This window comes from Hoplias malabaricus, chromosome 8 (assembly GCF_029633855.1).
Source record: "Hoplias malabaricus isolate fHopMal1 chromosome 8, fHopMal1.hap1, whole genome shotgun sequence".
Lineage (NCBI taxonomy): Eukaryota > Metazoa > Chordata > Actinopteri > Characiformes > Erythrinidae > Hoplias > Hoplias malabaricus.
Window position 1 is genome coordinate 44,198,637 of NC_089807.1, and position 72,089 is coordinate 44,270,725.

Below are 72,089 nucleotides of genomic sequence, written 5' to 3' on the forward strand. Positions count from 1 at the left end.
AATGTTCAATCATGAAAAAGAAAACACTGCAGCACCAATAAGGTAAAGATCAAAACGAAAGCCAGAAAAACACCACAATCAAACACAACAACTACAAACACACGACGGGACGAAGAGTTGGAAAATCTGAGAAAAATGCTGACACCCGCTTCCGCAGCACACACTTCAAAATAACAGTCCTGCCAAGGCTAAGTCTTATTCTGTGGCATGAAAACAATCATTCAGGGAGCCGGCAGAGGGCGCCATATGCCACGTTTATACAAGAGTTAGGGGTATATTATTAATGTAAAAATGCCTTTAAATTATATGTTGTCCTAAATATTACTAATAATTTTTCTACTACCACTACTGTTGCTACAACTACAACTACTCTTACTTCTACCACTACTACTATTACTGCTAATATAACTCTACACTGATAATCCTACGTCTACCACTATGACTACTGCTACTGCAACTCTGACTATAACTAGTACTACTGCAACTACAACTACTCTTACTTCTACTACTACTACTACTACTACTTCTACTGCTGTCAATACAACTACAACAACTTCTACTTCTACCACTACTACTGCTTCTAGTACTAGGATGGCTACAGCTAATATTACTGTCCCTACCACTACTGCTATATATTGCTCTATTTCTACCGCCACTACTTCTGCCAATACTAATGCTGTCAGTACAATTACAACTACTTCTACTTCTGTCAATACTTTAGCTAAAACTACAGCTACTAATATCAGTAATAATACTACAATTGCTACTAATACTAAAATTAATATAGTAGTACACTATTGGTATGATTACTATTACCACTGCCAATCCTGCTATGATAGCTAGCAGATGATGTATCTAACAATACGGGACACTTGTTCCTTTGTGAATACTACTAATAAAATACAAATACTACAAATATTATTACTATTTTCACCACTCCAACTACCCCTGCTAATTCTGCATCCAGCCATATAAAGGATGCCTCTAAAAATACAAATACATACAAATATTACATATACTACTACTACATTCACAACTAACCCTAACCCTACCACTACTATTATTATTACGACTGCCACTGCTACTACCAACACCATCTACAAATACTACAAATATTATTAAAATTATCACAAGCTCAACCACCACCACCACTATTACTGCTGTTACCACCACTAATTCTGCTGACAGAAAACAGATGATGCAGCCAACAGTAAATTACATTACAAATACTACTACTACTTTCACCACTCCAACTTTCGCTGCTAATTCTGCATCCAACCAGAAAGGACACCTTATGCATCTACAAATAGAACATTTTCACATACATACATATATAAAAATATTAACATATCCTGCTACTACATTCACCACCACCACTACTACTACTTTTACCACTGCTAATTGGCAGCTAACAGATGGCGTTTCTATCAATAAATGGCACCTTGTGCAACTATAAATACTACAATTACAAATACTGTGCAAACACTACTACTTTTACCACTCCAACTACCACTGCTAATTCTGCATCCAACTGTAAAGGATGCCTAGTGTAATTATAAACACGTACAAATATTACATCACCATCATCAATATTCACCACCATCAAATTTTAATGCTACTGCTAATGCTAATCCTGCTGTTACAATAGATGATGCGGCCAACAATAAAATATGATTTGGGCACCTTTTACATAGTGATAGGAAATATTTAAAAACAACAGATTTATTAAATAAATAAATATTTTAATGACAGAAATATACAGTAATTAAAGAGTAACATATCAGTATTTTTGCATATAAGGTACACATATGAATCTATTACATATGGCATTTGCCTACATTTGGAATGAATATTAGTAGAAAAAGGGTCGCAGTCACACAGCTCCAGGGGCCTGGAGGTTGTAGGTTGTGGGTTCGATTTCCGCTCCGGGTGACTGTCTGTGAAGAGTTGGTGTGTCCTCCCCGTGTCTGCTTGGGGTTCCTCCAGGTGCTCCGGTTTCCTCCCACAGCCCAAAAACACACGTTGGTTATTGCTTTTCTTTGTTGTGTGTGGAGTTTATTCTTGGAAATAACACTTTAAGGAACATTTAAATGTGCGCTTAAGTGTGCTTCTGTTATAGTGGTTGGAGATTCCAGATTCAGAGGAATTTTGCAAGGTGCATTTTTAAGTAAGGTCATATTAGTTAAAATAGAAGGAGATAACTTACACTTGGAAGTAGTTTTCAGGACAATATGGCTATGTATTTGCAGTTAAAGGTGCTTTAGTTGTTGTGTTTGGAGGTACTTTAATCTCAGAAATTGTTCTCTTAGGATTTTTGGAGGTGCACTTCTATTTTGAGTTGCTGTAGTTGTAGCTGTTGAAGATATTCTGCATTTGGAAGTAGTCCTCTCCTGAATTTATAGAGCACGCTTTAGTCATGATCATGGTCATAATCATAATCCTCTTCATCTTTGAAGTGGTGGTTATGAATTTTTGGATGTATATGTTTAATTTGGATTGTTTTAGTTTTAATAGTTGGCCATACTTTTTTTCTTGGGCCATACCTTTGGCCAAAACTTTTCCTTGGAAATAGTTTTCTTAAGATTTTTTTTTTATTTTCACTTGAATTTGGGTTTGCTCTCTTAGTAGTTCTCTTGTTAGTTTTGTATGTTTTCATTAAGTGGTTGGTTTTCTTGTGGTGTGTGTGTGTGTAATTGAGTGTGTGTGATTATGTGTGTGAGTGAATGAGTTTCTCTAGTCTCTTGGTGTTGTGGCTTTTTATGTAAATGTGTTTAGAGTGGTTCTATTTTACTTGTTTTATTTATTTAGAGATTTTCCACATTGTTATATTCCAAATTCAGGGTCTAAATATTCTAAGGAACTATGGTTTTGTTAGTGGCATAAAGTGGTCTAAAATGGCACGGTGGAGCAGCAGGTAGTGTCTCCGTCACAGCTCCAGAGTCCTGGAGGTTGTGGGTTCGAGTCCCACTCGAATGTGAATGTGATCTAAATTAATAAAGTGGTGTAAAAATTAAAATACACAAGTTTATCGTTCTCAATCACATTAGGAGGAGGAGGAGGAGGCAGGGCAAGAAGAAGAAGAAGAAGAAGAAGGAGGAGGCCAGGGCAAGAAGAAGAAGAAGGAGGAGGCCAGGGCCAGAAGAAGAAGAAGGAGGAGGAGGAGGCAGGGCAAGAAGAAGAAGAAGAAGAAGAAGAAGAAGGAGGAGGCCAGGGCAAGAAGAAGAAGAAGGAGGAGGAGGAGGCCAGGGCAAGAAGAAGAAGAAGGAGGAGGAGGAGGCCAGGGCAAGAAGAAGGAGGAGGAGGAGGAGGAGGCCAGGGCAAGAAGAAGGAGGAGGAGGAGACCAGGGCAAGAAGAAGGAGGAGGAGGAGGCCAGGGCAAGAAGAAGAAGAAGGAGGAGGAGGAGGCAGGGCAAGAAGAAGAAGAAGAAGGAGGAGGAGGCCAGGGCAAGAAGAAGAAGAAGAAGAAGGAGGAGGCCAGGGCAAGAAGAAGGAGGAGGAGGAGGAGGAGGAGGCCAGGGCAAGAAGAAGGAGGAGGAGGAGGCCAGGGCAAGAAGAAGAAGAAGGAGGAGGCCAGGGCAAGAAGAAGAAGAAGGAGGAGGCCAGGGCAAGAAGAAGAAGAAGGAGGAGGCCAGGGCAAGAAGAAGAAGAAGGAGGAGGCCAGGGCAAGAAGAAGAAGAAGGAGGAGGCCAGGGCAAGAAGAAGGAGGAGGAGGCCAGGGCAAGAAGAAGGAGGAGGAGGAGGAGGCCAGGGCAAGAAAAAGGAGGAGGAGGCCAGGGCAAGAAGAAGGAGGAGGAGGAGGAGGCCAGGGCAAGCAGCAGATTGACAGGTCTGTTAAGTATTCTCTCAGTCTCTAGACAAATTATTTTATATTAAGTGTATTTAAAAATTGAAATACACCACACTAATAACAGTATAACCATACTGCAATACAAGTTTAAATTTCATGAAGCATTTAACTGTTTGTTACTCAAACAAAATATTTAAGTTCTTAACCCCAAATACTCCCAACATTCAGAAATGCTCAAATATTACAACACAGAAATACTCAAAAACTCATGTAAGGAAACTCAAAAATACAAATGAAAACACAATACTCAAACACAAACAATCAGATAAACCCCAACACATGTATCTACTCAAACACAAACCATCAAAAATAGTCAAACCCCAGAAACCCACAGATTAAGAATTACAAAACCAAACACATATACGTCAAAAACAAAATATACCCACAAAACTCAAACAAAACAACACTCAAACAACTAAAAGAAAGCAAATACTGAAACACAAATAAAATAAAAACAAACAACACCCTACTCAAAACACAAACAATAAAACAAACATAAATACAATCAAATCAACACAAAAGCATAAACCAATATTCGAAACACTCTGAAAAAAAAACACCAACACAAACAAACCAATGTTCAATCATGAAAAAGAAAACACTGCAGCACCAATAAGGTAAAGATCAAAACGAAAGCCAGAAAAACTCCACAATCAAACACAACAACTACAAACACACGAAGGGACGAAGAGTTGGAAAATCTGAGAAAAATGCTGACACCCGCTTCCGCAGCACACACTTCAAAATAACAGTCCTGCCAAGGCTAAGTCTTATTCTGTGGCATGAAAACAATCATTCAGGGAGCCGGCAGAGGGCGCCATATGCCACGTTTATACAAGAGTTAGGGGTATATTATTAATGTAAAAATGCCTTTAAATTATATGTTGTCCTAAATATTACTAATAATTTTTCTACTACCACTACTGTTGCTACAACTACAACTACTCTTACTTCTACCACTACTACTATTACTGCTAATATAACTCTACACTGATAATCCTACGTCTACCACTATGACTACTGCTACTGCAGCTCTGACTATAACTAGTACTACTGCAACTACAACTACTCTTACTTCTACTACTACATTTGGAATGAATATTAGTAGAAAAAGGGTCGCAGTCACACAGCTCCAGGGGCCTGGAGGTTGTAGGTTGTGGGTTCGATTTCCGCTCCGGGTGACTGTCTGTGAAGAGTTGGTGTGTCCTCCCCGTGTCTGCTTGGGGTTCCTCCAGGTGCTCCGGTTTCCTCCCACAGCCCAAAAACACACGTTGGTTATTGCTTTTCTTTGTTGTGTGTGGAGTTTATTCTTGGAAATAACACTTTAAGGAACATTTAAATGTGCGCTTAAGTGTGCTTCTGTTATAGTGGTTGGAGATTCCAGATTCAGAGGAATTTTGCAAGGTGCATTTTTAAGTAAGGTCATATTAGTTAAAATAGAAGGAGATAACTTACACTTGGAAGTAGTTTTCAGGACAATATGGCTATGTATTTGCAGTTAAAGGTGCTTTAGTTGTTGTGTTTGGAGGTACTTTAAACTCAGAAATTGTTCTCTTAGGATTTTTGGAGGTGCACTTCTATTTTGAGTTGCTGTAGTTGTAGCTGTTGAAGATATTCTGCATTTGGAAGTAGTCCTCTCCTGAATTTATAGAGCACGCTTTAGTCATGATCATGGTCATAATCATAATCCTCTTCATCTTTGAAGTGGTGGTTATGAATTTTTGGATGTATATGTTTAATTTGGATTGTTTTAGTTTTAATAGTTGGCCATACTTTTTTTCTTGGGCCATACCTTTGGCCAAAACTTTTCCTTGGAAATAGTTTTCTTAAGATTTTTTTTTTATTTTCACTTGAATTTGGGTTTGCTCTCTTAGTAGTTCTCTTGTTAGTTTTGTATGTTTTCATTAAGTGGTTGGTTTTCTTGTGGTGTGTGTGTGTGTAATTGAGTGTGTGTGATTATGTGTGTGAGTGAATGAGTTTCTCTAGTCTCTTGGTGTTGTGGCTTTTTATGTAAATGTGTTTAGAGTGGTTCTATTTTACTTGTTTTATTTATTTAGAGATTTTCCACATTGTTATATTCCAAATTCAGGGTCTAAATATTCTAAGGAACTATGGTTTTGTTAGTGGCATAAAGTGGTCTAAAATGGCACGGTGGAGCAGCAGGTAGTGTCTCCGTCACAGCTCCAGAGTCCTGGAGGTTGTGGGTTCGAGTCCCACTCGAATGTGAATGTGATCTAAATTAATAAAGTGGTGTAAAAATTAAAATACACAAGTTTATCGTTCTCAATCACATTAAATGGCTGTAGTGACAGGCCTAAATCTTACAGCTCCATCCAATAACAAATAAATAACACCAATACCATCCAAAACCAGCACCTGTCCTCGCACACGTTTATGTCTGGATGCTATCAAATCCAGCGAGCAGTGTTTAATATGAGGTTTACTGAAAGTACGAGTCACTGGGCTATTTTCCATTATGTGTTCTGAATATTGTATGTATTTAATACTTTAGATGAATCAGAACAAGTTTAATCAGTTTCCCAGCAACACAAGAATATATTTAAAAAAATAAAGAAAGGATTCCTGCATTGTTCTGAAGGAGGTCCATTATCACCATCAGATTCCTTTTAACAGAATTCTCTGAATTTTCAGAATTCTTTTAACATAAACAACAAGCTCTTACTGGTGTACTTACTGTATTTAATTTGTAAATGTGACAGTAAGTGGCTGTGTGAAACTGTCCACAGGTGTGTGTGAGTGACTGGGTGAGTGTGTAATATTTTTCATATGTGCGAATGACTGGGTGAGTGTGTGAAGCTGTCCACAGGTGAGTGTGTGTGGGATTAGGGGCATTAGGTGAGTGTGTGAAACTGTCCACGTGTGTGTGTGTGTGTGTGTGAAAAAGTCCAGTGTTTCTGTGCAGCGCTGTCATCTCCTCTGGTGTGTTGAGAGTGTACTGGTAAAGACTGGTTGTGTCACATTATCCAGGTGGAGGATGAACAAGTAGGTGCTCGTTAAGACGACTCCTTAATGGACACACTATGGACTCTCTGAAACACACTGTAGAATAGCAAAGGTAAATAAAAAATAAATAAATATTAACACCAGCTGCGTAACACTGTAAAAATTTCAAGAGGAATGGGCCAACAGACATGCTCCAGAATTACGGAGATTAAACTGACAGATATTCACAAAATAAACATTTAGGTAAATAACTAAATAGGTCCAATCCAAGTGGGATTTTTAGTAGAAACCTGTTCATTCTCTGAGAAATCAATCTTAAGTCTGGGTCTGAAACATCACAAAGTAACATCATGCTCATTTTAATGTAAAAACGTTAAACTTGAAAAATGTTTGAATGTTGCTATGTACTGGGAACTATTAAAGATAATCCAACAACAAAATACAAAGAGTTGATGACACGAACTCCTTTTGAAAAGGCAGGAACACACTATGTACAGAATGCCCATCTATCACATGACATTACACACTCACCCAGTCACTCATTCATCCAGTAACTCACACATCTGTTAGTCTACGTACTTACATGAATGTTTAGACAATGGGAGGAAACCAGTGTAGCACTGAAAAAATATCACTTTCAATAAAATGTAATGTTATTTATTGCTGCCCACCAATCAATGTGTGTGTGTGTGCATGCATACACATATTTGTGAGTGTACTGTAGCCTAATGCTCTGAGTGTGTTATTAAAATACAAGGAGAGGCAGACAAACAATAAGCAGTTCCAATTAAAGCCCAGATTCTTCAGTCGTTGGGTGTGAAGGTGATAAAGTCTGAGATACGTAGATGAGGTGAGCAGGAATGCCCAGTGCTTGAGGCTTGTTCTAGCGGTGGGTGTGGTGTGTTGGCACTGTCTTGTGGTCAAATGTGGTCAATTCTTCTCCAGCTTCAGCTCAGACAGGATTGGCTGCTTCTCCACTCCAGAGTTCTGATATTTTATTTCTGAGCACAGTAGGAAGTAGGTGTTAGAGAGGGGGCTATAGCTCTAGCAGAGCTAATTGGAACAGTGTCACTAAAAAGAGAGAAGTAGAAAAGACATTAGATTAGATTAGATTCAATTTATTGTCACATACAAAGTTATACAAGTACAACATTGCAGCGAAAAGATTGTTTCATCTGTCCACTCGCACAACAGGGGTTAGGTCTGCGCAACAGACGCGACGGCAGCAGATGCACCGCGCCATCTAACATGACATGAGAGCTGCCAGAGATATCATTGCACCTCTGGCCCACAAGTAACAAACCTGACCAACATCTCATTACCACAATTTGCTATGTTCGTGAACCTAAATCTGCCTCATTTATCTAATGGGGAATCTAATCAACTGAGACTATGTCAAAATCTCAAACATGGACCAGATGATTATTCCAAATCACAAACTCACAAACAGGCAGCCATCTCCTTGTGATCTATACACTGTAGGCCCAGTGCTTCATAATAAAAAATAAGTTGAGTCAGGGACTGAGGGGTGAGGATATTTATCGATTTATATGTCAACATCTATTCTAGATTTGCCTGGCAGCCAGTGTAGTGTCTAATATGATCAGACATCCAAGTTCATGTGAGAAATCTCTCTGAGGTGTTTTGGACTGACTGAAGATTATTCAGACTTTTACTGGAACGTCCAAAAAGCAGGGCCTTGCAGTCGTCCTAGAAGTGATAAAGGCTTGAACTAGTGTCGCAGTCACACAGCTCCATGGTCCTGGAGGTTGTGGGTTCGATTCCCGCTCTGAGTGACTGTCTGTGAAGAGTGTGGTGTGTTCTCTATGTGTCTGCGTGGGTTTCCTCCGGGTGACTGTCTATTAGGAGTGTGGTGTGTTCTCTCTGTGTCTGTGTGGGTTTCCTCCAGGTGACTGTCTGTGAGGAGTTGATGTGTTCTCTCTGTGTCTGCATGGGTGTCTTCTGGGTGACTGTCTGTGAGGAGTGTGGTGTGTTCTCCCTGTGTCTGCGTGGGTTTCTTCTGGGTGACTGTCTTTGAGGAGTGTGGTGTGTTCTCCCTGTGTCTGCATGGGTTTCCTCCGGGTGACTGTCTGTGAGGAGTGTGGTGTGTTCTCCCTGTGTCTGCGTGGGTTTCCTCCGGGTTGTCCGGTTTCCTCCCACAGTCCAAAAACACACGTTGGTAGATGGATTGGCGACTCAAAAATGTCCATAGGTGTGAATGAATGTGTGTGTCTGTGTTGCCCTGTGAAGGACTGGCGCCCCCTCCAGGGTGTATTACCGCCTTACGCCCAATGATTCCAGGTAGGCTCTGGACCCACCGCGACCCTGAACTGGATAAGGGTTACAGATAATGAATGAATGAATAAAATAACTAGAATATTTATCAAAAAAAAAAAACAAAAAAAAAAAACCAGAATCAATTGTGAAGCCAAGGTTTTTTCCAAAAGTGCCAATGACACTGAGTAATTATTTATATTTACATCACATTATTTACATTCCATTATTTACATCAGATCAGTTTACTTCTAGCTCTTGGACTAAGAAGAAGAAGCAGAGAAAGTTATTTGATGTCCAGTTTGTTGTTGGCCTAGGTGTGAAAATGAATGCCACTTTTTTACAGTAGATATTTTGAACCAGAATATTGTGGTACCCCATATCCTACTTTAATAAGTACTGATGATCCTCTGTGTAAGTTTACAAACTGATAATGACTTTATCAGGTAGGATTTAAATCAGGTTATTGCTACTCATGTGACCCCAATACATTTTTCTATGCTGTCTAATAAAATGGTGTTATCTATGATATCAAATGCTGCGCTCATTTTAAATAAAAACATTTGAGATACATAGAATTTTTCAAAGAGTTCATTTTTGGTTTTTGGTTTTTGATTTCTTGGTCCACCCAAGAAATGAACAACACTGTGAATAAAAATGAGGAAGGAGCAGCAGAGGTGTTTTTTCAGTGAAGCAGCTCACTGAGCTCAGTGAGAACTGGGGCATGATTCAACAAGGAAAAGATTCATTCATTCATTCAGGGTCGTGGTGTGTTCACAGCTCACGTGCAATCACAGGTTGAAAAGAATGAATACAACCCTGTGGGAATGTCAGTCCTCTTTATTTCCACATGCCTCTAGCAACTCCTAGATGTAGGTCAAACATGCTGCCACTTTTAGCTCATAAAACAAGACCTTAATTAAAAGAAGATTTTAATTAAACCATCAGTAAGAGCTTTCCAAGAATTTACAGAATGTGGTTTTATTTGAGATCAGATCTAAAAAAAATCACGTGTACTCACGTGTAATACCATACACGTGAGACTTGGCTGATCTCAAAAATTGTCCCCATCAGATAAACATCTTTCCTTTCTAAGAAAGAAAATAAAATCCTATTTTTCTATCCTATTTCCTTAATCAGACATTAGACAAATCCACGACACTTAGTTTCATTTGTTTTCAACAATCTTGCTCCATTTGTGTCCTTTCCAATTTTATAATGTAGGTTTTGTGGTGAAAGTTTTGACTTTTTGAACATATTTAAACATATGGACATTTACTTGAGCTTCATTTGAACAGTATCAAGAGATGGAGCCCATATAAATAAAATTAAACTTAAGAAATATAAATAATTATATAATTTATTAAATAAATATTTGAGTGTCTGAGATAATCTGAAGGCCAGAGTTCCCCTGTGTCCCCTTTTCCTCGGTATACTGATTTTTCAATTTCCAATAAATTCTATAAAATAATTTGTCTCCTCAGTATGAACACATTAACATAGTTCTGTAATGCTTAGGCATGTTTAAACGGTTCTGTGTTGTTCATGAGTGGATTTCTCCCTCAGCTCCCATTTCCCGTGCCAGCAACCATTCATCCTTCGCTCTGTACCTGCACGTGTGAATGTGACTGCCACACATTTCTAAAAGGAGTGCATTAGAAGGGCAGCGAACTGACTTGCAGTGGTAAACTTGGTTCTGCATTACAGTCTACACACCAAAAGTGCAGTGTAATGTGTATTCTCCATGGAAATGTGTACACCGAACCTTGACCCAGTACAGTGACAGTTAGTACGAATGCATGTACCATTATACTAATCAAGGTAAAGGACTAAAAAAATACAAAACAGTAAAACACTCAACCTGCTACGGTCATACAGAATTTCCTTTATACACATTTAATCAAATCAGTAGGTTTGGTATGTAATTGTATGGGAATGTTCTTAACTAGTATTATATTAATTAACTGTAGTAATACAGAAAAATGTAACATTAGTTAATGTTATGATTATAGTAATTAATGTTGACTGTTGAAATTCATTCATTCATTATCTGTAAGCCTTATCCAGTTGAGGGTGGAGGTGGCTTCAGAGTCTACCCGGAATCATTGGGCACAAGGCAGGGACTCACCCTGGAGGGGGCGCCAGTCCTTCACAGGGCGACACACACACCCACACCAATGGACACTTCTGAGTCACTTATCCACCTACCAACATGTGTTTGTGAATGATGGGAGGAAAAAGGCGCTACTGTTGACATTTCATATATTAATAAACTACTTATATTTACCTTAGTTAACATTCCTGTTGTAATGTGAGAAACCCTCTGATGGAACCAGGAGAGTGCTTTCAGAGGGACACAGATGCAGATGGGGGAGACGGGGAAGGATTAGAAACAAATAATGTTAAAAATGCTGGCTGACTGCAGCAGGATGTAAACTGGGACAGGGGCTGTGAGAATGTAGCACACTGAACTACATCACAGAGGCTGAGGCGTGTGCTTCGACTTAAAACCTAAAAGGCACGGTCCATGCGTTATTACACACAGTTTGAGTTCACCTTAAAGCTATGCCATGAAATCAGTGTTACATTTATACAGTAAACTAGTTTATTAGAGTTTACTTCCAAACATCTGTCTGCTGCTGTTCTTAGCTGTGAAGTCATGTCAAATCACAGAGTGATTGACAGTGGAGTCTCCATGGCAATGTAGACAACACAAAATTAATTGCAGAGCACTAGCACTAATAAGAACTTTGGTGGAGATTCCTGAGCCTAGCTCAGTTAACCTACATTTGGGCACTCATTTACATTGACATTTAGGGCATTTAGTAGACACTCTCATCCAGTGCAACACACATATGCTTGGCCTTTTAAACAGGAAGTATCCTTAGCTAGGTTGTGTTGGCTAGAATCCAAAAGACACCTCAAGCTTAGATGCTGCTAAATTCAAAAGTCACTGTGGAGACTTAGATACACTACTTCAGTGGCTCAGAGCTGAGAGGCCAGAGTCCAAAATGACTGTACAGAAGACCCCTTAGCTGCCCCAGTGCCTCAGTTATTGGGCTGAAAAAAAACAGTCATTAGCAAGCTGCAGGAGACAAAGTTTGGCTAGAGGCGAGTGTGATAGTGAAGCACTACCGGTAATTTTGGGAGAGAGGGGCTACTTTTGATACAGTGATGCATCTGGACACATGGTCTTTATCGAGGAGAGGGATGTAAACATATTGCTAATTCTGACATCTGGCAGCTCTGACATCACCCTCACCGAAATTACCTACACTCAAAACTCTAAACAAAGAAAATTGTCAGGAAAGTGTTTTTTTTTTTAACCCTTATGAACCCTATATATATAGCTATTTTGCTATTCCGTTTTTTTCAGTGCCTCTTTCAGTTGCATTTAAACAGTAATTATGTGACATAGCCATATTCAATATGTTGTATTTTCTAAAGACCCTTGGCTACTCAAATATGTAATCACTTGAGGTTTTCATGCTGACCGATAAATCAATTTTTCTATAAATTTGTCATGTTTTGACCAAAATTTTACCTAGCGCCTGCTTTTTTCATATTTCTCAATGTACAGCCTTGAAATCATACTCCCACATCGGATATCTTCACACAGATTGTTAGTGTGAGGTGTCTGTTAGTTGAAAACATAAGCATTTTTTATGCTAATTTATTACGTCATATTATTGTGACAACATAAATTTGTAGCATCAGACGGACATATTTTTCTTGATATTCTAAGCTCTGGGATGTATGACTGATAAAGCTCTGACAGTCACAGCAGGACTTTCAGGAATTTAGTTCAGGGCAAATATGGACAGTATCTCAACAAATAAAAAACATTTTGGTACTTTGGCAGTTTTCTCAGCTGCTGATAATAATTACAATTATTATTATTATTATTATTATAATCTCTTAAAAATATGATGAAATAAAACTTGTTTATTTAGAATACACACAATAAATAATTATTTAAGCTTTTTAGTTTATATTTGTTGATCTAATGCAGTGTTATTTGATGTGAAACCTACAAAAACCTTGAAAAACTATAAATCAATAATAGGAATATGTTTTTGCTGATGACTCATATTTTTCTGTCCGGAGACAGCGTGGGTTGACTTCATGTGAATCAAAACTAAACTGAAAGTAAATGCCATCTGTCTTGTCCCTTTGCAGAGTCCTTATTTATTATTATAGTGAATATGATTAGAATCTTTCATGACAAGAACATAACACACAGATTTTGAAGTAGCGCCGATTTCTAGGTGATATTTCACACTGGATTACTCTCAGAGGCTTCACAGTACTGCGATGAGAATGCTATTTTAGAAATGGTAGGATCTGTGCTTTCTAACGGTATATGTAGCTCACAGATGCATTCAGACATTCAAGACTTACAAATCTGATTATTTAAGTTGTGATTTTTACCCCGCAGAATGCGGAGTTCAGGTTCAAAGAATACCAGTGCCTGTATCATTTTTCCTGTGCAGCTTCCGAGTTAATTTATCATAAACCACACAGACAGTTCTAAAGAATGTAAATGAGTGTACAGTAGCATTTGGAATGGGAAGGAACAAGAGATTTAAACCCAACTGGACAGAACCTTATACTGGTGTGAATATCTCAGGAAAGGAAAAGCAGACTGGACTCCCTGGCCCCATTCACACTTGGCATTAATATGGGTCTCTTGTGATCCAACCATAAATGACTGCATTTAAGTGTATCTCCTGTGTCCAATTGTGATCTGTTTTCTCACATTATTTCTACTGCAGGTATTTTAATATACACACTATGTATGGCTTGAAATTTCATCATTTATTTGGATTGGAAAGAACTGGCTGAGGTTGTGGTGCGGTTGACATGGGTAGTGCTTATTGTTGTCTTTGGCCTTTGCACTACAGGGCAATTTTTTTTTGTCTGAGTGGCTGCACATTGCACAGTTCATGAAAGTATCGTCCGTGCCTTGAGTGCCTCATGCTCCCTTCGTATACAGAAGATCCATGGAACAGGCAGGAAGAAATCTATGGCTATGATCTGGATGGTGTGTTGTCTAGTTGTGAAAAAAGGAGACAGAAATACATGTCTTTTGTCTTTAAACTTTTTTTTCTGTGTTTAATCAAGTTTAAGGAAGAAATATTCTCACAGCAAAAGTACAGAGAAGAAGATACGGAGTTACAGCCCTCTACTACAGCCCTGTAGTAATTTTGTTTTTGCGACGCAACCCAGCCGGGCTCAGCCCAAAAAGGCAGCATGGCAGGATCATGTGGGCTCACCACCCACAAAATCCAGAGTAGGGGTGTGGTGCAGTGCCATTTCAATGCTCACTTTGGCAATGACTGGGAAACTTGGAGGAGTGATTGTGAGGAATGTCCTGCCCGATCTGTATCCAAGTGCTGTGATGTTATTGGACTTCTGTGCTAGTCATGGTTTGTCCATGTTTGAACACCATGTTCAAACACCAAGCGGTTCACTTGGTACCAGAACACCCTGGGCCAAGGGTCAGTGATCGACTTTGTGGTCGTGTCTTCTGACCTGAGGCCGCGTGTTTTGGACACTCGGTTAAAGAGAGGGGCTGAGCTGTCAACCGATCATCATCTGGTGGTGAGTTGGATATGATGGCTGCGAAAGCTACCGGACAGACCTGGTAAACCCAAACGTATAGTGAGGGTGTGCTAGGAAAATCTGGCAGAGGACTCCAGATGTCCAGATGGATTTCACCTTTCACATGTTCCAGAGGATGTAGGGAATCCATTGTTAGTGGATCACTTCCATCATGGAAGCGGCTGCATATAGCTGTGGTCAAAAGCTTGTCTGGGCCTGTTATGATGGCAACCCAAGAACCCGTTAGTGGACACTGCGGGTGAGGGAAGCTGTAAAGCAGAAAAAGAAGGCTATTCGGGATTGGATAGCTGGGGGACTTCCGATTCTGCAGATGGGTACTGGCAGGCAAAAAAGGCTGCAGCTGTGGCAGTTGCTGAAGCAAAATCCAGAGCATGGGAGGAGTTTGGAGAGGCCATGGAGAATGACTTCCAGGTGGCCTCAGAGAGGTTCTGGAAAACACTCCGACAGCTCAGGAGGGGGAGGGAGGACACTGTCCAAGCTTTACTCAGTAAGGATGGTGAAATTCTGAACTTGACTGAACTTATTATTGGGCATTGGAAGGAGCACTTTGAGGAACTCCTAAACTCCCCTGGGAACTCCCCTGTGCAGGAGTGGTGTCAGACTCCATACCTTTGGCTGAAGTCAATGAGGTGGTGAAAAAGCTTTGCAGTGGCAAAACCCCAGGAATGGATGAGATTCACCCAGAGTTACTGAAGGCACTCGATACTGTGGGGCTTTCTTGGATGACATGCCTCTACAATATTGCATGGACCTTGGGAACGGTGCACTTGGATTCACAAACAGGGGTGGTGGTTCATATTTTTTAAAAACGGGGACTGGAGAAAGTGAGTAACCTGTGATGTGTGTGTAATAGTATGTGTCTCAGCAAAATCCATCATATCCTCAGAATCTGTAAACCTTCTTAATATTAATGCCATTGTTAGAATGTGTTTGTCTGATTTGAATCAAAATTATTAAAATTCTTTTCATATGACATACTCACTCCAGCTCTAATGTCCTGAAGTTCACTCATTCTCATCTGGTTGCCAACAACAGCTAAATATTCAGTGAGAAAAATGTTATAAATTGATATGGATCTATCCATTTTTCTCTTATAAGATTAAAACATTTATTTTTTAAATGTACAGTTAAAACATAAATGGTGCTGGGCTTGGCTCATTGGGATTGGTCTCCAGCCACATAGAGGAGAACTTTAATATATAATTTCATGATTCTCCTTTTGTAACATACTAACATGTAACATGTAACATGGCTACAGTCCATAACAGTACAGCACACACTCATCCAGTCACTCAAACACTCACACCTGTGGACAGTTTCACACACACAGACCTGTAAACAATATTTTACACAAACACACACCCACCTGTGGACTATTTTATAATTCTTTTATAACAATTAACAGTTAGCCTTGTGCATGATGTTTACAGTCATAGCAAACACATCAGATGATAAAACAGATAAATAATTAAAATAAAATTACAGAAAAATGTGTGATAATTGCTTTAATTACATATAGATAACAGATGTTAGTCACTGAGTACTGCAGCTAAAGTGCACAAACGTTTAAGTAAAACATAACCTTTTCTTTAATGTGGAATGAAATGTGACTGAAAAAAATTATTTGATTGATAAATTTACATGAAATTGCAGCTGGTAAAATGCAAATGCTGAAAATGAGAATAAATTAATTTAATAAATAAGAAATTATTTAAGTTAAATATTTTTACTATGCTCTTTAGAAAAGGTCCTGTATTAATTCATCAAACAAGCACAACATGAAGTGCAGAATAATTAAAACAAAATAAACAACATCTATTTTTCTTTTTACAAATAAACACACTCTGCATAATATTGACATTAAAATAAATTATCAGATAATTTCAGATCAGAGGCAATAATAAATATAAACTTCATCATTGGATTAATATTCAATAATAAAAATATAAATATAAAAATTTAAAAGTAGATAAGTGATTCATAGATGTTCTATTATAAGAGGCTGTTGTGAATGCGATACTCCACGTTGTAAGATCGCCGACGACGATAACGGCGCCTGACAGCTCCACAGCAACCGGTCAAACAAACCTGTAAAAAAATAAATAAATAAAAATTACTATAAATTATAGTTTGAATTCAGTTCTGAATTTTAAAACTGAAAACGTTTGTATGGAAATCATCTTAAATCTAGTGGCTTGTTCTAATGGTCTTCATTGTGTGGTTGTTATAAGAATGTCAAGATCATTTTCATGTCGTATAAAACTTGTTTTAGTTTATTTGTTTACGTTAATGTCAGTTGTAATAATATCTTTCTATACAGATCATTGTACATTATACATTTATAAAACATGTAAGCACACATAACAAATTCTACAAAATATAAATACGCACTAAACTAAGTTTTCCAGCAGATATAAGTGTGGTGTATTGTAAAAAATGAATGAATTAGCATTAATTTATTTTGAAATCAATCACTTACGCAGAGTAAGATCCAGAAGGGAACGAGGATTATGACAATTCCACAGGGAATAATTATGGCTAGAGCCCAACCCGGAAAGCCTCCAGTACTGGATAATTCACTACTGGATAATTCACTACTGGATGATTCACTACTGGATAATCCACTGCTGGCCAAGATCGCCTGCAGGAACGCACTCGGAGATTTGATCTGCCCCGCATCGTAAACGTATTCTTGTGTGGCAACAATCACTGTGTCGTTACCTCTGAACAGAAACAACCACACTCAAATTAGCCTCTTCTCATGGAATACACACCACTCCAAAATATAACATGTGACAATTGTATTAGATTTAATAAATCTTACGTGAAGTTTGCATCTTTGATGTTCGAAAGCGTAACATTTGGATTCGCATTCAGCATTGTGTTCAACTGAAAATATTAATTAAGATTCATCTTGAGTTCAGGTTTGAGTTGAAGGATGAAATTGTTGTAGATTTCTGCGATTAATGAAGACTCACCAGGCTGTTGATCTTATCCTGCACAGCTCTTTGTGTGTTGTTCATCAGCTGACTGTTCTTAGATATTATCACATCGTCAATTTTGAATCCAAATTCGAGAGTGAAGGAGGTGCTGCTGTTTACTGAAAGGGAAATAAACAGACAGATTTTAATAAATGGACTGATTATTTAAACACATAATAAAAAATAAACACATGTTGGGTAATAACTCAATAGCAAGTTATTACATTAGCCACAAGCTAGCATGGTAGTCACAGTACACTGACACAATGTGGTGTTACAGCTCATTAAAGGAATTACAAGTGCATTTCATGTATTGTATATTTAGCTTGTAGCAAAGTATGGATTTTCTCTCCTTATACAACTGGTAATTTAGAGGACTGTTACCATTTTATGCCACTGATAAGAAGATAATATAATAGCATAATTATTCAATTTAATAGTACCGGTATTTTAAGAATGACTGGTTTTAAATAAGGGCAGTATTTCAAGCAGTTGTTTTGATGTGCCTCAGCACTGTGTATGCTGAGCTGTGCTGCCTCTCCCTCCAGGCATAGTCATGCCAGCACTTTTGCCAACTATCCACGGCTTGTTAAAGAACTATATGCAAGAAGATAAATATGGAATTATATTGTGTATATTGCTGACAGTCAGACAACCACACAACAAAATAAGTCTGCAAAAGATGTTTTAAATTACATGTTAAAGTACATGTTTTCAATACAAGTTCAGATCATCTGTGTAACCTCTCCCAATCCAGGACTTAGCTGAAACAGCATCTCTCTGCAGTTCTGAAGAGAACACTACATATATTAATTTTAACTGTCTACAGGCCTTCGAAGTACAATGCTGATTTAATTTCTTAATTGGCAGAGTTGTTGTTTTTTATTTTTACTGATTTTGACCATTTAGTAGTTGCTGGTAATTTTAACATAGTGACAGTCCCAAGTGCATGTAACTACATGCCATATTGGACTCTTTTGGTCTTTTGACAACGTTACAGGGAGTAAACACTTCTCTTGGTCACAGTCTGGATTTCTTTATCTCCAAGGGTCTCAATATATAAGCTTTTGTGAAAGATGTGGCTTTCTCAGATCATGTGGGCTTCACCAGATAGATCATTTTTTAAGAGAAGAATTATAAAAGACTTTTCATGACAAAAATGTGATTTCCATCATGCAAACAGTCTGACGTTGTTGATGCTCTGCTAGATAGTTTTACTCAAAAATAATCAGTGTTATGAATGACATAACATCTCTCTCTCTTCATCACCTCGTAAAGACATCTGTTAAAATTTCACTACTGATTTCTGTACTGTTAGCAATCAAATGTTAATTTATGCACTTAGTCATAACAAGCCATACACCTGCAGTCTAGACACATTACCAACCAACCTTTTATAGAATGTGATTCACTGTATAGCACCGGACATTCTTCATAGTGTAATCACCTCACTCATATGGGGGAGGTGTTCCTAGCTCATTAAAAATTGCAGATGTGAAGCCTCTCCTAAAATACCAATATAAGTATATCAGATAAGTAACTACAGACCATTTTAAGAGCTGCCTCCATCCTCAAAGACCCCATCCACCCCCAGCATGGACTGTTCACACTTCTGCCTTCAGGCCGGAGGTACAGAAGTGTCAAAGGAAAGACCACTAGGTTAAAGAACTCTTTCTTCCCCACTGCCATCAGACTCCTGAACCTACCTCAGAAATAACTCTGCACTTTACTGTCAACATGTTTACATGCCTCTGTCATTTACTGTCACACAAACGATTGTTTCTACTTATTGCTGTTTGTGATTATAGCACTCGTTCACTTTACTGTTCACCTATGTATATATCTCAGTGAACTTTGCACTTTATTAGTTATCTAGTTATTCGTTGTATTTTCTGATCTACCCTGACTGATCTACCACCAACATATCTGAATTTGGGTACTGACAAAAGACTGCTCTCAGAGGACCTCAATGATCTTGTAGGACAGCAGGGGTGTAAAAGGTCAGAAAGGTCGGCTGGCGCCACAACGTGCAGAGCTTTAAATGTGAGATGATGAAAAACAGCTGATTTTTTGAATAAGCAGAACAGCAGAGTTCTGAACTTACTGAAATGAGTGTATGATCTTAAAAGGAAACCAAATGAAGATAGAATTACAGTAGTCTAAACAGGAGGAGATGCATACATGGACCAGGATTTCAGCATCAAAATAATTTTCAAGCAAATTACAAACTGCTTCCTAAAAAGTTGCCTCTGCAAATTCCAGTCAGGGATCTGGGCTAATCATAGTATTGGGACAGCTGTAATTAAAGTTATTAATGATTTTCAATTAAAGACAGGGTAAGGAAAAGTATCTCTTCCAGTACTTATTTTTCTCAGTGCTGCAAATATTGACACATGGACATTTGTTCATATGAATGTACCTCATAATCCACCTCCTTACCACTCACACTTTCCCATAAACTATTCATTCAAATCACCTCATTAATTCTTAAATATGGGTTGTCCCGTTTTAGTATTGAGTAGGAAAGTGGAGGAACGAAAGCCAAATAAAAATAAAATAAAATTGTGAGAATGAGAGGTATAAGTTCTTGTTTCAGAGGTTGAGGTATAGATCACAGACAACAGATACCAATTCTTGAAAGCAATCAGTAGTTGTTTTGATGAATAAATTTTAATATATATACATAACATTTTACTGGTTTTGTATTTAATTGCAATTTTTAGCTTTACAACAGAATATTGCCCATACCTGCTCTTTCCAAAATGCTTTTTATGGGTGTTTGCATGGTTAACACTTCAGAAATATACTTTCATTTTCCTGGCATTTTTCTTCATGAATCCCACTTTCTGATTGAGATAATGTTACACATTTTTTTACGCATCATGTTTACTCATGTTTCCACATAGATATCTTAATTAGTTTAGGGATATTAACTACCTCTCAAAAAAAGAGCTGAACACAAAATAGTGGAATAGCCAGTACTCCCTGCAGAAAGGATAGGAAATGTTCAGATTAATGAAGACTCACTGGTTAAGGTGACATTCTGAATGCTCACTGGGTTACTCAGCTTCTGAGTGCTGATGTCTCTCTTCATTCTCATTAAGCTCGGTTCCAGCGTAGTACTGACAACACTCCAAATCTGGGACTGGGTCGGGAGAATGGTCACATTCTCAAACTTCAGATAAATGAAAATCAGCACAGTTCCCATCCTGAAATATAAGAAGTATGTTTATTTTAAATTATAAAGACATTCTTAAAAGACTTGTGTTCCAGCAGAGTTAACTCCATTGAAAGTACCTGCAGTAAAATATAGGGGTTGTGTCTCAGTATTAGTTATCTGTCTTTCCCCCCTTTTACCTACAAATGCAGCTGTGTAGTCTAGTAACATTTTGTTCATTTATTCATTCATTCATTCATCTGCAACCACTTTTCCAAGTCAGGGTCGCAGTGGATCCGGAACCTACCCGGAATCATTAGGCGCAAGGCAGGAACTCACCCTGGAGTGGGTGCCAGTCCTTCACAGGGTGACACACATTCACACTTATGGACAGTTTTGAGTCGTCAATCGGAGCACCCAGAGGAAACCCATGCAGACAGGGGGAGAACACCAAACTCCTCACAAGTAGTCACCTGGAGCAGGATTTGAACCCACAACCTCCAGGTCCCTGAAGCTGTATGACTGCGACACTACCTGCTGCGCAACCATGCCACCCTTAGTAACATTTAATCTAATGTAATTTAACAGATGTATATAGTATTTCACAGATGCTCTAACAATTTACACATTTTACAGATGCTATGCAAATACAGTGTTAGGAGTCGTGGCAATAGACCCACCATTGGTGCATTTAGCTGGTCCTGCCCTTTCAGTGATTGCAACTCTAGTTTTCTGAAAGTCAATATTTTCATACACTATATTAACCGAACACTACCATTTATATAGTGATAGAGCCAACTAACTTGGTTACAAGTACAATGGATCTTCCAAAAATACGAGTAAAATAAAAAAATAAAATAAAAACATAGATAGTGCTTATGTTGTCACCTCAGTAGTTACTGAGAAACAAGGAGGGTGTCATTATTTTTAACACATTAATAAAAATGGATAATATGCAGTCAAATTTATTTGTTTTATAAATGCACTTACACACTTGGTGATTCAGTGGCCTGTGGACTCGTACTAATTGTTATGGCTGTTTTAGTGGCAGTGGTTTTAGTAGTGGCTGTAGTAGTAGTTTGAGTTGGATTTGGAGTTGTTTCTGTAGATGGAGGTTTTATGTTCCATAGAGTCGTCATTGTGCTTGCTGTGGTAGGTGTGTTATCTATGAAAAGATATTAGTATTTATGCTAAACAATGTAGATATTAGACAAAGTTGCAAACAAGCATGAAAGAGAACAATTACTGCAAAATCAATTACTATTATCCTTAACCAAGAACCAAAATTAAGAAACCTAGTGAGGTTTAAGAAACTTGTCTGTAACATACCACTCATACTGCTGAGTTTATTGAGGAATAATTGTGGTATTTTGATGTCTCCATCTTGGAAGATGTAATCCATGGCACATTCAATCTGGTTTGTTGAGGTTCTGTTCCAAAGAACCAATAAAATATTAATTTTGAATTTACATAATTCAGACATCTAATTTTAGGAGAGATTACTACCACTTTAAACTTACGTAAAGTTGTAGCTGTTGGGTTCAAATTGTTCTGCACCAGGTTCATTGAGCAGTGTGTTTAACTACAAACACAAACAGATATTTTGAGTTGGCATCATGCATAATGTGATGTCCCTTAGGTTCCATGTTTCTTTCATAATGAAATTTGATGCTAAACCCACTATTTATTTTTTGAATCAGCAACTAAACTGATTTAACGCATGAACGAAAACAGTTGCTATGTAGACATCACCATCTAATTTAAAATTAATTTATTCCACATTTCATAGAGGAATTTTCAAATATTCTGGGATGCGACTGGCCAATGTGTGATATTATTCAGATGCAGCTGTAGACTCACTGCTTCGTTGGTGGTGTCCTCCACTTGCATGTAGGTTTTGTTGCTGATGTCGGTGCCGTTTACAGACATATACATTGTCATGGTTAACATGTAGGAGGTATTTGAAATCTCTGAGGAAACAAATCCAATGATAAGTTGGTGAGTAAACTACGCTTTTCAAAGGTGACACAATGCGGTGCATATTTAAAACTCTATGCCTATAACAATGCTCACGGTTATAGGTGTAGTTGAGCACTTGAATAGAATCACTGAGGTTTGCTTGTCGAGAATCCAGCAGAATTCTGGTTGTATTGAGGACCAAACCCTCACTGGGAGCAGGAGAGTAGGAGTTGAACAGCATATGGCTTTTCATCATTGCAGATAAATGACTGGAAGAAAATGAAACATTAGGATCAATGTTTTTCAAGGTTCCCTCAAGAGGAAAATGTCAATGTACATGAAATATCTCTGAAATCTGTTTAGCATACATTTGTGTTTGAGCTGCTGTAGAAGTCACCAGCAGACTGTTTGGACTTGTTGGAGAACCTGTTGTAAATGGAACTACAAGAGAACAACATGAAGTCATCAGTGAGTTAAGGATAAATTTGTATATTTCTCAGTGAAAATGTGGACGGTATCGTGATCTGTGACGTACCACTCAGGGTCCTGAGCTTGTCAAGGAAGCTGATTGGTGTTACAGTGTCTCCATCTTGGAAGCTGTATTCCATGTCTCCTTGAATCTGGTTTGCACTGGTTCTGTTCAGAGACAGTGAATGAACAGTCATTTTAAAGTCTTGTACTGCACAGATTCAGGAACCTTCGGTGCCGGTGTAAACTTACGTAAAATTGGAGCTCTTGGCTTCAAACTGTGGTGCATAAGGTTCGTTCAGCAGTGTGTTTAACTGGAGACACAAACAGATATTGTGAGATAAAATGATCAATAATGTGATGTCCCTTACTTTTCATGTACTTTTCAAAATGTCATTTAAAGCTGAAGGCACTTTTATGTGTGTGAATCAGGATGCAATACAGTCTTACTCATGATCAAGCCATAAACAATTGCTACCTTGACACCACCTTCTGATTAACAGAGAATTTTCAGGCATAAATTCATAGCTGACTACATACTGAATTATCTGGGTCAGCATCTCCAGAATCATGAAGCCCGCTGCAAGTTGCTGAACAGATCTAGAGATCTAGGGTCCCTTACTCTTTCAAATGATGCACCTCTGCACAACTTCTGAATTTAAACTGTTTCTGTACTGAACTCAGTCAGGTGACATGAGTATATTGTTGTGACTTTCATCTCAATGAGTTCCCTTAGTTCATTTTCATGTCCCCAGTCTTGTGACAGGTGAACTGTGTTGTATTAGACTGATGGAGATGTAGACTCACTGCTTGGTTGGTGGAGATCTCCAATTGAATGTAGGTTTCATTGATGACTCCAGTGGTGTTGTAAGTGATGTTGAATGTGATGATCAACGCAAAGGAGGTATCTGATGTCTCTAAGGTAACAAATCAAATGATAAGTGAGTAATTAATCAACACATTTCTAGGGCATGACATTGCTGTACACAGTAGGACATGCAAGTTACAAGCAAAACCTACGTTCATAGGTGTAGTTGAGCACTTGAGTAGTATCACTGAGGTTTGCCTTTCTAGAGTCCAGCAGAATTCTGGTCGCACTGAGGACCAAACTCTCACTGGGAACAGGAGAGGAGGAGTTGAACAGCATATGGCTTTTCACCACTGCAGATGAACAACTGGAAGAAAATGAAACATTAGGATTAATTTTCTTCAAGGTTCCCTCAAGAGGAAAATGTCAATGTACATGAAATATCTCTGAAATCTGTTGAACATACTTTTGTGTTTGAGTTGCTGTAGAAGTCACCAGCAGACTGGTTGGACTTGTTGGAGAAACTGTTGTAGTTGGAGCTACAAGAGAACAACATGAAGTCATCAGTGAATTTAGGATAAATGGGCATAGTTCTCAGTGAAAATGTGGACGATATCGTGATCTATGACGTACCACTCAGGGTCCTGAGCTTGTCAAGGAAGCTGATTGGTGTTACAGTGTCTCCATCTTGGAAGCTGTATTCCATGTCTCCTTCAATCTGGTTGTCAATTGTTCTGTTCAGAAAGAGTGAATGAACAGTCATTTTAAATTCTTGTAGTGCACAGATTCAGAAAACTCACTGCCGGTGTAAACTTACGTAAAATTGGAGCTCTTGGCTTCAAACTGTAGTGCATAAGGTTCGTTCAGCAGTGTGTTTAACTGGAGACACAAACAGATATTGTGAGATAAAATGATCAATAATGTGATGTCCCTTACTTTTCATGTACTTTTCAAAATGTCATTTAAAGCTGAAGGCACTTTTATGTGTGTGAATCAGGATGCAATACAGTCTTACTCATGATCAAGCCATAAACAATTGCTGCCTTGACACCACCTTCTGATTAACAGAGAATTTTCAGGCATAAATTCATAGCTGACTACATACTGAATTATCTGGGTCAGCATCTCCAGAATCATGAAGCCCGCTGCAAGTTGCTGAACAGATCTAGAGATCTAGGGTCCCTTACTCTTTCAAATGATGCACCTCTGCACAACTTCTGAATTTAAACTGTTTCTGTACTGAACTCAGTCAGGTGACATGAGTATATTGTTGTGACTTTCATCTCAATGAGTTCCCTTAGTTCATTTTCATGTCCCCAGTCTTGTGACAGGTGAACTGTGTTGTATTAGACTGATGGAGATGTAGACTCACTGCTTGGTTGGTGGAGATCTCCAATTGAATGTAGGTTTCATTGATGACTCCAGTGGTGTTGTAAGTGATGTTGAATGTGATGATCAACGCAAAGGAGGTATCTGATGTCTCTAATGTAACAAATCAAATGATAAGTGAGTAATTAATCAACACATTTCTAGGGCATGACATTGCTGTACACAGTAGGACATGCAAGTTACAAGCAAAACCTACGTTCATAGGTGTAGTTGAGCACTTGAGTAGTATCACTGAGGTTTGCCTTTCTAGAGTCCAGCAGAATTCTGGTCGCACTGAGGACCAAACTCTCACTGGGAACAGGAGAGGAGGAGTTGAACAGCATATGGCTTTTCACCACTGCAGATGAACAACTGGAAGAAAATGAAACATTAGGATTAATTTTCTTCAAGGTTCCCTCAAGAGGAAAATGTCAATGTACATGAAATATCTCTGAAATCTGTTGAACATACTTTTGTGTTTGAGTTGCTGTAGAAGTCACCAGCAGACTGGTTGGACTTGTTGGAGAAACTGTTGTAGTTGGAGCTACAAGAGAACAACATGAAGTCATCAGTGAATTTAGGATAAATGGGCATAGTTCTCAGTGAAAATGTGGACGATATCGTGATCTATGACGTACCACTCAGGGTCCTGAGCTTGTCAAGGAAGCTGATTGGTGTTACAGTGTCTCCATCTTGGAAGCTGTATTCCATGTCTCCTTCAATCTGGTTGTCAATTGTTCTGTTCAGAAAGAGTGAATGAACAGTCATTTTAAATTCTTGTAGTGCACAGATTCAGAAAACTCACTGCCGGTGTAAACTTACGTAAAATTGGAGCTCTTGGCTTCAAACTGTGGTGCATAAGGTTCGTTCAGCAGTGTGTTTAACTGGAGACACAAACAGATATTGTGAGATAAAATGATCAATAATGTGATGTCCCTTACTTTTCATGTACTTTTCAAAATGTCATTTAAAGCTGAAGGCACTTTTATGTGTGTGAATCAGGATGCAATACAGTCTTACTCATGATCAAGCCATAAACAATTGCTACCTTGACACCACCTTCTGATTAACAGAGAATTTTCAGGCATAAATTCATAGCTGACTACATACTGAATTATCTGGGTCAGCATCTCCAGAATCATGAAGCCCGCTGCAAGTTGCTGAACAGATCTAGAGATCTAGGGTCCCTTACTCTTTCAAATGATGCACCTCTGCACAACTTCTGAATTTAAACTGTTTCTGTACTGAACTCAGTCAGGTGACATGAGTATATTGTTGTGACTTTCATCTCAATGAGTTCCCTTAGTTCATTTTCATGTCCCCAGTCTTGTGACAGGTGAACTGTGTTGTATTAGACTGATGGAGATGTAGACTCACTGCTTGGTTGGTGGAGATCTCCAATTGAATGTAGGTTTCATTGATGACTCCAGTGGTGTTGTAAGTGATGTTGAATGTGATGATCAACGCAAAGGAGGTATCTGATGTCTCTGAGGTAACAAATCAAATGATAAGTGAGTAATTAATCAACACATTTCTAGGGCATGACATTGCTGTACACAGTAGGACATGCAAGTTACAAGCAAAACCTACGTTCATAGGTGTAGTTGAGCACTTGAGTAGTATCACTGAGGTTTGCCTTTCTAGAGTCCAGCAGAATTCTGGTCGCACTGAGGACCAAACTCTCACTGGGAACAGGAGAGGAGGAGTTGAACAGCATATGGCTTTTCACCACTGCAGATGAACAACTGGAAGAAAATGAAACATTAGGATTAATTTTCTTCAAGGTTCCCTCAAGAGGAAAATGTCAATGTACATGAAATATCTCTGAAATCTGTTGAACATACTTTTGTGTTTGAGTTGCTGTAGAAGTCACCAGCAGACTGGTTGGACTTGTTGGAGAAACTGTTGTAGTTGGAGCTACAAGAGAACAACATGAAGTCATCAGTGAATTTAGGATAAATGGGCATAGTTCTCAGTGAAAATGTGGACGATATCGTGATCTATGACGTACCACTCAGGGTCCTGAGCTCGTCAAGGAAGCTGATTGGTGTTACAGTGTCTCCATCTTGGAAGCTGTATTCCATGTCTCCTTGAATCTGGTTTGCACTGGTTCTGTTCAGAGACAGTGAATGAACAGTCATTTTAAAGTCTTGTACTGCACAGATTCAGGAATCTTCGGTGCCGGTGTAAACTTACGTAAAATTGGAGCTCTTGGCTTCAAACTGTGGTGCATAAGGTTCGTTCAGCAGTGTGTTTAACTGGAGACACAAACAGATATTTTGAGATAAGATAATCAATAATATGATGTCTCTTACTTTTTATGAGCTTTTCATAATGGCATTTAAAGCTGAAGGCACTTTTATGTGTATGAATCAGGATGCAATACAGTCTTACTCATGATCAAGCCATAAACAATTGCTACCTTGACACCACCTTCTGATTAACAGAGAATTTTCAGGCATAAATTCATAGCTGAGCATACTGTGATATATCTGGGTCAGCATCTCCAGAATCATGAAGCCTGCTGGAAGTTGCAGAACAGATCCAGAGATCTAGGGTCCCTTACTCTTTCAAATGATGCACCTCTGCACAACTTCTGAATTTAAACCTATTCTGTAATGAACTCAGTTAGGTGACATGAGTAAATCGTTGTGACTTTCATCTCAATGAGTTCCCTTAGCTCATTTGCATGTCCCCAGTCTTGTGACAGGTGAACTGTGTTGTATTAGACTGATGGAGATGTAGACTCACTGCTTGGTTGGTGGAGTTCTCCAATTGAACGTAGGTTTCATTGATGACTCCAGTGGTGTTGTAAGTGATGTTGAATGTGATGATCAACGCAAAGGAGGTATCTGATGTCTCTGAGGTAAAAAATCAAATGATAAGTGAGTAATTAATCAACACATTTCTAGGGCATGACATTGCTGTACACAGTAGGACATGCAAGTTACAAGCAAAACATACGTTCATAGGTGTAGTTGAGCACTTGAGTAGTATCACTGAGGTTTGCCTTTCTAGAGTCCAGCAGAATTCTGGTCGCACTGAGGACCAAACTCTCACTGGGAACAGGAGAGGAGGAGTTGAACAGCATATGGCTTTTCACCACTGCAGATGAACAACTGGAAGAAAATGAAACATTAGGATTAATTTTCTTCAAGGTTCCCTCAAGAGGAAAATGTCAATGTACATGAAATATCTCTGAAATCTGTTGAACATACTTTTGTGTTTGAGTTGCTGTAGAAGTCACCAGCAGACTGGTTGGACTTGTTGGAGAAACTGTTGTTGTTGGAGCTACAAGAGAACAACATGAAGTCATCAGTGAATTTAGGATAAATTGGCATAGTTCTCACTGAAAATGTGGACGATATCGTGATCAATGACGTACCACTCAGGGTCCTGAGCTCGTCAAGGAAGCTGATTGGTGTTACAGTGTCTCCATCTTGGAAGCTGTATTCCATGTCTCCTTGAATCTGGTTTGCACTGGTTCTGTTCAGAGACAGTGAATGAACAGTCATTTTAAAGTCTTGTACTGCACAGATTCAGGAATCTTCGGTGCCGGTGTAAACTTACGTAAAATTGGAGCTCTTGGCTTCAAACTGTGGTGCATAAGGTTCGTTCAGCAGTGTGTTTAACTGGAGACACAAACAGATATTGTGAGATAAAATAATCCATAATATGATGTCTCTTACTTTTTATGTGCTTTTCATAATGGCATTTAAAGCTGAAGGCACTTTTAAGTGTGTGAATCAGGATGCAATACAGTCTTACTCATGATCAAGCCATAAACAATTGCTACCTTGACACCACCTTCTGATTAACAGAGAATTTTCAGGCATAAATTCATAGCTGAGCATACTGTGATATATCTGGGTCAGCATCTCCAGAATCATGAAGCCTGCTGGAAGTTGCTGAACAGATCTAGAGATCTAGGGTCCCTTACTCTTTCAAATGATGCACCTCTGCACAACATCTGAATTTAAACCTATTCTGTAATGAACTCAGTCAGGTGACATGAGTATATTGTTGTGACTTTTATCTCAATGAGTTCCCTTAGCTCATTTGCATGTCCCCAGTCTTGTGACAGGTGAACTGTGTTGTATTAGACTGATGGAGATGTAGACTCACTGCTTGGTTGGTGGAGTTCTCCAATTGAATGTAGGTTTCTTTGATGACTCCAGTGGTGTTGTAAGTGATGTTGAATGTGATGATCAACGCAAAGGAGGTATCTGATGTCTCTGAGGTAAAAAATCAAATGATAAGTGAGTAATTAATCAACTAATTTCTAGGGCATGACATTGCTGTACACAGTAGGACATGCAAGTTACAAGCAAAACATACGTTCATAGGTGTAGTTGAGCACTTGAGTAGTATCACTGAGGTTTGCCTTTCTAGAGTCCAGCAGAATTCTGGTCGCACTGAGGACCAAACTCTCACTGGGAACAGGAGAGGAGGAGTTGAACAGCATATGGCTTTTCACCACTGCAGATGAACAACTGGAAGAAAATGAAACATTAGGATTAATTTTCTTCAAGGTTCCCTCAAGAGGAAAATGTCAATGTACATGAAATATCTCTGAAATCTGTTGAACATACTTTTGTGTTTGAGTTGCTGTAGAAGTCACCAGCAGACTGGTTGGACTTGTTGGAGAAACTGTTGTAGATGGAGCTACAAGAGAACAACATGAAGTCATCAGTGAATTTAGGATAAATTGGCATAGTTCTCAGTGAAAATGTGGACGGTATCGTGATCTGTGACGTACCACTCAGGGTCCTGAGCTTGTCAAGGAAGCTGATTGGTGTTACAGTGTCTCCATCTTGGAAGCTGTATTCCATGTCTCCTTGAATCTGGTTTGCACTGGTTCTGTTCAGAGACAGTGAATGAACAGTCATTTTAAAGTCTTGTACTGCACAGATTCAAGAATCGTCGGTGCCGGTGTAAACTTACGTAAAATTGGAGCTCTTGGCTTCAAACTGTGGTGCATAAGGTTCGTTCAGCAGTGTGTTTAACTGGAGACACAAACAGATATTTTGAGATAAAATAATCAATAATATGATGTCTCTTACTTTTTATGTGCTTTTCATAATGGCATTTAAAGCTGAAGGCACTTTTATGTGTGTGAATCAGGATTCAATACAGTCTTACTCATGATCAAGCCATAAACAATTGCTACCTTGACACCACCTTCTGATTAACAGAGAATTTTCAGGCATAAATTCATAGCTGAGCATACTGTGATATATCTGGGTCAGCATCTCCAGAATCATGAAGCCTGCTGGAAGTTGCAGAACAGATCCAGATATCTAGGGTCCCTTACTCTTTCAAATGATGCACCTCTGCACAACATCTGAATTTAAACCTATTCTGTAATGAACTCAGTCAGGTGACATGAGTATATTGTTGTGACTTTTATCTCAATGAGTTCCCTTAGCTCATTTGCATGTCCCCAGTCTTGTGACAGGTGAACTGTGTTGTATTAGACTGATGGAGATGTAGACTCACTGCTTGGTTGGTGGAGTTCTCCAATTGAATGTAGGTTTCTTTGATGACTCCAGTGGTGTTGTAAGTGATGTTGAATGTGATGATCAACGCAAAGGAGGTATCTGATGTCTCTGAGGTAAAAAATCAAATGATAAGTGAGTAATTAATCAACACATTTCTAGGGCATGACATTGCTGTACACAGTAGGACATGCAAGTTACAAGCAAAACATACGTTCATAGGTGTAGTTGAGCACTTGAGTAGTATCACTGAGGTTTGCCTTTCTAGAGTCCAGCAGAATTCTGGTCGCACTGAGGACCAAACTCTCACTGGGAACAGGAGAGGAGGAGTTGAACAGCATATGGCTTTTCACCACTGCAGATGAACAACTGGAAGAAAATGAAACATTAGGATTAATTTTCTTCAAGGTTCCCTCAAGAGGAAAATGTCAATGTACATGAAATATCTCTGAAATCTGTTGAACATACTTTTGTGTTTGAGTTGCTGTAGAAGTCACCAGCAGACTGGTTGGACTTGTTGGAGAAACTGTTGTAGATGGAGCTACAAGAGAACAACATGAAGTCATCAGTGAATTTAGGATAAATTGGCATAGTTCTCAGTGAAAATGAGGACAATATCGTGATCTGTGACGTACCACTCAGGGTCCTGAGCTTGTCAAGGAAGCTGATTGGTGTTACAGTGTCTCCATCTTGGAAGCTGTATTCCATGTCTCCTTGAATCTGGTTTGCACTGGTTCTGTTCAGAGACAGTGAATGAACAGTCATTTTAAAGTCTTGTACTGCACAGATTCAAGAATCGTCGGTGCCGGTGTAAACTTACGTAAAATTGGAGCTCTTGGCTTCAAACTGTGGTGCATAAGGTTCGTTCAGCAGTGTGTTTAACTGGAGACACAAACAGATATTTTGAGATAAAATAATCAATAATATGATGTCTCTTACTTTTTATGTGCTTTTCATAATGGCATTTAAAGCTGAAGGCACTTTTAAGTGTGTGAATCAGGATGCAATACAGTCTTACTCATGATCAAGCCATAAACAATTGCTACCTTGACACCACCTTCTGATTAACAGAGAATTTTCAGGCATAAATTCATAGCTGAGCATACTGTGATATATCTGGGTCAGCATCTCCAGAATCATGAAGCCTGCTGGAAGTTGCAGAACAGATCCAGATATCTAGGGTCCCTTACTCTTTCAAATGATGCACCTCTGCACAACATCTGAATTTAAACCTATTCTGTAATGAACTCAGTCAGGTGACATGAGTATATTGTTGTGACTTTTATCTCAATGAGTTCCCTTAGCTCATTTGCATGTCCCCAGTCTTGTGACAGGTGAACTGTGTTGTATTAGACTGATGGAGATGTAGACTCACTGCTTGGTTGGTGGAGTTCTCCAATTGAATGTAGGTTTCTTTGATGACTCCAGTGGTGTTGTAAGTGATGTTGAATGTGATGATCAACGCAAAGGAGGTATCTGATGTCTCTGAGGTAAAAAATCAAATGATAAGTGAGTAATTAATCAACACATTTCTAGGGCATGACATTGCTGTACACAGTAGGACATGCAAGTTACAAGCAAAACATACGTTCATAGGTGTAGTTGAGCACTTGAGTAGTATCACTGAGGTTTGCCTTTCTAGAGTCCAGCAGAATTCTGGTCGCACTGAGGACCAAACTCTCACTGGGAACAGGAGAGGAGGAGTTGAACAGCATATGGCTTTTCACCACTGCAGATGAACAACTGGAAGAAAATGAAACATTAGGATTAATTTTCTTCAAGGTTCCCTCAAGAGGAAAATGTCAATGTACATGAAATATCTCTGAAATCTGTTGAACATACTTTTGTGTTTGAGTTGCTGTAGAAGTCACCAGCAGACTGGTTGGACTTGTTGGAGAAACTGTTGTAGATGGAGCTACAAGAGAACAACATGAAGTCATCAGTGAATTTAGGATAAATTGGCATAGTTCTCAGTGAAAATGAGGACAATATCGTGATCTGTGACGTACCACTCAGGGTCCTGAGCTTGTCAAGGAAGCTGATTGGTGTTACAGTGTCTCCATCTTGGAAGCTGTATTCCATGTCTCCTTGAATCTGGTTTGCACTGGTTCTGTTCAGAGACAGTGAATGAACAGTCATTTTAAAGTCTTGTACTGCACAGATTCAAGAATCGTCGGTGCCGGTGTAAACTTACGTAAAATTGGAGCTCTTGGCTTCAAACTGTGGTGCATAAGGTTCGTTCAGCAGTGTGTTTAACTGGAGACACAAACAGATATTTTGAGATAAAATAATCAATAATATGATGTCTCTTACTTTTTATGTGCTTTTCATAATGGCATTTAAAGCTGAAGGCACTTTTATGTGTGTGAATCAGGATTCAATACAGTCTTACTCATGATCAAGCCATAAACAATTGCTACCTTGACACCACCTTCTGATTAACAGAGAATTTTCAGGCATAAATTCATAGCTGAGCATACTGTGATATATCTGGGTCAGCATCTCCAGAATCATGAAGCCTGCTGGAAGTTGCTGAACAGATCTAGAGATCTAGGGTCCCTTACTCTTTCAAATGATGCACCTCTGCACAACATCTGAATTTAAACCTATTCTGTAATGAACTCAGTCAGGTGACATGAGTATATTGTTGTGACTTTTATCTCAATGAGTTCCCTTAGCTCATTTGCATGTCCCCAGTCTTGTGACAGGTGAACTGTGTTGTATTAGACTGATGGAGATGTAGACTCACTGCTTGGTTGGTGGAGTTTTCCAATTGAACGTAGGTTTCATTGATGACTCCAGTGGTGTTGTAAGTGATGTTGAATGTGATGATCAACGCAAAGGAGGTATCTGATGTCTCTGAGGTAAAAAATCAAATGATAAGTGAGTAATTAATCAACACATTTCTAGAGCATGACATTGCTGTACACAGTAGGACATGCAAGTTACAAGCAAAACATACGTTCATAGGTGTAGTTGAGCACTTGAGTAGTATCACTGAGGTTTGCCTCTCTAGAGTCCAGCAGAATTCTGGTCGCACTGAGGACCAAACTCTCACTGGGAACAGGAGAGGAGGAGTTGAACAGCATATGGCTTTTCACCACTGCAGATGAACAACTGGAAGAAAATGAAACATTAGGATTAATTTTCTTCAAGGTTCCCTCAAGAGGAAAATGTCAATGTACATGAAATATCTCTGAAATCTGTTGAACATACTTTTGTGTTTGAGTTGCTGTAGAAGTCACCAGCAGACTGGTTGGACTTGTTGGAGAAACTGTTGTTGTTGGAGCTACAAGAGAACAACATGAAGTCATCAGTGAATTTAGGATAAATTGGCATAGTTCTCAGTGAAAATGTGGATGACATAGTGATCTGTGACGTACCACTCAGGGTCCTGAGCTTGTCAAGGAAGCTGATTGGTGTTACAGTGTCTCCATCTTGGAAGCTGTATTCCATGTCTCCTTGAATCTGGTTTGCACTGGTTCTGTTCAGAGACAGTGAATGAACAGTCATTTTAAAGTCTTGTACTGCACAGATTCAGGAATCTTCGGTGCTGGTGTAAACTTACGTAAAATTGGAGCTCTTGGCTTCAAACTGTGGTGCATAAGGTTCGTTCAGCAGTGTGTTTAACTGGAGACACAAACAGATATTTTGAGATAAAATAATCAATAATATGATGTCTCTTACTTTTTATGTGCTTTTCATAATGGCATTTAAAGCTGAAGGCACTTTTATGTGTGTGAATCAGGATTCAATACAGTCTTACTCATGATCAAGACATAAACAATTGCTACCTTGACACCACCTTCTGATTAACAGAGAATTTTCAGGCATAAATTCATAGCTGAGCATACTGTGATATATCTGGGTCAGCATCTCCAGAATCATGAAGCCTGCTGGAAGTTGCAGAACAGATCCAGAGATCTAGGGTCCCTTACTCTTTCAAATGAGGCACCTCTGCACAACATCTGAATTTAAACCTATTCTGTAATGAACTCAGTCAGGTGACATGAGTATATTGTTGTGACTTTCATCTCAATGAGTTCCCTTAGCTCATTTGCATGTCCCCAGTCTTGTGACAGGTGAACTGTGTTGTATTAGACTGATGGAGATGTAGACTCACTGCTTGGTTGGTGGAGTTTTCCAATTGAACGTAGGTTTCATTGATGACTCCAGTGGTGTTGTAAGTGATGTTGAATGTGATGATCAACGCAAAGGAGGTATCTGATGTCTCTGAGGTAAAAAATCAAATGATAAGTGAGTAATTAATCAACACATTTCTAGAGCATGACATTGCTGTACACAGTAGGACATGCAAGTTACAAGCAAAACATACGTTCATAGGTGTAGTTGAGCACTTGAGTAGTATCACTGAGGTTTGCCTTTCTAGAGTCCAGCAGAATTCTGGTCGCACTGAGGACCAAACTCTCACTGGGAACAGGAGAGGAGGAGTTGAACAGCATATGGCTTTTCACCTTTGCAGATGAACAACTGGAAGAAAATGAAACATTAGGATTAATTTTCTTCAAGGTTCCCTCAAGAGGAAAATGTCAATGTACATGAAATATCTCTGAAATCTGTTGAACATACTTTTGTGTTTGAGTTGCTGTAGAAGTCACCAGCAGACTGGTTGGACTTGTTGGAGAAACTGTTGTAGATGGAGCTACAAGAGAACAACATGAAGTCATCAGTGAATTTAGGATAAATTGGCATAGTTCTCAGTGAAAATGTGGACGGTATCGTGATCTGTGACGTACCACTCAGGGTCCTGAGCTTGTCAAGGAAGCTGATTGGTGTTACAGTGTCTCCATCTTGGAAGCTGTATTCCATGTCTCCTTGAATCTGGTTTGCACTGGTTCTGTTCAGAGACAGTGAATGAACAGTCATTTTAAAGTCTTGTACTGCACAGATTCAGGAATCTTCGGTGCCGGTGTAAACTTACGTAAAATTGAAGCTCTTGGCTTCAAACTGTGGTGCATAAGGTTCGTTCAGCAGTGTGTTTAACTGGAGACACAAACAGATATTTTGAGATAAAATAATCAATAATATGATGTCTCTTACTTTTTATGTGCTTTTCATAATGGCATTTAAAGCTGAAGGCACTTTTATGTGTGTGAATCAGGATTCAATACAGTCTTACTCATGATCAAGACATAAACAATTGCTACCTTGACACCACCTTCTGATTAACAGAGAATTTTCAGGCATAAATTCATAGCTAAGCATACTGTGATATATCTGGGTCAGCATCTCCAGAATCATGAAGCCTGCTGGAAGTTGCAGAACAGATCCAGAGATCTAGGGTCCCTTACTCTTTCAAATGAGGCACCTCTGCACAACATCTGAATTTAAACCTATTCTGTAATGAACTCAGTCAGGTGACATGAGTATATTGTTGTGACTTTCATCTCAATGAGTTCCCTTAGCTCATTTGCATGTCCCCAGTCTTGTGACAGGTGAACTGTGTTGTATTAGACTGATGGAGATGTAGACTCACTGCTTGGTTGGTGGAGTTTTCCAATTGAACGTAGGTTTCATTGATGACTCCAGTGGTGTTGTAAGTGATGTTGAATGTGATGATCAACGCAAAGGAGGTATCTGATGTCTCTGAGGTAAAAAATCAAATGATAAGTGAGTAATTAATCAACACATTTCTAGAGCATGACATTGCTGTACACAGTAGGACATGCAAGTTACAAGCAAAACATACGTTCATAGGTGTAGTTGAGCACTTGAGTAGTATCACTGAGGTTTGCCTTTCTAGAGTCCAGCAGAATTCTGGTCGCACTGAGGACCAAACTCTCACTGGGAACAGGAGAGGAGGAGTTGAACAGCATATGGCTTTTCACCACTGCAGATGAACAACTGGAAGAAAATGAAACATTAGGATTAATTTTCTTCAAGGTTCCCTCAAAAGGAAAATGTCAATGTACATGAAATATCTCTGAAATCTGTTGAACATACTTTTGTGTTTGAGTTGCTGTAGAAGTCACCAGCAGACTGGTTGGACTTGTTGGAGAAACTGTTGTTGTTGGAGCTACAAGAGAACAACATGAAGTCATCAGTGAATTTAGGATAAATTGGCATAGTTCTCAGTGAAAATGTGGACGGTATCGTGATCTGTGACGTACCACTCAGGGTCCTGAGCTTGTCAAGGAAGCTGATTGGTGTTACAGTGTCTCCATCTTGGAAGCTGTATTCCATGTCTCCTTGAATCTGGTTTGCACTGGTTCTGTTCAGAGACAGTGAATGAACAGTCATTTTAAAGTCTTGTACTGCACAGATTCAGGAACCTTCGGTGCCGGTGTAAACTTACGTAAAATTGGAGCTCTTGGCTTCAAACTGTGGTGCACAAGGTTCGTTCAGCAGTGTGTTTAACTGGAGACACAAACAGATATTTTGAGATAAAATAATCAATAATATGATGTCTCTTACTTTTTATGTGCTTTTCATAATGGCATTTAAAGCTGAAGGCACTTTTATGTGTGTGAATCAGGATTCAATACAGTCTTACTCATGATCAAGCCATAAACAATTGCTACCTTGACACCACCTTCTGATTAACAGAGAATTTTCAGGCATAAATTCATAGCTGAGCATACTGTGATATATCTGGGTCAGCATCTCCAGAATCATGAAGCCTGCTGGAAGTTGCAGAACAGATCCAGAGATCTAGGGTCCCTTACTCTTTCAAATGAGGCACCTCTGCACAACATCTGAATTTAAACCTATTCTGTAATGAACTCAGTCAGGTGACATGAGTATATTGTTGTGACTTTCATCTCAATGAGTTCCCTTAGCTCATTTGCATGTCCTCAGTCTTGTGACAGGTGAACTGTGTTGTATTAGACTGATGGAGATGTAGACTCACTGCTTGGTTGGTGGAGTTCTCCAATTGAATGTAGGTTTCATTGATGACTCCAGTGGTGTTGTAAGTGATGTTGAATGTGATGATCAACGCAAAGGAGGTATCTGATGTCTCTGAGGTAACAAATCAAATGATAAGTGAGTAATTAATCAACACATTTCTAGGGAATGACATTGCTGTACACAGTAGGACATGCAAGTTACAAGCAAAACCTACGTTCATAGGTATAGTTGAGCACTTGAGTAGTATCACTGAGGTTTGACTTTCTAGAGTCCAGCAGAATTCTGGTCGCACTGATGACCAAACTCTCACTGGGAACAGGAGAGGAGGAGCTGAACAGCATATGGCTTTTCACCACTGCAGATGAACAACTGGTAGAAAATGAAACATTAGGATTAATTTTCTTCAAGGTTCCCTCAAGAGGAAAATGTCAATGTACATGAAATATCTCTGAAATCTGTTGAACATACTTTTGTGTTTGAGCTGCTGTAGAAGTCACCAGCAGGCTGGTTGGACTTGTTGGGGAAACTGTTGTAGATGGAGCTACAAGAGAACAACATGAAGTCATCAGTGAATTTAGGATAAATTGGCATAGTTCTCAGTGAAAATGTGGACGATATCGTGATCTATGACGTACCACTCAGGGTCCTGAGCTTGTCAAGGAAGCTGATTGGTGTTACAGTGTCTCCATCTTGGAAGCTGTATTCCATGTCTCCTTGAATCTGGTTTGCACTGGTTCTGTTCAGAGACAGTGAATGAACAGTCATTTTAAAGTCTTGTACTGCACAGATTCAGGAATCTTCGGTGCCGGTGTAAACTTACGTAAAATTGGAGCTCTTGGCTTCAAACTGTGGTGCACAAGGTTCGTTCAGCAGTGTGTTTAACTGGAGACACAAACAGATATTTTGAAATAAAATAATCAATAATATGATGTCTCTTACTTTTTATGTGCTTTTCATAATGGCATTTAAAGCTGAAGGCACTTTTATGTGTATGAATCAGGATGAAATACAGTCTTACTCATGATCAAGCCATAAACAATTGCTACCTTGACACCACCTTCTGATTAACAGAGAATTTTCAGGCATAAATTCATAGCTGAGCATACTTTGATATATCTGGGTCAGCATCTCCAGAATCATGAAGCCTGCTGGAAATTGCTGAACAGATCTAGAGATCTAGGGTCCCTTACTCTTTCAAATGATGCACCTCTGCACAACTTCTGAATTTAAACCTATTCTGCAATGAACTCAGTCATGTGACATGAGTTTATTGTTGTGAGTTTCATCTCAATGAGTTCCCTTAGCTCATTTGCATGTCCCCAGTCTTGTGACAGGTGAACTGTGTTGTATTAGACTGATGGAGATGTAGACTCACTGCTTGGTTGGTGGAGTTTTCCAATTGAACGTAGGTTTCATTGATGACTCCAGTGGTGTTGTAAGTGATGTTGAATGTGATGATCAACGCAAAGGAGGTATCTGATGTCTCTGAGGTAAAAAATCAAATGATAAGTGAGTAATTAATCAACACATTTCTAGAGCATGACATTGCTGTACACAGTAGGACATGCAAGTTACAAGCAAAACATACGTTCATAGGTGTAGTTGAGCACTTGAGTAGTATCACTGAGGTTTGCCTTTCTAGAGTCCAGCAGAATTCTGGTCGCACTGAGGACCAAACTCTCACTGGGAACAGGAGAGGAGGAGTTGAACAGCATATGGCTTTTCACCACTGCAGATGAACAACTGGAAGAAAATGAAACATTAGGATTAATTTTCTTCAAGGTTCCCTCAAGAGGAAAATGTCAATGTACATGAAATATCTCTGAAATCTGTTGAACATACTTTTGTGTTTGAGTTGCTGTAGAAGTCACCAGCAGACTGGTTGGACTTGTTGGAGAAACTGTTGTTGTTGGAGCTACAAGAGAACAACATGAAGTCATCAGTGAATTTAGGATAAATTGGCATAGTTCTCAGTGAAAATGTGGATGACATAGTGATCTGTGACGTACCACTCAGGGTCCTGAGCTTGTCAAGGAAGCTGATTGGTGTTACAGTGTCTCCATCTTGGAAGCTGTATTCCATGTCTCCTTGAATCTGGTTTGCACTGGTTCTGTTCAGAGACAGTGAATGAACAGTCATTTTAAAGTCTTGTACTGCACAGATTCAGGAATCTTCGGTGCCGGTGTAAACTTACGTAAAATTGGAGCTCTTGGCTTCAAACTGTGGTGCATAAGGTTCGTTCAGCAGTGTGTTTAACTGGAGACACAAACAGATATTTTGAGATAAAATAATCAATAATATGATGTCTCTTACTTTTTATGTGCTTTTCATAATGGCATTTAAAGCTGAAGGCACTTTTATGTGTGTGAATCAGGATTCAATACAGTCTTACTCATGATCAAGACATAAACAATTGCTACCTTGACACCACCTTCTGATTAACAGAGAATTTTCAGGCATAAATTCATAGCTGAGCATACTGTGATATATCTGGGTCAGCATCTCCAGAATCATGAAGCCTGCTGGAAGTTGCAGAACAGATCCAGAGATCTAGGGTCCCTTACTCTTTCAAATGAGGCACCTCTGCACAACATCTGAATTTAAACCTATTCTGTAATGAACTCAGTCAGGTGACATGAGTATATTGTTGTGACTTTCATCTCAATGAGTTCCCTTAGCTCATTTGCATGTCCCCAGTCTTGTGACAGGTGAACTGTGTTGTATTAGACTGATGGAGATGTAGACTCACTGCTTGGTTGGTGGAGTTTTCCAATTGAACGTAGGTTTCATTGATGACTCCAGTGGTGTTGTAAGTGATGTTGAATGTGATGAACAACGCAAAGGAGGTATCTGATGTCTCTGAGGTAAAAAATCAAATGATAAGTGAGTAATTAATCAACACATTTCTAGGGCATGATATTGCTGTACACAGTAGGACATGCAAGTTACAAGCAAAACATACGTTCATAGGTGTAGTTGAGCACTTGAGTAGTATCACTGAGGTTTGCCTTTCTAGAGTCCAGCAGAATTCTGGTCGCACTGAGGACCAAACTCTCACTGGGAACAGGAGAGGAGGAGTTGAACAGCATATGGCTTTTCACCACTGCAGATGAACAACTGGAAGAAAATGAAACATTAGGATTAATTTTCTTCAAGGTTCCCTCAAGAGGAAAATGTCAATGTACATGAAATATCTCTGAAATCTGTTGAACATACTTTTGTGTTTGAGTTGCTGTAGAAGTCACCAGCAGACTGGTTGGACTTGTTGGAGAAACTGTTGTAGATGGAGCTACAAGAGAACAACATGAAGTCATCAGTGAATTTAGGATAAATTGGCATAGTTCTCAGTGAAAATGTGGACGGTATCGTGATCTGTGACGTACCACTCAGGGTCCTGAGCTTGTCAAGGAAGCTTATTGGTGTTACAGTGTCTCCATCTTGGAAGCTGTATTCCATGTCTCCTTGAATCTGGTTTGCACTGGTTCTGTTCAGAGACAGTGAATGAACAGTCATTTTAAAGTCTTGTACTGCACAGATTCAGGAACCTTCGGTGCCGGTGTAAACTTACGTAAAATTGGAGCTCTTGGCTTCAAACTGTGGTGCACAAGGTTCGTTCAGCAGTGTGTTTAACTGGAGACACAAACAGATATTTTGAGATAAAATAATCAATAATATGATGTCTCTTACTTTTTATGTGCTTTTCATAATGGCATTTAAAGCTGAAGGCACTTTTATGTGTGTGAATCAGGATTCAATACAGTCTTACTCATGATCAAGCCATAAACAATTGCTACCTTGACACCACCTTCTGATTAACAGAGAATTTTCAGGCATAAATTCATAGCTGAGCATACTGTGATATATCTGGGTCAGCATCTCCAGAATCATGAAGCCTGCTGGAAGTTGCAGAACAGATCCAGAGATCTAGGGTCCCTTACTCTTTCAAATGAGGCACCTCTGCACAACATCTGAATTTAAACCTATTCTGTAATGAACTCAGTCAGGTGACATGAGTATATTGTTGTGACTTTCATCTCAATGAGTTCCCTTAGCTCATTTGCATGTCCTCAGTCTTGTGACAGGTGAACTGTGTTGTATTAGACTGATGGAGATGTAGACTCACTGCTTGGTTGGTGGAGTTCTCCAATTGAATGTAGGTTTCATTGATGACTCCAGTGGTGTTGTAAGTGATGTTGAATGTGATGATCAACGCAAAGGAGGTATCTGATGTCTCTGAGGTAACAAATCAAATGATAAGTGAGTAATTAATCAACACATTTCTAGGGAATGACATTGCTGCACAGTAGGACATGCAAGTTACAAGCAAAACCTACGTTCATAGGTATAGTTGAGCACTTGAGTAGTATCACTGAGGTTTGACTTTCTAGAGTCCAGCAGAATTCTGGTCGCACTGAGGACCAAACTCTCACTGGGAACAGGAGAGGAGGAGCTGAACAGCATATGGCTTTTCACCACTGCAGATGAACAACTGGTAGAAAATGAAACATTAGGATTAATTTTCTTCAAGGTTCCCTCAAGAGGAAAATGTCAATGTACATGAAATATCTCTGAAATCTGTTGAACATACTTTTGTGTTTGAGCTGCTGTAGAAGTCACCAGCAGGCTGGTTGGACTTGTTGGGGAAACTGTTGTAGATGGAGCTACAAGAGAACAACATGAAGTCATCAGTGAATTTAGGATAAATTGGCATAGTTCTCAGTGAAAATGTGGACGATATCGTGATCTATGACGTACCACTCAGGGTCCTGAGCTTGTCAAGGAAGCTGATTGGTGTTACAGTGTCTCCATCTTGGAAGCTGTATTCCATGTCTCCTTGAATCTGGTTTGCACTGGTTCTGTTCAGAGACAGTGAATGAACAGTCATTTTAAAGTCTTGTACTGCACAGATTCAGGAATCTTCGGTGCCGGTGTAAACTTACGTAAAATTGGAGCTCTTGGCTTCAAACTGTGGTGCACAAGGTTCGTTCAGCAGTGTGTTTAACTGGAGACACAAACAGATATTTTGAAATAAAATAATCAATAATATGATGTCTCTTACTTTTTATGTGCTTTTCATAATGGCATTTAAAGCTGAAGGCACTTTTATGTGTATGAATCAGGATGAAATACAGTCTTACTCATGATCAAGCCATAAACAATTGCTACCTTGACACCACCTTCTGATTAACAGAGAATTTTCAGGCATAAATTCATAGCTGAGCATACTTTGATATATCTGGGTCAGCATCTCCAGAATCATGAAGCCTGCTGGAAATTGCTGAACAGATCTAGAGATCTAGGGTCCCTTACTCTTTCAAATGATGCACCTCTGCACAACTTCTGAATTTAAACCTATTCTGCAATGAACTCAGTCATGTGACATGAGTTTTTTGTTGTGAGTTTCATCTCAATGAGTTCCCTTAGCTCATTTGCATGTCCCCAGTCTTGTGACAGGTGAACTGTGTTGTATTAGACTGATGGAGATGTAGACTCACTGCTTGGTTGGTGGAGTTTTCCAATTGAACGTAGGTTTCATTGATGACTCCAGTGGTGTTGTAAGTGATGTTGAATGTGATGATCAACGCAAAGGAGGTATCTGATGTCTCTGAGGTAAAAAATCAAATGATAAGTGAGTAATTAATCAACACATTTCTAGAGCATGACATTGCTGTACACAGTAGGACATGCAAGTTACAAGCAAAACATACGTTCATAGGTGTAGTTGAGCACTTGAGTAGTATCACTGAGGTTTGCCTTTCTAGAGTCCAGCAGAATTCTGGTCGCACTGAGGACCAAACTCTCACTGGGAACAGGAGAGGAGGAGTTGAACAGCATATGGCTTTTCACCACTGCAGATGAACAACTGGAAGAAAATGAAACATTAGGATTAATTTTCTTCAAGGTTCCCTCAAGAGGAAAATGTCAATGTACATGAAATATCTCTGAAATCTGTTGAACATACTTTTGTGTTTGAGTTGCTGTAGAAGTCACCAGCAGACTGGTTGGACTTGTTGGAGAAACTGTTGTTGTTGGAGCTACAAGAGAACAACATGAAGTCATCAGTGAATTTAGGATAAATTGGCATAGTTCTCAGTGAAAATGTGGATGACATAGTGATCTGTGACGTACCACTCAGGGTCCTGAGCTTGTCAAGGAAGCTGATTGGTGTTACAGTGTCTCCATCTTGGAAGCTGTATTCCATGTCTCCTTGAATCTGGTTTGCACTGGTTCTGTTCAGAGACAGTGAATGAACAGTCATTTTAAAGTCTTGTACTGCACAGATTCAGGAATCTTCGGTGCCGGTGTAAACTTACGTAAAATTGGAGCTCTTGGCTTCAAACTGTGGTGCATAAGGTTCGTTCAGCAGTGTGTTTAACTGGAGACACAAACAGATATTTTGAGATAAAATAATCAATAATATGATGTCTCTTACTTTTTATGTGCTTTTCATAATGGCATTTAAAGCTGAAGGCACTTTTATGTGTGTGAATCAGGATTCAATACAGTCTTACTCATGATCAAGCCATAAACAATTGCTACCTTGACACCACCTTCTGATTAACAGAGAATTTTCAGGCATAAATTCATAGCTGAGCATACTGTGATATATCTGGGTCAGCATCTCCAGAATCATGAAGCCTGCTGGAAGTTGCAGAACAGATCCAGAGATCTAGGGTCCCTTACTCTTTCAAATGAGGCACCTCTGCACAACATCTGAATTTAAACCTATTCTGTAATGAACTCAGTCAGGTGACATGAGTATATTGTTGTGACTTTCATCTCAATTAGTTCCCTTAGCTCATTTGCATGTCCCCAGTCTTGTGACAGGTGAACTGTGTTGTATTAGACTGATGGAGATGTAGACTTACTGCTTGGTTGGTGGAGTTCTCCAATTGAATGTAGGTTTTATTGATGACTCCAGTGGTGTTGTAAGTGATGTTGAATGTGATGATCAACGCAAAGGAGGTATCTGATGTCTCTGAGGTAACAAATCAAATGATAAGTGAGTAATTAATCAACACATTTCTAGGGCATGACATTGCTGTACACAGTAGGACATGCAAGTTACAAGCAAAACATACGTTCATAGGTGTAGTTGAGCACTTGAGTAGTATCACTGAGGTTTGACTTTCTAGAGTCCAGCAGAATTCTGGTCGCACTGAGGACCAAACTCTCACTGGGAACAGGAGAGGAGGAGTTGAACAGCATATGGCTTTTCACCACTGCAGATGAACAACTGGAAGAAAATGAAACATTAGGATTAATTTTCTTCAAGGTTCCCTCAAGAAGAAAATGTCAATGTACATGAAATATCTCTGAAATCTGTTGAACATACTTTTGTGTTTGAGTTGCTGTAGAAGTCACCAGCAGACTGGTTGGACTTGTTGGAGAAACTGTTGTAGATGGAGCTACAAGAGAACAACATGAAGTCATCAGTGAATTTAGGATAAATTGGCATAGTTCTCAGTGAAAATGTGGACGATATCGTGATCTATGACGTACCACTCAGGGTCCTGAGCTTGTCAAGGAAGCTGATTGGTGTTACAGTGTCTCCATCTTGGAAGCTGTATTCCATGTCTCCTTGAATCTGGTTTGCACTGGTTCTGTTCAGAGACAGTGAATGAACAGTCATTTTAAAGTCTTGTACTGCACAGATTCAGGAATCTTCGGTGCCGGTGTAAACTTACGTAAAATTGGAGCTCTTGGCTTCAAACTGTGGTGCACAAGGTTCGTTCAGCAGTGTGTTTAACTGGAGACACAAACAGATATTTTGAGATAAAATAATCCATAATATGATGTCTCTTACTTTTTATGTGCTTTTCATAATGGCATTTGAAGCTGAAGGCACTTTTATGTGTGTGAATCAGGATTCAATACAGTCTTACTCATGATCAAACCATAAGCAATTGCTACTTTGACACCACCTTCTGATTAACAGAGAAGTTTCAAGCATAAGTTCATAGCTGACTACATACTGAATTATCTGGGTCAGCATCTCCAGAATCATGAAGCCTGCTGGAAGTTGCTGAACAGATCTAGAGATTTAGGGTCCCTTACTCTTTCAAATGATGCAGCTCTGCACAACTTCTAAATTTAAACTGTTTCTGTACTGAACTCAGTCAGGTGACATGAGTATATTGTTGTGACTTTCATCTCAATGATTTCCCGTAGCTCATTTGCATTTCCCCAGTTGTGTGACAGGTGAACTGAGTTGTGATTAGACTGATGGAGATGTATACTCACTGCTTGGTTGGTTGACTTCTCCAATTGATTGTAGGTTTCATTGTTGACTCCAGTGGTGTTGTACCTGATGTTGAATGTAATTATCAATGCAATGGAAGTATTTGATGTCTCTGAGGTAACAAATCAAATGATAAGTCAGTAATTAATCATCACGTTTCAAGGGCATGATATTGCTGTACACAAGTTACAAGCAAAACCTACGTTCAAAGGTGTAGTTGAGCACTTGAGTAGAATCACTGAGGTTTGCCTTTCTAGAGTCCAGCAGAATTTTGGTCGCACTGAGGACCAAACTCTCACTGGGAGCAGGAGAGGAGGAGTTGAACAGCATGTGGCTTTTTACCACTGCATATAAACGACTGGAAAAAAATGAAACATTAGGATCAATGTTTTTCAAGGTTCCCTCAAGAGGAACAAGTCAATATACATGAAATATCTTCATCAGTAGAATTCTAATTGCACTGAGAACCAAATTCTGATTGGGAATAGGAGAAGCGGAGCTGAACCGTAGCTAAGTATAAACTAGTGCATAACTGTAACTAAGAGAGTTTGTTCATCATTTTTGTATGAATCTTTTTTATTTAGTTATCACCTGCCCAGGGACTACAGATAAAAAATTTGCTTATTAGCTAACTCTGGTTCTTGTGGAAACTTAAGTGTTGGTTAATGTGTATTGTCATAGATTAATATATATATATATATATATATATATATATATATATATATATATATATATATATATATATATTTTTTTTTTTTTTTTTTTTTTTTTTTTTTTTTGTTTTTATGATATTATACATTATTATCCAGTATTATTTAGTTTTAGTTTAAATAAGTTAGTACTTACAAATTTCTCTCTTGTACGCTTACTCCTGATGTTGTTGATGTAACAAGTGTTGAATCTTCAAGTTTAGTTGTGAATGCATCAGTGGTCGTGTTTGAGCCATCTGTATTTGTTGCAGTACTTGTCTCGACAGTTGTTGGTGATGCACTTGTAAAAGTTGATAAATCTGTAGTAAAGGTTTTTGCTTTCATGCTTGTGGCGGTTGTTTTTTCAGTAGATGTTTGTGCTGTACTTGTGGTTGTGGATGCACCAGAAGAAGAGGTTAGTGCCTCTGCAATTGTTGCAGTTGTTGTCAAAGTAGCAGTTTTTGTTGTAGTAATGGTTTCAGCACTGATTTCCTCCTCAGAGGAACTATTACTATCATGATGTTTTGAATCTGCACATTTGACTGACTTTTTTTTACTTTTTGTGGTTGGAGATCCTGTACTCTTGGAAGTAGTTATTCTGGTAACGTTTGGGTGTGCACTAGTTGTGGATGTTTCAGTGGTAGTGCTTGGAGATACTGTACGTCTGTCAGTGGTCAGTGCCTCTGGAATTGTTGCAGTAGTTGTCAAAGTAGCAGTTTGTGTTGTAGTTGTACTTGTTGATGATTCAGTAGACTTCTGTACTTGTCCTTTAGCCTCTGTACTTGTAGTAGTACTTGTCTCAGCAGTTCTTGTCTGTGCTGAACTTGTAATAGTGGGTTGCTCAGGTGTAGTGATCTGGGATTCTATTATGTTTATAGTTGTATCAGCAGTTGTTGGTGCTGCACTTGTAATACTGAATGCTTCAGTATAAGTGGTTGAAGCCTCTGTACTTGTGGCAGTGCTTGTCTCAGCAGCTGTATTTGGATATGCTGTATTTGTTGCAGCAGTTGTCTCAGTAGATGTTGATGCTGCACCTGTAATTGTGAAAGGTTCATTGACAGTGGTTGAAGCCCCTGTATTTGTGGCAGAGCTCGTTGCTGCATTTGCTGTTTCTGCACTTGTAATAGCGGATGCTTCAGTAGCTGTCATTGTTGCTGTACTTGTACTTGTTTTTTCTTCAGTTGGAGCCTCTGTACTTACAGTAATATCTGTCACAGCAGTTGCAGGTGCTGTAACTGTGGTTGATTCAGCAGCAGGATTTGGAGCCACCGTACTTGTAGTAGTCATCTGAGTAGTTGTTTGTGTTGTATTTGTAATTGTGGATGCTTCAGTTGTAGTGTTTAGTGCTCTTGTACTTGTAGCAGTATTTACCTTAGTAGTTGATGGCACTATACTTGTAGTTATGGATGCTCCAGTGGTCGTGTTTGAGCCATCTGTATTTGTTGCAGTACTTGTCTCGACAGTTGTTGGTGATGCACTTGTAAAAGTTGATAAATCTGTAGTAAAGGTTTTTGCTTTCATGCTTGTGGCGGTTGTTTTTTCAGTAGATGTTTGTGCTGTACTTGTGGTTGTGGATGCACCAGAAAAAGAGGTCAGTGCCTCTGCAATTGTTGCAGTTGTTGTCAAAGTAGCAGTTTTTGTTGTAGTAATGGTTTCAGCACTGATTTCCTCCTCAGAGGAACTATTACTATCATGATGTTTTGAATCTGCACATTTGACTGACTTTTTTTTACTTTTTGTGGTTGGAGATCCTGTACTCTTGGAAGTAGTTATTCTGGTAACGTTTGGGTGTGCACTAGTTGTGGATGTTTCAGTGGTAGTGCTTGGAGATACTGTACGTCTGTCAGTGGTCAGTGCCTCTGGAATTGTTGCAGTAGTTGTCAAAGTAGCAGTTTGTGTTGTGGTTGTACTTGTTGATGATTCAGTAGACTTCTGTACTTGTCCTTTAGCCCCTGTACTTGTAGTAGTACTTGTCTCAGCAGTTCTTGTCTGTGCTGAACTTGTAATAGTGGGTTGCTCAGGTGTAGTGATCTGGGATTCTATTATGTTTATAGTTGTATCAGCAGTTGTTGGTGCTGCACTTGTAATACTGAATGCTTCAGTATAAGTGGTTGAAGCCTCTGTACTTGTGGCAGTGCTTGTCTCAGCAGCTGTATTTGGATATGCTGTATTTGTTGCAGCAGTTGTCTCAGTAGATGTTGATGCTGCACCTGTAATTGTGAAAGGTTCATTGACAGTGGTTGAAGCCCCTGTATTTGTGGCAGAGCTCGTTGCTGCATTTGCTGTTTCTGCACTTGTAATAGCGGATGCTTCAGTAGCTGCCATTGTTGCTGTACTTGTACTTGTTTTTTCTTCAGTTGGAGCCTCTGTACTTACAGTAATATCTGTCACAGCAGTTGCAGGTGCTGTAACTGTGGTTGATTCAGCAGCAGGATTTGGAGCCACCGTACTTGTAGTAGTCATCTGAGTAGTTGTTTGTGTTGTATTTGTAATGGTGGATGCTTCAGTTGTAGTGTTTAGTGCTCTTGTACTTGTAGCAGTATTTACCTTAGTAGTTGATGGCACTATACTTGTAGTTATGGATGCTCCAGTGGTCGTGTTTGAGCCATCTGTATTTGTTGCAGTACTTGTCTCGACAGTTGTTGGTGATGCACTTGTAAAAGTTGATAAATCTGTAGTAAAGGTTTTTGCTTTCATGCTTGTGGTGGTTGTTTTTTCAGTAGATGTTTGTGCTGTACTTGTGGTTGTGGATGCACCAGAAGAAGAGGTCAGTGCCTCTGCAATTGTTGCAGTTGTTGTCAAAGTAGCAGTTTTTGTTGTAGTAATGGTTTCAGCACTGATTTCCTCCTCAGAGGAACTATTCCTATCATGATGTTTTGAATCTGCACATTTGACTGACTTTTTTTTACTTTTTGTGGTTGGAGATCCTGTACTCTTGGAAGTAGTTATTCTGGTAACGTTTGGGTGTGCACTAGTTGTGGATGTTTCAGTGGTAGTGCTTGGAGATACTGTACGTCTGTCAGTGGTCAGTGCCTCTGGAATTGTTGCAGTAGTTGTCAAAGTAGCAGTTTGTGTTGTAGTTGTACTTGTTGATGATTCAGTAGACTTCTGTACTTGTCCTTTAGCCTCTGTACTTGTAGTAGTACTTGTCTCAGCAGTTCTTGTCTGTGCTGAACTTGTAATAGTGGGTTGCTCAGGTGTAGTGATCTGGGATTCTATTATGTTTATAGTTGTATCAGCAGTTGTTGGTGCTGCACTTGTAATACTGAATGCTTCAGTATAAGTGGTTGAAGCCTCTGTACTTGTGGCAGTGCTTGTCTCAGCAGCTGTATTTGGATATGCTGTATTTGTTGCAGCAGTTGTCTCAGTAGAGGTTGATGCTGCACCTGTAATTGTGAAAGGTTCATTGACAGTGGTTGAAGCCCCTGTATTTGTGGCAGAGCTCGTTGCTGCATTTGCTGTTTCTGCACTTGTAATAGCGGATGCTTCAGTAGCTGTCATTGTTGCTGTACTTGTACTTGTTTTTTCTTCAGTTGGAGCCTCTGTACTTACAGTAATATCTGTCACAGCAGTTGCAGGTGCTGTAACTGTGGTTGATTCAGCAGCAGGATTTGGAGCCACCGTACTTGTAGTAGTCATCTGAGTAGTTGTTTGTGTTGTATTTGTAATGGAGGATGCTTCAGTTGTAGTGTTTAGTGCTCTTGTACTTGTAGCAGTATTTACCTTAGTAGTTGATGGCACTATACTTGTAGTTATGGATGCTCCAGTGGTCGTGTTTGAGCCATCTGTATTTGTTGCAGTACTTGTCTCGACAGTTGTTGGTGATGCACTTGTAAAAGTTGATAAATCTGTAGTAAAGGTTTTTGCTTTCATGCTTGTGGCGGTTGTTTTTTCAGTAGATGTTTGTGCTGTACTTGTGGTTGTGGATGCACCAGAAGAAGAGGTCAGTGCCTCTGCAATTGTTGCAGTTGTTGTCAAAGTAGCAGTTTTTGTTGTAGTAATGGTTTCAGCACTGATTTCCTCCTCAGAGGAACTATTCCTATCATGATGTTTTGAATCTGCACATTTGACTGACTTTTTTTTACTTTTTGTGGTTGGAGATCCTGTACTCTTGGAAGTAGTTATTCTGGTAACGTTTGGGTGTGCACTAGTTGTGGATGTTTCAGTGGTAGTGCTTGGAGATACTGTACGTCTGTCAGTGGTCAGTGCCTCTGGAATTGTTGCAGTAGTTGTCAAAGTAGCAGTTTGTGTTGTAGTTGTACTTGTTGATGATTCAGTAGACTTCTGTACTTGTCCTTTAGCCTCTGTACTTGTAGTAGTACTTGTCTCAGCAGTTCTTGTCTGTGCTGAACTTGTAATAGTGGGTTGCTCAGGTGTAGTGATCTGGGATTCTATTATGTTTATAGTTGTATCAGCAGTTGTTGGTGCTGCACTTGTAATACTGAATGCTTCAGTATAAGTGGTTGAAGCCTCTGTACTTGTGGCAGTGCTTGTCTCAGCAGCTGTATTTGGATATGCTGTATTTGTTGCAGCAGTTGTCTCAGTAGAGGTTGATGCTGCACCTGTAATTGTGAAAGGTTCATTGACAGTGGTTGAAGCCCCTGTATTTGTGGCAGAGCTCGTTGCTGCATTTGCTGTTTCTGCACTTGTAATAGCGGATGCTTCAGTAGCTGTCATTGTTGCTGTACTTGTACTTGTTTTTTCTTCAGTTGGAGCCTCTGTACTTACAGTAATATCTGTCACAGCAGTTGCAGGTGCTGTAACTGTGGTTGATTCAGCAGCAGGATTTGGAGCCACCGTACTTGTAGTAGTCATCTGAGTAGTTGTTTGTGTTGTATTTGTAATGGAGGATGCTTCAGTTGTAGTGTTTAGTGCTCTTGTACTTGTAGCAGTATTTACCTTAGTAGTTGATGGCACTATACTTGTAGTTATGGATGCTCCAGTGGTCGTGTTTGAGCCATCTGTATTTGTTGCAGTACTTGTCTCGACAGTTGTTGGTGATGCACTTGTAAAAGTTGATAAATCTGTAGTAAAGGTTTTTGCTTTCATGCTTGTGGCGGTTGTTTTTTCAGTAGATGTTTGTGCTGTACTTGTGGTTGTGGATGCACCAGAAGAAGAGGTCAGTGCCTCTGCAATTGTTGCAGTTGTTGTCAAAGTAGCAGTTTTTGTTGTAGTAATGGTTTCAGCACAGATTTCCTCCTCAGAGGAACTATTCCTATCATGATGTTTTGAATCTGCACATTTGACTGACTTTTTTTTACTTTTTGTGGTTGGAGATCCTGTACTCTTGGAAGTAGTTATTCTGGTAACGTTTGGGTGTGCACTAGTTGTGGATGTTTCAGTGGTAGTGCTTGGAGATACTGTACGTCTGTCAGTGGTCAGTGCCTCTGGAATTGTTGCAGTAGTTGTCAAAGTAGCAGTTTGTGTTGTAGTTGTACTTGTTGATGATTCAGTAGACTTCTGTACTTGTCCTTTAGCCTCTGTACTTGTAGTAGTACTTGTCTCAGCAGTTCTTGTCTGTGCTGAACTTGTAATAGTGGGTTGCTCAGGTGTAGTGATCTGGGATTCTATTATGTTTATAGTTGTATCAGCAGTTGTTGGTGCTGCACTTGTAATACTGAATGCTTCAGTATAAGTGGTTGAAGCCTCTGTACTTGTGGCAGTGCTTGTCTCAGCAGCTGTATTTGGATATGCTGTATTTGTTGCAGCAGTTGTCTCAGTAGATGTTGATGCTGCACCTGTAATTGTGAAAGGTTCATTGACAGTGGTTGAAGCCCCTGTATTTGTGGCAGAGCTCGTTGCTGCATTTGCTGTTTCTGCACTTGTAATAGCGGATGCTTCAGTAGCTGCCATTGTTGCTGTACTTGTACTTGTTTTTTCTTCAGTTGGAGCCTCTGTACTTACAGTAATATCTGTCACAGCAGTTGCAGGTGCTGTAACTGTGGTTGATTCAGCAGCAGGATTTGGAGCCACCGTACTTGTAGTAGTCATCTGAGTAGTTGTTTGTGTTGTATTTGTAATGGAGGATGCTTCAGTTGTAGTGTTTAGTGCTCTTGTACTTGTAGCAGTATTTACCTTAGTAGTTGATGGCACTATACTTGTAGTTATGGATGCTCCAGTGGTCGTGTTTGAGCCATCTGTATTTGTTGCAGTACTTGTCTCGACAGTTGTTGGTGATGCACTTGTAAAAGTTGATAAATCTGTAGTAAAGGTTTTTGCTTTCATGCTTGTGGCGGTTGTTTTTTCAGTAGATGTTTGTGCTGTACTTGTGGTTGTGGATGCACCAGAAGAAGAGGTCAGTGCCTCTGCAATTGTTGCAGTTGTTGTCAAAGTAGCAGTTTTTGTTATAGTAATGGTTTCAGCACTGATTTCCTCCTCAGAGGAACTATTCCTATCATGATGTTTTGAATCTGCACATTTGACTGACTTTTTTTTACTTTTTGTGGTTGGAGATCCTGTACTCTTGGAAGTAGTTATTCTGGTAACGTTTGGGTGTGCACTAGTTGTGGATGTTTCAGTGGTAGTGCTTGGAGATACTGTACGTCTGTCAGTGGTCAGTGCCTCTGGAATTGTTGCAGTAGTTGTCAAAGTAGCAGTTTGTGTTGTAGTTGTACTTGTTGATGATTCAGTAGACTTCTGTACTTGTCCTTTAGCCTCTGTACTTGTAGTAGTACTTGTCTCAGCAGTTCTTGTCTGTGCTGAACTTGTAATAGTGGGTTGCTCAGGTGTAGTGATCTGGGATTCTATTATGTTTATAGTTGTATCAGCAGTTGTTGGTGCTGCACTTGTAATACTGAATGCTTCAGTATAAGTGGTTGAAGCCTCTGTACTTGTGGCAGTGCTTGTCTCAGCAGCTGTATTTGGATATGCTGTATTTGTTGCAGCAGTTGTCTCAGTAGAGGTTGATGCTGCACCTGTAATTGTGAAAGGTTCATTGACAGTGGTTGAAGCCCCTGTATTTGTGGCAGAGCTCGTTGCTGCATTTGCTGTTTCTGCACTTGTAATAGCGGATGCTTCAGTAGCTGTCATTGTTGCTGTACTTGTACTTGTTTTTTCTTCAGTTGGAGCCTCTGTACTTACAGTAATATCTGTCACAGCAGTTGCAGGTGCTGTAACTGTGGTTGATTCAGCAGCAGGATTTGGAGCCACCGTACTTGTAGTAGTCATCTGAGTAGTTGTTTGTGTTGTATTTGTAATGGTGGATGCTTCAGTTGTAGTGTTTAGTGCTCTTGTACTTGTAGCAGTATTTACCTTAGTAGTTGATGGCACTATACTTGTAGTTATGGATGCTCCAGTGGTCGTGTTTGAGCCATCTGTATTTGTTGCAGTACTTGTCTCGACAGTTGTTGGTGATGCACTTGTAAAAGTTGATAAATCTGTAGTAAAGGTTTTTGCTTTCATGCTTGTGGCGGTTGTTTTTTCAGTAGATGTTTGTGCTGTACTTGTGGTTGTGGATGCACCAGAAGAAGAGGTCAGTGCCTCTGCAATTGTTGCAGTTGTTGTCAAAGTAGCAGTTTTTGTTGTAGTAATGGTTTCAGCACTGATTTCCTCCTCAGAGGAACTATTCCTATCATGATGTTTTGAATCTGCACATTTGACTGACTTTTTTTTACTTTTTGTGGTTGGAGATCCTGTACTCTTGGAAGTAGTTATTCTGGTAACGTTTGGGTGTGCACTAGTTGTGGATGTTTCAGTGGTAGTGCTTGGAGATACTGTACGTCTGTCAGTGGTCAGTGCCTCTGGAATTGTTGCAGTAGTTGTCAAAGTAGCAGTTTGTGTTGTAGTTGTACTTGTTGATGATTCAGTAGACTTCTGTACTTGTCCTTTAGCCTCTGTACTTGTAGTAGTACTTGTCTCAGCAGTTCTTGTCTGTGCTGAACTTGTAATAGTGGGTTGCTCAGGTGTAGTGATCTGGGATTCTATTATGTTTATAGTTGTATCAGCAGTTGTTGGTGCTGCACTTGTAATACTGAATGCTTCAGTATAAGTGGTTGAAGCCTCTGTACTTGTGGCAGTGCTTGTCTCAGCAGCTGTATTTGGATATGCTGTATTTGTTGCAGCAGTTGTCTCAGTAGATGTTGATGCTGCACCTGTAATTGTGAAAGGTTCATTTATAGTGGTTGAAGCCCCTGTATTTGTGGCAGAGCTTGTTGCTGCATTTGCTGTTTCTGCACTTGTAATAGCAGAGTCTTCAGTAGAAGTGGTTGGAGCTCCTTTATGTGTGGCCATAATTGTCTCAGTGCCTGTTATTTTTGTAATTGTCTTTGTAGATGCTTTAGTAGTAATGGTTGAAGATTCTGTATTGGGGGAAGTACTTGTTTTAACAGTTGTTTGTGCTGAATTTGTAAGGGTAGATGCTTCAGGAGTAATGTCTGGGGCTTCTGTACTTGTGGTAGTATTGGTCTTACTATGTACAGTTGCTGTACTTGTAGTTGTGGATGCTTCAGTAGAAGTGTTTAGAGCTTTGTTTCTTATGGAGATAGTTGTCTCAGTTAGTGTTGGTTTTATACTTGTCATTGTCAAAGCTTCATTCACTGTGATTGGGCCCTCTGTATTTGTAGCAGTATTTGTTTCAATAGTTTCTTGTGTTTTACTTGTTGTGGTTGATGCTCTGGTGCTTGTAGTTGGAGAAGCAGTACTTATGATAATGGTTGACTCACCAGCTGGTTCTGCTCTGCTTGTATTTGTGGATGTTCCTTTTGTAGTGGTCACAGCTTCTGATTTTGAGTAAGTAATTCTCTGAGCACTTGTTAATGCTGAACTTGTAATGGTTGATGGTTCAAAAGATGTAATTAGGGCCTTTGTACTTTTGGAAGAATGTTCTCCAGCAGTTGTTGTTGGAGTAGTTGTTGTTGTGAAATCTTTCCTAATTGTAATCAGAGCCTCTGTACGTCTGGCTGTATTTTCTTCTGTTTGTTTTATTTTTTTACTTGTGGATGCCTCACTTATTATAATTGTAATAGCTTTACTTATAGTATTAGTCTGTGTAGTTGTTTGTGTTGTACTTATAATGGGGGGTGCTGCAGTGTTATTGTTCTGAGAAAAGGTGCTTTCAGCACTAATTTTCTCACTAGCTATGTGTGCTGTACTTGTCATAGTGGATGCTTCAATAGTGCTTTTTAGATACACTGCTTTTGTGGAAATACTTGTATTAGCAGCTGCTGGTTTTGCACTTGTGATGGTAAAAGCTTTGTTAGTAGTGGTTGAAGATCCTGTACTTTTGGAATTAGTCCTCTCATTGCTTTTTGAATCTGCACATTTGACTAACTGTGTTTTACTTTTTGTGGTTGGTGATCCTGTACTTTTGGAAGTAGTTATTTTTGTAACATTTGGCTGTACACTAGTTGTGGATGTTTCAGTGGTAGTGGTTGGAGATACTGTACTTTTGGAAGTAGTTCTTTTGGTAACATTTGGCTGTACACTAGTTGTAGAGGTTTTAGTGGTAGTGGTTGGAGATACTGTACTTTTGGAAGTAGTTCTTTTGGTAACATTTGGTTGTACACTAGTTGTAGACGTTTCAGTGGTAGTGGTTGGAGATACTGTACTTTTGGAAGTAGTTCTTTTGGTAACATTTGGCTGTACACTAGTTGTAGACGTTTCAGTGGTAGTAGTTGGAGATACTGTACCTCTGGAAGTAGTCCTCTCAAGATTTTTTGAATCTGCAGAATTGACTGACTGTGATTTACTTTTTGTGGTTGGAGATCCTGTACTTTTGGAAGTAGTTCTTTTGGTAACATTTGGCTGTACATTAGTTGTAGATTTTTCAGTGGTAGTGGTTGGAGATACTGTACTTTTGGAAGTAGTTCTTTTGGTAACATTTGGCTGTACACTAGTTGTAGATGTTTCAGTGGTAGTAGTTGGAGATACTGTACGTCTGGAAGTAGTCCTCTCATGATCTTTTGAATCTGCACATTTGGCTGACTGTGTTTTACTTTTTGTGGTTGGAGATCCTGTACTTTTGGAAGTAGTTCTTTTGGTAAAATTTGGGTGTGCACTAGTTGTGGATGTTTCAGTGTTAGTGGTTGGAGACACTGTAGTTCTCTGAATACTTTTTGGATGTGCAAATTTTACTGATGGTATTTCAGTTGTAGTGGTTGGAGACACCAATTTTTTGGAAGTAGTTCTCTGATTATTTTTTGGATGTGGAAATTTCACTGATTTTGTTTTAGTAGTAGTGGTTAGAGACACAGTTTTTTTGGAAGTAGGTTCCTCATGAACATTTGGGTGTGCAAATTTCATTGATGGAATTTCAGTAGTGGTTGAAGACACTGTTGTTTTGGAAGTCATTGTAGATTTTGACTTATTTAATGTAGTTGTAGTTGTTGTTTCCTTGTTAGAATGGAAATTTTCCATGGAGGACATTTCATTTGAGTTGTCATGGAAATTGTTCCTACAGAAACATTTTATGTTTTGAACTGAGTACATGTTTACATAGTTTATTAATTTATTTATTTTAAATTAGCTAATCATTCTACACTGTACTGTAAACTGTTCATTCAAAACCATTCAGCAAAAAAATCTGTACTCACATTTTTGCTTTATTCCCGATAAACACACACCATAGACACACTGTTATTAAAAAGACACAATTAGACAGACAAAATAGTCATCATCATAACATCCTTTTTATAAATAAAATTGTACTTTCTATTCTTACTTTGCAAATGGTTCTTAAGAGGGATTCTCTTCCCAGTTCTGAAATTCCTCTATCAGTTCTCATACATTAGACTGCCAAAAGTATACTGCCACCTGCTTGTGTCACCTGCGTAATAACCTAATGTTTTTTCCTATTTGTGCTACTGTTACTTTTCTGTTTATAACTACAAACATTTGGAAATAATATATATTGCTTCTATTCTGTTAATATGTTTTTTCACTGTCCAATTAAATATGTTTTTCTGGACTTTTAGTCTACTACATTATATAAACACAGCAGAAACAGAACAAAAAAAGAAAGAAAAAAGAAAAACTTTTATGATGAATGGACCAACAGAAATGCTCCACAATGATATGGCATAAAATCTTTTCACTGTGATGTCCATTGAAATTTAAGAAGTATTTTTTTTCTCTTGTAAAGTTATTATTTTGTGAGATACATGTTTTGTAGATTTGTTGACCTATCCTGTCAGTCTATCTGTCAGTCTCCCTGAAAAATATATGTATATAAGTAAAAATTAGTTGAACAATTGTCTGCACAATATCTACTGTAGTATATCTAATTATAAATTATATATCATCAGGTTTGGAATAAAACTCTCATAAATCTTATTTAAAAAATTCAATATTATAGCTGCTGTTTATTTTTTTATATATATTTCAAACAATCTGATGAATAAAAATGGCCTAAAATTACAAAATTTTTTCACAACAAAATCTATTATAAATTGTGGGCATTTTCTCTCCAGTAAATTTGGGAGATATGTTTTCACAAGGTAGTGATGGTATTTCACTAAATTTGAAGACAGAAGAAAACAAAAAATTTCACTTACGTAATGTGAGGAATGTGTGTTTTCTGCTGGTGACATTTTTACTGAGAGTAAACCTGTGAATCATAATACAGATTTAATTAAGGTTTAATCCAGATTAATATTAGAATTAATTCTGCTTATTCCAGATTAAACTCAGCTTTAGTTCACATAAAATGTAGCTTAAATTGTTTAAATTAAATTGTAGTTTAAATTAGCTTCAGTACAACTTTAATCCACATTTAATTTGGCAGTAATTCAGATTGTATATATTTTTTACTCACAAACGTTACTGTGCAGAAGTCTTAGGCACCTTATATAATAATATCTATCTATCTATCTATCTATCTATCTATCTATATATATATATATATATATATATATATATATATATATATATATATATATATATATAAACTAATGCCTTCTCAGTGAGCATGGTGCTTGTATAAAATTATATGTAATCAGCGTAAATACAAACAAATAAAAACAATAAGGAATATAAGATCATTTTTTCTATAAAGTAGTGAGAGTGAGTTTGAAGAACTATGTTTTGTTCAGATTTTCCTTGATTTGCATGAATTTGTTAAATCAGCAGCACACATTATTTAAAATCATTATTTATTAACTGCTAAAACTAGGTACTGGATGATAACCTCAAATAATACAGACTCCACGAGGAGAGACTTGGACAAAGTTAAACCAACACATTCACACACAGAGGATCACACTGGAATAATGTTAGTGGGTTTATGCTAATGTTGGGCATAATTTGGTGTTTGTTTGATAGCAAATAAACACTTACTGCTCATTTAAACAGCTTTTTAAAACTCATAAACTCTGATGCCTAAAACTTTTGCACAGTACTGTATATTTCATCTTTAATTCAGACAAATCAGTTCTAACAGACAAACCTTACATTATGATTATCACTATGATTATTGTTATTACTTCATATGAGCTAATAACATTTTTTACTAGTGTCAGGAAACCTTTTAAATTCTACAACGTCTCAGGACGTTGGCCAGCTGTCAGCTCCTTGCATTAGAAAAGACAATGCAGGAGGGAGAGGCTTTTCTCACAGAGCTCCACAACTTTGGAATAACCTTCTTGTTACTATTCTGGACTCTGACATACTGTCAGTCTTCAACATCCATAAAGTTTCCTGTTCTTTATCTGTGCTGTAACTACAGTACCACAGTGATTATTTCTGTAGTAGTTTGTTTAACTGCTTGCTGGTTACTATCAACCAGATAGTTTATATGACCTTTTGCCCTTTAACCATCACTTACTTTTATGTCCTGAACTTCCCAATGTTGGTGTCAGTCTGTCTGTTTCTGGGTGCTGCCTTTACCCTGGCCACTGGACCAATTTCCCACTGTGTGATTTTTTTTCACCTGTGTTTGCTATGACACTACAAGCCCCATTTTCCCTATTCTCTTTTTTTTCTTCTTGTCTCTATCCCACACATTGAGATGCCCTGTCCCTGCTGCTATACCCTGATGCTTTCCCACCTATAGATGTATAATGTGTAAACTCTTCAATATGTAAACCTTAACCCAAATGAATTACACACATCTGTAATGCTGACACAAATAAGAAATCTGTATAAATGTTCTTACACTAAAATGAACAATACGTTTTACACTTATGGAACTGATACAGGAATATTGTCAATAAAACATTAAAAAATAATATATAATTAATATAAAATGTCCTTACCTTACTGAATTCTTCAGAGCCATAACTCAGTGAGTGTCAGTACGTACTGAACAATGTATAATACTGAAAATGTGTCAGCAGTATTCATCAAGGGGTGGTTTTTACGTGGAGATGCATGCTTCGTTGCCTCACCCACTCTATCTTTCTCTTTCTGTTCATTCATTCTCTCTCTTTCTCTCATTCACTTAGATTAAAAATAACAGGTGTACATCCATCAAACGATTCATTATCACTGCAGGAATTCCTCATATTTTAGTACTGACTCAGTACAACACACACACACACACACACACACACACACAGTGCAGCAGGCACTCATCCCAGTGACCAGGGTTTAGTCAGGGCTTTAGGTACTCAAAGTGCTTGCTTCAGGTACTGTGCATTCACTCACTCCACAACTAATTTTCTTGCTGGTAATGGGGATCTTATATAAAATGAACCTCAATTAACCCCATCCTCTATTTTGTCCCATATTCTGGAATCAGGTATGAATTCAACTGATAATACAAGTTATCTATTATTTTCCATTTTGTATTTGCATGGAATATTTAATCATAACTTTTAATAAGTTATATTTTTTTATATAAGTTTTATTTTTTTTTCTATTTTCCCAAGTATATATTTCTACAAATTCATATGTTAAAGAAAAGATTGTTGCATTGTTTTTGAAAGAGGTCCATTATCACCATCAGAAGGTTTCTGAATTATTTTAACATACAAAACTAGTTATTAAAAAGGAAAATATTTCAGTTGTAAATGTGATGGTGTTTGGGATAAAGTCTGAGAATCTAGAGGCTGCTGAAACCAAAGACATGTCCAAATCTGTGTTTCAGTAGGACCACATTTAAAGGATTCAAGTTATTTAAAACTGCACACTGCAGGTGTTGTATGATGCTCCTCACAGGTGTGAGTGAAACTGTCCACAAGTGGGTGAGTGTGACACTGCCTTGAGACCATTGATTCTGGGTCTCCTCCAGCTCTGATCATGAAGATTTAAGTTCATGAGTGAATAAAAAAAGATGTTTGCTTGTTATTTATGTAAGCAGAGTATGATTTCAGAAGATTCTGTTTTGTTTTACAAGAAAATGTCTTAACTGAAAGTGTAAATTAATATGTATGTCACACCCTGGCCCTGTCACGTGTCTGTGTTCCTACCATGTGTTCTAGCACATGGCTGTTTGTTATTGTTCCTGTCTCCACCCTAGTCCCGCCTTAGCTCTACCCTTTAGTTGTGCCTCCTTTGTAGTCCTGCCCTCTCGTTATCTGTGCCAGGTGTCTTGTCTGTGGTGTGTATTTAAGTTCCCTTGTGTTAGTGCTTCTTGGTTGGACATTTCCCTTCCCTTTTCCTCATCCTTGTTTGCCTGTTTTTCTCTTCCCTTACGTCTGTTAGTACCTGTGTTCTACTGTTTGGATTTCCCTTTCTGTGCTCAGTTGGTTTGTTAGTATTTCCCTTAGTATAACTTTCTAGTCTGTCAGTACTTCCTTCTATATCTAATCTGTTAGTATTTCCCTATCTCTCCAGTTTGTTGTTCTCGCAGTCTCAGTAACAATGTCTGGGTGTCTGTCTTTCTGTATCCCTGTCTAGTTCTGTTTGTCCTGACAGGTCCTGACAGTATAAGATTTTTAATCTCAGTAATTGTGGAACAGTTCTGTTGGTCCATTGTTCTTGAAAGTTTTACAGTGTGAATTCAGCTGTGGTTATTATTTATTTATATACCTTTTACTATTATTCAGTGTTTTTCTGAGAGAACATAGTGCTTTACATACTTTGGTGCTTTAGAGAGTCATCTCAGACACCACCTGCATATGGCCTCCTTATGTAAAACGTGACAACAAATGGAAAATTTGACAGCAACCAATCCATAACAGTACATTCCCCCACAACACCACACCAGATGAGACAGCAGCGCTACACAGGAACACTGGACATTTTCACACACTCACCCAATCACACTCACTCCTGTGGACAGTTTCACGCACTCACCCAGACACTCACACTTGTGAACCATTTCACACACTCAGCCATGCCACCTACCAACACGTGTGTTTTGAGTGCAGGAAGAACAAATTCTAATTAATGTTATTTTTGGCTGCCCACCAATTCATGTGTGTGTGTGTGTGTGTGTGTGTGTGTGCCTTTTCTCACACATTTATTTATTCAGAAAAAGCACATCTAGTTTCACTTTTAAACCTTTTTCTTTTTATTCACTTATAAATGAGCAGTATGACTAGAGAATTATGAAGGGACAGTGAGTGTAATGTTCTGTGTAATTAATTAGTACAATGAGAGGCAGATGAACAATGAGCAGTTCCAATTAAAGCCCAGATTCATCAGTTGTTGGGTGTGAGGGTGGCTCCATGGGAGGTGAGCATGAACGCCTAGTGCTTGAGGCTTGTTCTAGAGGGGGGTGTAGTGTGATGTTGCTGTCTTCTGGTCAGAGCTGGTTGTAGATCAGGCTAGCAGGGGACACCACAGTCCAGACAATCTGCCTGCATTATGTCAGAAAAAATGGGCAATTTTTCCACTAGGCATAACATAAACAAATAGTAAGTTCTAATATTTGATTTCCTATTAATTGAGCACAGTGAGTTTTGCTAGGATTTTTTTTTTGGTCCAGCATAGCTTAAAACACATTAGAAGATTAGAAAAGTCTAGCTAAAAAGTAGCACAGACTTGAGACCACTCAAGAGATACCTCAGAACTAAAATTTGGGTTACTCAACATAAGATCGCTAAACTCAAAAGCACTCATCGTAAATGATATTATAAGTGATCATAAATTCAATGTTTTCTGTCTCACGGAAACGTGGGTTAAACCAAATGAATATTTAGCACTAAATGAAGCCACCCCCCTAGGCTATAATTATGCACAAAGCCCAAGAATATCAGGCAAAGGAGGTGGAGTATGTGTAATTTACCAAAATACCCTAGAAATTAGTCTTAAACAATGTGACACCTTTTCTTCTTTTGAGGTTCTCTCCACTATTATTACAAATCCGGTCACAAAAAAGGACGCATTTTTATTATGCAACATTTACAGACCACCAGGGCCTTACTTAGAATTTCTGAAAGAATTCAGCGATTTTGCTACAAACCTAGCGGTGTGCAATCATAAAGTTATAATTGTAGGAGATTTCAATATCCATTTCGAGAAGGAAAGTGACCCACTAAAAAAGGCATTTACCTCAATCTTAGACTCTATTGGTATTACTCAAAATGTAACAGGGCCTACACACTACTGCAGCCACACTTTAGACTTAGTTCTGACACTAGGTCTTAACATTGACAAAATTAATATCTTACCGCAATCCTCAGCAATCTCCGATCATTACTTAATTTCATATGAGCTACGTTTTATCCATAATCTATGTAAGAACCCTCGCTATTCTACAAGGCGTATAATAAAACCATCTACCGCCCTACAATTTATAGAAAACCTACCAGAACTATCGACCCCAGTTCCAACTCCATCAGACCCAATGGACCTAGATGTACTAACTGACTACCTAGAAAATACCTGTCGATCTACTTTAGAAAAGGTAGCACCACTTAAACATAAAAGTATAAGACAGAAAAAGCTCGCACCATGGTATAACGATAAGACCCGTACTTTAAAACAAACATTACGAAAACTAGAGCGGAAATGGCGATCAACCAAGCTTGAAGTGTTTCATTCTGCCTGGAAGGACAGCCTTATAGAGTATAGAAATGCCCTCACTAAAGCTCGCTCAGCATATCTGGCCTCGCTGATCTCCAATAATAAAAATAATCCGAGAGCACTGTTTAGTGTGTTTTCTAGAATTACAAAAAATCAAGCAGGTTCTGAACAACTAATTCCAGCAACTCTCACCAGTAAAGATTTTATGGACTTTTTTAATAATAAAATTGAGAATATTAGACAACAAACTCTAGCCACAGGATCAAATCCATCCTGGCTGCCACCTGATGTGAATGAAATAAAACATAATATAACTGTAAAAGAAAGACTTGAAACCTTTTACCCACTCCCACAATTAGAACTAGAGAAGATTATCACCTCCGCAAACTGTACAACTTGCACACTTGACGCAATTCCCACAAAGTTGCTCAAAGAAGTACTACCAGCTATTATTGATCCTCTTTTAACTATAGTAAACTCATCGCTTAGTCTGGGCCATGTACCCAAAGCTTTTAAACTAGCAGTTATTAAACCTATGATCAAGAAACCAAATCTTGATGCTAGTACACTGTCTAATTACAGGCCTATTTCTAATTTGCCATTTCTGTCTAAGATCTTAGAAAGAGCTGTGGCCCAACAACTTAGTTCATATCTACATAAGAATCATATATATGAAAAATTCCAATCTGGATTCAGGCAACATCATAGTACAGAGACAGCTCTAGTCAAGATAACAAATGATCTTCTTCTTGCCTCTGATCAAGGCCACGTATCCCTGTTGGTGCTTCTTGACCTAAGCGCAGCCTTCGATACAATAGACCACAATATTCTCATAGAAAGGTTAGAAAACATGGTTGGAATCACAGGGACAGCCCTATTATGGTTCAAATCTTACTTAACGGAACGTTATCAATTCGTAAAAGTAAACAATCTAAATTCAAATTATTCTAAAGTAAGATTTGGAATTCCACAAGGCTCTATTTTAGGACCATTATTATTTACATTATACATGTTACTGCTAGGCACAGTTATAAGAAACCATGACATTAACTTTCACTGTTACGCAGACGACACACAATTGTATATTTCAGCCAAGCCCGATGACAAACACAGATTAAAGAAAATAGAGGACTGTGTAAAAGACGTGAAAGGCTGGATGTTGCGTAACTTCCTCCTTCTAAACAGCAACAAAACAGAGGTCCTGCTTTTGGGTCCAAAAGTGACAAGAAATAAATTATCAGATTTAATTTTAGATCTAGCTAACTTTCCAGTTAAACCTGGTTCAGCAGCAAAAAATCTTGGTGTCATAATTGACCCGGATTTATCATTTGATCAACACATAGGTAGTATCACTAGGACAGCTTTTTTACATCTTCGCAATATTGCTAAGATTAGAAATGCCTTATCCCTCCAGGACGCAGAAACATTAGTACATGCCTTTATTACTTCAAGGCTTGACTACTGTAACGCACTACTGTCAGGATGCACCAGCAGCAATTTAAGAAAACTTCAGCTAGTTCAAAATGCTGCAGCTAGGGTCCTCACTAAAACTAGAAAATTTGAACATATCAGCCCAGTTTTATCATCACTTCATTGGCTGCCTGTTAAATTCCGCATTGACTACAAAATTTTGTTATTAACATATAAAGCTCTACATGGGCTTGCTCCTGAATATCTTCAAGATACAATTTCCTATTATGAGCCTCCACGTTCACTCAGATCACAGAATACTGGATTTTTAAATGTTCCCAGAATTCAGAAGGCCTCAGCTGGGGGAAGAGCCTTTTCTTATAAAGCCCCCCAACTCTGGAATGATCTTCCAAAAAATGTTCGGGACTCAGACACAGTCGCAATCTTCAAATGTAGGCTAAAAACTCATTTGTTTAGTTTATCATTTGGTAGCTAATGCTCCCCCATAGATAAAGGCGGCAGATCCGGGGGGTCCATGGACACAGGGAATTATAGTATACTGAGACGCTGGTGCTGTCGTCCCGCCGCTTCTCGCGATCACTCAGGTTTGTTGACGGTGGAGCGGAGGGATGCCAGTGTTTCAGGATGCTCCCGTGTCTGTGTGTCCTTCTGGTTCTCTCCTTTTAGTTAATGCTGTCATAGTCAGATCTGCCGGAGTCATTAGCCACACTCTGGAAATTTTCATATTTTCTACTTTACAAACACAAAACAGTTCAAAACTAATTCCATCCCTTTACATCTTTCCGAGTAAACGACTGCCCACCTGTCTGTCTGGGCACTGATGGATGACTGTCGAGATCCTCCTCCACGCTTCAGACCAGCTGCCCACGCTCCAGCAACCACCAAGTGCCTTGAAGCTGTCCCTACACTGAAGTTCTCATGGACTACTAACTATCATCACCAGTAGATTGACCAGAGGAGGATGGGTCACCCCTTGTGAGCCTTGGTTCCTCCCAAGGTTTCTTCCTCAGCTGGGGGAGTTTTTCCTTGCCACTGTCGCCCCTGGCTTGCTCACTTGAGGGTTTTACATTTGTCTTTACATTTCATGTCAAATCTTGTCTTACTGGAATTCTGTGAAGCTGCTTTGTGACAACATCAGTTGTGAAAAGCGCTATATAAATAAATTTGATTTGATTTGATTTGATATTGTCAAAAACTCTCAATAAACCGTATTCGAGTGTATGCGAGTGACCGCATCAGAGCAGCAGCACCACAGCGCTGACATTTCATATTGCCACAATTCTCTATGTACATGAACCCTTACATCTGCACAATTAATCTAACATAAATATAATTAGAAAATTATCCGCTATAAAAAAAAGGGTTCTTTACATGGACATAAAATCTAGGATTGTTTCCAAGTCCCTAAAATGAACTGGAACCAGGAGGCTCTGGGGTGGGGGGTCGTTCATTAGGGTAATGGGGTGATGCACCACCAAAAGGGAAAGGGAGGGAATTTTATTTCTCTCATTCTACCACAATTTTAACTAAGTTGGGCTGGACAGTTTGTCTCAAGTCTGAGTGTCAGAGTCCACTCAGTGTAAGGTTTTGTTCCATAAAGTCTTGCCTCTTTTTGAGCAATTTCATCATGGTGGAAAATTTCCTCAGACTCCTCATATGTTACCTGAGCCACGTTCCAAATGGCCCCCACTCTATTCCCTACTATGTAGGTACGATATAGTGAATAGGGCACTGATTAACATTGGGCCCACCCCTATAGGGATAATTGGAGCAGTAATTGATTTGGTTAGTATTAACTTTACAGTACACTTTTTTTCTGGACCTTCTTCTCCTAAAATAAAATGTCAATCAAATAATTGTGAGAGTTTACTGAATTGTTTATGATTAATGTTAAAGCTGCACTTTCTTTCTTCAAAATATTTGTGAGGGCTACTAAATGACAGTTTATTTGTTTATGTCTATAGTTGATTGTTCAGTTATTGTAGAGGCAAAGTAACTATATTAAAGTAAAACTCCTGGATATAGCTATCCTTATATATTGTAGAGTAAGAAGGCTATGCAAAGAGAAAGGTTTTGTTAGTGGTTACTGGTTGTCACGCCTTCGTCCTGTCAGTCTGTTGTCCCGGCCATGTGCTTTATTTGCACATGGCTCTGTTTTGTTTATGTTCAAGTCTCCGCCTTTGTTCCGCCTCCTCGTCCGTGTCATGTGTTAACCCGTCCTCCTTGTTATCTGTCCAGGTGTGTCTCGTTTGTGTCTGTATTTAAGCCCTCTTGTTTCACGTCATGTTTGTCGTTCATTTCACTTCATTATGTATTGTTCTCCGGTCTTGTCATGTCGCGTCGTTTATCTCTCGTTTCTAGTCAAGTCATGTTTGTTTCCTAGTTTTGTCGTTTAGTGTATTTTCTGTCTCAGTATTTTATGTCCTCGTCTTGTAGTTCCCTTTGTAGTTTGCCTGTGTTTTGTTATATCTTTGGTTATTAAATATATCCCGTGTTTTAGCGAATGCGTCCGCCTCCTTCAATCCGCCCCTCGATCCTGACAGAATGAACGACCACATGGACGCAGCTAGCGCGGATTACTACCTCAAGGGGTGTGCCGTTCGCCGGACTCCATTCCGCACAGGCCCCAAAGATCCTGTGGGGGAGGCTTTGAAAGCGGCCTCGGAATGGAGTCGCCGGCTCCAGCTCCTGCCTGGCGCTGCTCCGGATCCTATAGCGGAGGAGTCGACTCGGGAATCGAGTAGTTGCGCCAGCGGGAGTCGTAAGAGTCGGCGGAAGAACCGTGCTGGAGTTCCCCCCTCGCTGGAGGATTACCCCCTCAGGTCCGGGGAAATTTTTGGGGGGGCGTTAAGGGTAGGGGCTGTTAGCCTCACCTCCGTACCTCTGAGGTCTGAGGCTAACAGGGGCGCACCTCGAGGTGATCTAATGGGTGCGCCTGTGAAACCCCCTAAACCCTTTACAGCTCCAGCGCGAGCCCGGCGAGCAGCACAAACCCCTGTCCTCGAGAGCGCGGCACGCGCCTCTCCTGTCCTCGAGAGCGCGGCGCGCGGCTCTCCTGTCTTCGTGAGCGCGACGCGCGCCTCTCCTGCCTCCTTGGACGTCGTTGCAGGTCCCCCTGCCTCCGTGGACGTCGTCGCAGGTCCCCCTGCCTCCGTGGACGACGTCGCAGGTTCCCCTGCCTCCGTGGACGACGTCGCAGGGCTTCCTGTCCCGTTGATGGCGGCACCCGCCGCTCCTGTCCCGTTGATGGCGGCACCCGCCGCTCCTGTCCCGTTGATGGCGGCACCCGCCGCTCCTGTCCCGTTGATGGCGGCACCCGCCGCTCCTGTCCCGTTGATGGCGGCACCCGCCGCTCCAGTCTCCGTGATGGCGGCACCCGCCGCTCCAGTCTCCGTGATGGCGGCACCCGCCGCTCCAGTCTCCGTGATGGCGGCACCCGCCGCTCCAGTCTCCGTGATGGCGGCACCCGCCGCTCCAGTGTCCGTGATGGCGGCACCCGCCGCTCCTGTCCCCGTGACTGTGGCGGCGCCCGCCGCTCCTGTCCCCGTGACTGTGGCGGCGCCCGCCGCTCCTGTCCCTGTGACTGTGGCTACGGCCGCTCCTGTCCCCGTGACTGTGGCTACGGCCGCTCCTGTCCCCGTGACTGTGGCTACGGCCGCTCCTGTCCCCGTGACTGTGGCTACGGCCGCTCCAGTCCCCGTGATGGCGGCGCCCGCCGCTCCAGTCCCCGTGATGGCGGCGCCCGCCGCTCCTGTCCCCGTGATGGCGGCGCCCGCCGCTCCTGTCCCCGTGACTGTGGCTACGGCCTCTCCTGTCCCCGTGACTGTGGCTACGGCCTCTCCTGTCCATGTCCGTAGGTCGGCCCGAAGGACTTCAGGGCCGATCCCCAGAACTGTGCCCAGGCTGGTTCCTCAGACTGCCACACAGACATTAGCCAGTCCTGGGCACCCCCCTGTTATTTTGGTTCCCTTGTCAGTCCCTGTCCTGGTTCCCGTCTCTGTCCTTGTCCCTTTACCCGTGTCTGCCTTTGTCTCTGTCCCTGTCCCGGTCACTGTGTTTGTGTCAGTCCCTGTAAATGTCCTTGTACCTGTTCCCCTACCAAGTCCAGTCCAGTCTCCTGTCAGCCCTGTCCAGTCTCTGTTTCAGACCCCTGTCAGTCCTGTCCAGTCCCTGTTTCAACCCTCTGTCTTGTCTCACGTCCAGTTCCCGTATCAGTCCAATGTCCAGTCACCTGTCTTGTCTCCGGTCCAGTTTCCCTTTCAATCCCCTGTCCAGTCTCCAGTCCCGTCTCCGTTTCAGTCTAGTGTCATGTCATCTGTCCTGTCTTCTGTCCAGTCACGTACCCCTGTCCAGTCCAGTGTCTTGTCACCAGTCTCTGCTCCCGTCCAGTCCCAGCACCAAGTCCTGTCACCTGTCCCGTCTTCCGTCCAGTCCCTGTTTCCATCCAGTGTCATGTCCTATGTCAAAAATCTCGTCAATTCCCATGTGTCCACTCCTGTCCTGTCCAGTCCGTTCTCGTCTCTTGTTGCCCCCCTTTGTCAGTCTCCTGTCATGTCCCATGTCCCGTCTCGTATAGTCGGTCCTGTCGTGTCCCCAGCTCCTGTGTCGGTTCCCGTCCTGTCCTGAGTCCTGTCACCTGTTGGTTTGTTGTCCTGTCATGTTTTTCGTGCCCTCTCCTGCGCCAGCTCCTGGGGGGTTTAGGAGTACGCGCCCGGGAGTTGCGCGTTCTTGGGGGGGGCATCTGTCACGCCTTCGTCCTGTCAGTCTGTTGTCCCGGCCATGTGCTTTATTTGCACATGGCTCTGTTTTGTTTATGTTCAAGTCTCCGCCTTTGTTCCGCCTCCTCGTCCGTGTCATGTGTTAACCCGTCCTCCTTGTTATCTGTCCAGGTGTGTCTCGTTTGTGTCTGTATTTAAGCCCTCTTGTTTCACGTCATGTTTGTCGTTCATTTCACTTCATTATGTATTGTTCTCCGGTCTTGTCATGTCGCGTCGTTTATCTCTCGTTTCTAGTCAAGTCATGTTTGTTTCCTAGTTTTGTCATTTAGTGTATTTTCTGTCTCAGTATTTTATGTCCTCGTCTTGTAGTTCCCTTTGTAGTTTGCCTGTGTTTTGTTATATCTTTGGTTATTAAATATATCCCGTGTTTTAGCGAATGCGTCCGCCTCCTTCAATCCGCCCCTCGATCCTGACACTGGTGGTATTGCTACATTATGTGGTAACAAAAATAAATCTCTTCAGTGTTATACGACAGAGGCAAATTAATTTGTACAATGTAGTATGCCAATTACAAATTTAGCATTAAGTTACATTATATATTTCTTGCACCTTTTGGACCAAGAAGGAACATCTCTGTTTTGTCTGTATTGAGTATTGCCTTAAAATCCAGTCTTGTTGCAAAGAAAATAAAAATAAAGAAAAACTTTATTACCTGTTTTACACATAACATTACCTAGTGCCAACACATACAATACAAATAGTATAGGTCCTCAGTCAGATTGTGGTACAAAATATTTTACTTTACTAATATTGATGAGTCTCCATGTAAATTTGCACACTGATAACAGGTGGTTAGGTAAAATCTAAACCAGGTTAATACTTCTCTTATGATCCCAGTTTTTTTAGCTTGTCCACAAAATTATTATGACCTGTGGTCAGTTTGATTAGATACATGGCCTTGATGAAAGAACACTTAGAAGTCATTTACTGTTTCCGCTAATGTTGTCTGTGCTGTGACAGGAATGAACTCTGAATTGATTTTTTAAATATACATCATACAATAATTGCATACTCATATGTTGGAACACACTTAATAGATTCAAATACATTTTTAGACACGACTAACCTTATGTTAAGCAGTTCTAGTTTTAAATCAAAGGTGTTGACACTATGAGCTGGTAAAACTGGTTTGATTTTAATTAAGGAGATAGTAAACACTTTACAAAGCTTTCTAGAATGATGCTTGGCTCAGGGAACAGTCACAGCAAACCATAGCAAACCATAAATGGCATCTCAAATCAGCTAGCTTGCAGATGGTCATTTTAGTGATACAGCGAGAAGCGATTATCAAATCCAAGACCCCAAAACCTTGAAGCTTTGTTGCTGCCACAATGCCTGCAGCAGTATGAGATTATTTTAAATAATAAAACTGAGATTATGCAGTTATGCAGTTTAGCAACGAATCAAGGATATGTTTGAGATCTAAAAGCGATCTGTTTTGAGTATGGTAGCCTTGTGGTGAATGCTTCAATTCTGCCTTTTTCTGTGGCGCAACACACTCAGTCTTGCTTGCGTGATTATCTAGGGAGCCACTGCATACAACAGTCGGTCACCCCTAAAAGTGATAGAAGGGACATTGTATGGTAATAGGATTGCACCATTGCAAGAAGAAATTTCTGAAAAATCTGAAGCATTTAGGAACTAAAGCACATAAATTTACAAAGTGGTGGTAGCTAACTGCTGAGCGGTACAGTACATTAAATTTGCCAGGGCTCTGATGACTCAATAATTGCAGAGTTCCAGACCAACTCTGGCATTAATATAATCACAAAAACTGTGTGCCGGGAACTTCAGGGCATGGGTGATATAAACTTTACATCACCAAACAAAATGCCAAGTCTGGGATGGGATGGGAAAAAGCCCTCACCACTAGGCTGTGGAGCAATGGAACTGTGTTCTGTGGGATGGCGAAGGGGGTGGCCCCTTAGTTCCAGTGAAGGAAATGCTTCAGTGTTACAAGATATTTTGGACAATTTCGATTATTTAAACTTCCAAATCTGTGGGTACAGTTAGAGGATGGCCCTTTCTTTTTCCAGCAGGACTGTGCCTCAGTGCACAAAGCAAGGTCCATGAAGGCATGATGGGTGAGTTTGATATGGAAGGAATTGACTGGATCAGAGCCCTGACATTAACCACATCCAACAACTTTTGGACTAACTAGGACAAAGATTGCGAGCCAGGCCCTCTCATCCAATATTGATGTCTGTTCTCACAGATTCTCTTCTGGGTGAATTTGCAAACTTCTAGCAAATACTCTCCAAAATCTTGTATTTTGTCATTCCCAG

At 39.7% G+C, this 72,089-nt stretch overlaps 1 protein-coding gene across 1 annotated transcript; it reads right to left on the reverse strand.

Moving 5' to 3' along the window:
• Window positions 1–16,702: 16,702 nt before the first annotated feature.
• LOC136705080 (serine-rich adhesin for platelets-like) lies at window positions 16,703–55,267 on the reverse strand. Its single transcript, XM_066678297.1, has 89 exons — window positions 47,298–55,267; window positions 46,265–46,419; window positions 46,064–46,173; window positions 45,508–45,569; window positions 45,323–45,423; window positions 45,156–45,228; window positions 44,902–45,056; window positions 44,689–44,798; window positions 44,134–44,195; window positions 43,949–44,049; window positions 43,782–43,854; window positions 43,528–43,682; window positions 43,315–43,424; window positions 42,760–42,821; window positions 42,575–42,675; window positions 42,408–42,480; window positions 42,154–42,308; window positions 41,943–42,052; window positions 41,388–41,449; window positions 41,203–41,303; window positions 41,036–41,108; window positions 40,782–40,936; window positions 40,569–40,678; window positions 40,014–40,075; window positions 39,829–39,929; window positions 39,662–39,734; window positions 39,408–39,562; window positions 39,195–39,304; window positions 38,640–38,701; window positions 38,455–38,555; window positions 38,288–38,360; window positions 38,034–38,188; window positions 37,821–37,930; window positions 37,266–37,327; window positions 37,081–37,181; window positions 36,914–36,986; window positions 36,660–36,814; window positions 36,447–36,556; window positions 35,892–35,953; window positions 35,707–35,807; window positions 35,540–35,612; window positions 35,286–35,440; window positions 35,073–35,182; window positions 34,518–34,579; window positions 34,333–34,433; window positions 34,166–34,238; window positions 33,912–34,066; window positions 32,325–32,434; window positions 31,770–31,831; window positions 31,585–31,685; window positions 31,418–31,490; window positions 31,164–31,318; window positions 30,951–31,060; window positions 30,396–30,457; window positions 30,211–30,311; window positions 30,044–30,116; window positions 29,790–29,944; window positions 29,577–29,686; window positions 29,022–29,083; window positions 28,837–28,937; window positions 28,670–28,742; window positions 28,416–28,570; window positions 28,203–28,312; window positions 27,648–27,709; window positions 27,463–27,563; window positions 27,296–27,368; window positions 27,042–27,196; window positions 26,829–26,938; window positions 26,274–26,335; window positions 26,090–26,190; window positions 25,923–25,995; window positions 25,669–25,823; window positions 25,456–25,565; window positions 24,901–24,962; window positions 24,717–24,817; window positions 24,550–24,622; window positions 24,296–24,450; window positions 24,083–24,192; window positions 23,528–23,589; window positions 23,343–23,443; window positions 23,176–23,248; window positions 22,922–23,076; window positions 22,709–22,818; window positions 22,369–22,430; window positions 20,719–20,900; window positions 17,689–17,810; window positions 17,535–17,599; window positions 17,190–17,433; window positions 16,703–16,798 (listed from the first exon to the last, which is right to left on the reverse strand). The coding sequence occupies exons 1-89, from the start codon at window positions 55,265–55,267 to the stop codon at window positions 16,703–16,705; spliced, it is 17,022 nt and encodes a 5,673-aa protein (XP_066534394.1).
• Between the last annotated feature and the right edge of the window lie 16,822 nt (window positions 55,268–72,089).

Coding starts and splice junctions, on each gene's coding strand:
- LOC136705080 (XM_066678297.1), bottom strand. CDS start 55,267: ATGACAAGTATAAAACCAACACTAACTGAGACAACTATCTCCATAAGA. Junction 27,564..27,647: donor GCCAAGAGCTCCAATTTTAC/GTAAGTTTACAC, acceptor GTCTCTGAACAG/AACCAGTGCAAACCAGATTC. Junction 25,996..26,089: donor CAAGCTCAGGACCCTGAGTG/GTACGTCATAGA, acceptor GTTCTCTTGTAG/CTCCAACTACAACAGTTTCT.